Raw genomic sequence first — 72,089 nt, forward strand, 5'->3', positions numbered from 1 at the left:
AGAATTGAAGAGTCAGCTCCTCAAATGCCAGAAAAAGCACTATCTTATATGTTCTAGGAAAACCTAGAAGCTATATGGAAATCTATGTGTTATTACCAAATACATACAAGTTTACCTTCCACTGGTAAAGAATTATCCAGGATGAAATGTTCATCATGCTGAAGTTTATTACTATGTCAGGTATGTTGGTGGATAAGAAGAGATATCAGGAATATCCCCACTCATAATGAGCATTTTTAGAAGAAAAGATCTCTCATGGCATCAGTCATTTAAACATAATTTAGCCAAGAAAGGAAGCCAGGCCAAGGCTAAATAAATATCTTATTATATCATGCAACCAGTGCACAAATGTCAAACACATTAAAGGCCCAGGACAAGATATTTTTAGTTCCCCCTTCCACCCTAACCTATACCCTATGGTGTATAACCTAATTCTTAACTTGAATCAAGATTTTTATTTTAGGATTCATGGGTTGAACTGGAAAGGAAAAATTGTGCGTGTGTGTGTGCAGCAAAATTTCCATTTTAGCCTTTAGCCCAACAATGAGACTATTATACTGTAAAATTGTTTGCTTGCTAAAAATCTCTACATGGAAAATATTTTTTCTTGCTCTTTACATTCAATATGAAATAAATGTAGGAAAAATAGAATTGTCAAAGATGCACATTTTTTTGCCAATCAGAAAGAAGAGAGAGAATGTTTAGTGAAAAAAAATACTTTCATCAGAGGACATTCAAATTATGAATGCTAAAATGCATGAATCTAAAGAAAATGCTTTAATGTTTGTACTGTGTGATCAATCAGTTTTTCAATACATGTTCACACCTATAGTTTTCATTGTATCCTTGCTGAGATGAACAGAGCAGAACTTTTAGTCCCATTGTAAGATGGGAAAAGATGACAGCCAAAAGATCTAAGTAACATCCCCAAGGACACAGTTTTTCCCTTATTCCACATCAAGTCATGTCTGAAGTTATTTAATAAATAGACTTTGGAATCCAACATAATGCAATAAGAAAAATTCTGAAGAGGAATAAAGTACAACATGGATAAAGAAGGATTTAGAAGTCACAGAAATTGAAAACGAATTCAATTCATAAGTTGAAAAAGTGGCCACATTCCCTCCATGAAATAATAAAATGAAAGCTATAGAGTTATTAGTGACAAAGAGATTGTTTTTTTAAAAAGGAATGTGATTATTTCAAGATTACTGACTGTAAGGGTGTTAAATGGTATGTAGAAATCATACCTTCCACTTCATTAATTGTTTCTTTTCCTGTGCAGAAGCTTCTTAGTTTGATGCAATCCCACTTGTCTATTTTTGGTTTTGTTACCTAAGCTTTCAGAGTCATATCCAAAAAATCATTGCTGAGACCAGTGTAGTAGAGATTTAAATAACCCAGATCATAACTGCAGTCTTGCCATTTCTTGGCATATTTACTTTTCTTTGCTCAGGATCCCTTTCCACAAGAAATGAGATTTGCTAGACTAACTATTCTAGGTGCCATAACTGGTGACCTGCTTTTAGTTGACTGAGTATTAGACACTTAATATCTGATTTCCACAAATGGAAATTAGAGTTGGAAATACCCAAAAAGGCAAGCTTCACATCAACCCCAAATGATGATAATGCATAACCTTTAGGAGTCACATTATAGGAAGATCATGTTTTTAGATGAATCACATTCTCAATTTGTCCTTTATTTGTTTAATACATTTACAAACAATCAGTGGAATAGTTGTTATGCGTATACCCCTTCCTCCCCCAACATGAACAGAGATGTTCTCTCTCACACTCCTACAGCCAAAGTTCATTTAATTTAGTATTTCACTTGGAGGTTGTATTTCTCTGTCACTGAAAAGGATTTCCAAGAGACCATCAAAGATCCTGCTTTATTCAATCTCTTTCATGTGAATAAGAGAATAATTTGACTTCCCTAGTAGTAAAAGTTTATTCTAGGATTTTTACATAAAATTTTAAAGACAAAATAGTCCTAAATATTCTTAATAGTTTCAACTAGTACTGTCTAGCTACACGACCACACCAGTTATTGGGCTCCTTTACCTGCTGGTAATCCTGCACCAACTGGGACAATTGTCAGCTAAGGCTGGGTCTGGAGCCCACAGACCCCTCAAGCCTGCTCACGGACTGGGTCACAAAACCTTCATATTCCAGGCTGGGTCACCAGACTGCACACACACCAGGCTGGGTCACCAGACCCTTCACACACAGGTCCGTGAGCTAGGCAACCAGCCAAAAGGTCCTTGGAGCCATAGGTTGGAAAGTATGGCTGCGCCAGACAGATGCCCAAGGCAGACGCCCACCCGCCTGCTTCACTCAAACTACTCTCTCTCTCTCCCTCCCTCCCTCCCTCCCTCTCTCTGTCTAAAGAACACAAGAATAGCAACAAAACTAAAATGATACATTGGTGCGCATGCACACTAATTACACATACACACACACACACACACACGCACACACACAACTTGCTTACAAAGAGTGCTGAACCACACCCAACTGGACCCAAGGCTAAGGCCCTAACCAAACTATTCTATTTTCCCAACAAGTACAGAAAATCCATGGAAGGGGTTCCTTTTTTACTTTCCAAATCCTGAAGATAACTCTGTAGAAAATTCTTTTTCAAGTAATGAAATTTCAAAATTTCCAGTTTCGAAGTATGTGAAACACATGTTTTGGATAGAAAATTGCTACCCACTAAATGTGTTCCAGAATATATTTGTGTTATGATGTTATTAATTTATTTCTGATCTCTTAAAGTGGTGCTTTCTTTCTCTCTGTCCGTCTCTCTCTCTCTCTTTCAAGTCTGTGCAGTTCCAATTGTAACAGAGGAATCTCTGATCACTACCTCATCTAAATTGTCTCTATCATGTAAATAATTTTGTTTTTATATGTGGGTGATTCAGTGCTATGTTTTGAATATTTGTCCCATCCAAAACTCATGTGGAAACTTAATCTTCCATATGGAAGTACCGAGAAGTGGGGCCTTTAAGAGGTGATTGGGTCATGAGGGCAGAGCCCTCATGAATGGATTAATCTATTAATGAATTAATGGATTAATGGGTTATCATGGGAGTAGACTGTACTTTGGGAAGCAAGTGTGACTGGTAAGAAAAACCAAAGAGAAGTTCTTCCAATGACACTGTGACTCAGCTATTCTCTAAGCCTCAGCGCCAGCACTATAAATCAATTTTTTTTAATGGAGATGATTAGCTGTAATTATTTCTGTTTCTAGAAATGGAGAAATGTTGCTTTCAATGAGATTCAATGATAAGGGACATAGACAGATTAGAACTAAAAAAGGAAAAGGCCCATAAAATGGGAGAAAAGTTAAAATGGCATAATTATAACATCTTCTGCACTTTGTGTGGAGAAGAGAGAAAAGGTTATTTGAGATATGAGATGCATTGAAAAATAATAAAATGCCTACAACATCTCTTTGAAGTAAAATAGCTTTTTTGTTTTTTAAGCAGAAGCAATTTCTTTTGAGGTCTATGAACAACTGGCCTGTCAAATACTCATATCTCACAAGAAGTTAATTGGATTTGCACGAAAGTTAAATTAAAGTTTCCTGTCACAGACATTATTAAGTAAATTAATATGATGAATCATCTGTTTGTTATTCGAAGTGGAACAAAATCTAAAATGGGCAAATATGAACATTAAATAAGGGCTACCATTTACTGAATACTCACGATGAACTAGGCATATCACACTCACACTCATGATTTTGTTTCTTCATATTTATACAAGGCAGTTACTATTAGCTATATTTTCTGGATTGACTAAAGTTCAGCTATATTTAAATTAACTGTTCAAGACTCCTGAGTTAATCAATTGCCAGTAATTGTCTCACAAATATTCCTGAGCGTGATGGATACTAAAACTTACATACTCCACTTATTTTTACTGACATTACTGGAAGAACTGGCAGTCTTTAGGACATACTTTAGAGTAAATTTTATAATAAGTTTATAGAATAGAGTCAATACAGGGAAAAGGTCCAGGAAAACCAACACACAATAATTTTTCATGGAAATAATTATAGAAAGCTTGACCCTTCCTCTGACATCATAAAGAGTAACTTTAAATCATTGATAAAAATGGTTTCATATTCACATTGCTCAGGAGCAAAGTGTAATAGAAATGAATATCTTATCAGCATTTAGCAATACAAAATCATGAAGAATTTTAGCAGGATTTATGCTTTACTCACCACCTTAATATGGACACAGATCAGATCTCTTAATGGTATTTCAAGTAAAATATTTCCAGAAATCTCAGGTTTGATTGCTTAACTTGTTTTGTGTTGTTTTCTTTTGTTTTGTTTCCTGCCTGTTGGGTTTTCTTAAAATCATGAGGTAGAGCCATTCATGATCATAAGGCAAGACCATTGCATCAGCCACTTCAGTGTGATATCAACTGTCACAAACACATGGAATTGTCCTTGTTTTTTCCCATATTGGCATGTGGTTTACACTGAACAATGCCTGAATGACTCTTGATCACAGCTCTACCAGCCTTCTAGGAAGCACATTTTTCCCTTCCCTTTTGAGAAGCTGGTTTTCTACCTTCCAATCATACTTGGTTTTAAAGGAATTATATCCTGGTCTACAGAACATGACCTTGACACTATGAATACTCTCTGTTCAACAGAGCAAAGCCAAGTAGAACCACCACATTGCAAATGTATTATTTTCTATTTTGGTAGCCTTCAATGCATGAAGAGTGGAAAACTTTTTCATCTACCTGTGATTTACCTTTCACCACATGAATTAAACATAGACCGCTACTCTGGGGCTCATTGAACCTTGCAGTAAAATCCAAATCATTACAAGACATTCACCCAGTCTTTCCACTGTTGCTGGGATACAGACTCAAAACAATTTTCCCTTGTATGAAGCTTCCCCTTCAATTAATTAGTACTAAGGAATAGGAAGAGACAAATAGTCAATATTAAACAATAAATTCTACCTATTTCCCTTCCTCAGTTGGAAATCACTTGAATTTTGCCATCAGCCTCAAAAAGGCAGTGCTGTGTTTTCTTTACTTTACAGCAGAAAAATTACATATTAAAATATATCTATATATGTGTGTGTGTATGTATGGTGTGTGTGTGTATGTGTGTATATACATTTTCTGCTTCTGTATGAAAAGTGGTAACTAAGCAGCATTCATCAAGGTCATGTATTCACTGCCCAAGTGATAATGTAACGTGTGCATGCATGTGTTTTTATATGTGTGTCTATCTATATAATCAATGAAAATTTATAAGAACTAGAGCTACAAACATTGTAAAGCCTTGATAATTATCTGTAGATGAGAAAGAGAGCATTTTTTGTTTAGTATTATAATTTGTTTCCATAATTTTCTAAGATGACATATGCTCAGTATTTTCTGAGCACTTCAAGTGGATTTTGCAAAAAGAATGGTATTTTTAATATATGAATACATGAACAAATGGGATATTTTCTAAAAATGAACATGGTGAAACTGAATCAAATTAGTGGCTCATAAAGCTATCCTAGTTCTAGTTTGTATTAATGGTAGTCATAGGTGGCATACCTTGGCTTTTAAAAATTCTGTTCAATGTATTTCTCCTTAGAAAAGTATAATGGAATTGGAGGCATCAACTTGCCTAACCAATTTTATAACTTTCAGAAGTGCTTTGCTTTTAGAAAGAATAATTAGAATGATTCTGTGTTTCAAGGTACAAATGTGTATTGAGGTGATCCTCTAGAAATTTTAGCCTAAACTATCAAATATCTTAATGGGTAAAACAAAAAAATTTGCCATTTAAATATTGTTGGCAGTTTGCTACATCCAAAATAGTAAGATTTTAATAGTCCCTGTAGAAAGTCTTGTTTCTTTGTCCTGGACAACTTCTTGGATTTGGGCCATTCAGCTGCACAAGTATAAAGCAGAACTCTTTCCTGTACTTTTTATAAACTGTCAAATCACTATCAACTTGAAGGCAAAATCTTTAGCCTGCATACTCTTTGTTTGCTAATGTAAATTGTAGCAGATAGTTGAGCCAAAATTCTTGCCTTTTAGGCATTCTAGCTTTCTAATTATTAAGTATTTTTATCTATTTTTTATTTGCATAGAAGAAAGGCTGTGAAAATTGGAGATATGGGATCAAATATGTTCCTGGGCTTTGTATAAATTCGGAATGCCTGTTCTTACAGAATTGGGAGTGTTCTTTTTTGAGTAGTTGTTTAAATGAGATGAGTTAAGATGGAAAGAATAGCAGGAAAGACATGCAGGTATCACCTTCTCATCTTTGGGAGGAAAACAGTGAAATGTATGAAAAAAACATGTCCAAACTGGTGGTAGTATGGCACCATACACATGAAACTCATACAGTCTGAGACACAAAGACTCAAAATTTCAAAAATGTACACACTACCGAAAAGTGTGTTCTAAAAGGACATCCTCAGTGGGGCACGTAATGAGATCTACAGGGGCAGTTTCTGTGAAGGGAGTAGGTAGGTTTTCTCACAGTTAATCATGCTGGAAAGAAAAATCTTGCAACAGAAAATAATGTAGCAAAAAGTAATGCATACACTTGGGTAAGAATAATCTATTTTATTCTTCATAGATCTGGATTTTGAGGCTTAAGCACACTCAGAATATACATAGTAATGGTTTATTACTGCAGAAGAAACTGGTATATTCTGACATACACTTGAGAGAAGCTTCTAGTTTATGTCACTGACCACAATGACATTTGCTAGAAGTTGCTGTAGCAGCAATGAAGCAAGAGATTGCAGACTCCTGGAGCCTAGGTAATGGCAGCAACTTCAGTGGTTCTAGCACATCCAGTAGTCAGCTGCAGGGACAGCCTCATGGGCTCCAACCCAGGGGTATTAGCTGTTTCTTCATCTAAGGTTATCACTCCTTTTTCCTTTTGCTCCTCCAGTTTTCCTCTTTTCTTCTCTGTTATTCCTTTAACCCTTCCAGAATTTCGTAACAAAGTTTCTGTATTAAATCCCCCCATTTTAAATACCCAGCTGCCTTTCCATATCCTTAACTATGCCCTCACTCATATGGTGCTTGACGGTGCTCAGTGCCCTGTTTTCTTCCTTTCTCTAAATGACCACAGATTTAGCCACCCCCGACCACATTCCTTTTATCTACCTTAGGCTCCCAGAATCATTATTGCAGTTCCTGCATTCTGATCATAAATATAGATAAATGCATTGCTACTCAGACTTCAAGCTGATACAATAAATAGAAAGAAAATAGGCATCCAGAGTCAATAAGAAGCACAGATGATAATGCTTCAGTGATTTGTGGAAATGTAAAAATATGTTGTATTCTGCTTTTCCTTTTATATCATATATTGGAATCTTGCCCAATTCTAAATTCAGAAGAGAACATCTGGAAATGCACAAATAAGAATTGCAAACTAAAGGAACAAAACAACAACAATAATAAAGTAAGCAAACAAACAAAAACAACCCTGTGACTATAACCACAAAGCTAGGCAGCATATAATTCTAATTAATGATAGCTGGAAAAGGCATCTCTCTGCTCTATAGTTAATGGCTCCTATGCTCAACTGTTATGTCAGCTTAAAGAATTAAGGTACCTAGATGATTTAGCCCTGTAGGCTTTCTGCATTACGTGGGTATTCTGAGCACATTTTGCACATTTCCAGTCTCTGATGATACGTATAAGTTTGGCCTTTGGAAAATCATTTCTCATGTTCTCCATGTACTTACAAAATTATTCTTTTTTCCCAAGAAGAATTTAGGACTGAAGAAAATTATTATGATACAATAGGAAAGGCAAAAAGGAAGTACATTCTAATATATCTCATGTTTTATACTTAGGCTAAAAACAATGTATATTTTGTTCCATTGTGATTTTTTTCCTTCTGTATTAAGTTGTTCATCATACTATCTTGAACAATATTTAAAGATTTACTTGACTACTCATTAAACCTATTTAGTCTCAAAGGCACAGTTTCTCTTCGTTTTAGTACCAACAAAACAATTCATCAAGACTTCTCTGACCGAGAGATGGGGGATAGCTTTTGCCACCCCCAATGTAATTCAAAATGCAGGACTCTACCAACATGGTAACAGATTCCTATTAAACAGCTGAAAATTCCAGGACTGTAAGTCATAACAGAATCTGTTATTTTCATTTTGTTTTCTTGCCTGATTCTATTTCCTCTATGAAATACTAGAATGCAGCATTTTTCATAAAAACAAAAATAATCATGCACTTAGAGCTATGCATCATTTCACGCCCCTCTTGCTGGATTCTATTACATTCTGCACATTTGTGTGATGTTGGACATTTATTCTCTGGAGTCAGGCTGACAAGAAAGCATTCAAACTATTGCTTTGAAACTTATTATCTTCATGACCTGTGGCCTGGTGCAGGTTCTTAAACATCTCAGTATCAGTTTTCTTGCCAGAAAAATGAAGAGAATACTTTTAACACTCTTAGTGCCTGTAATGTTCTAAGCTCTCTGTGAGTGGTACATAAATATTCTTAAATGCTTATTTGAAAAATTAATTATTACAAAACAAAGAAGAACAAGAAAAACCAGGAAAGCCTATAATACAATGGAAAGAGCATTGGCCTACAAAGGAAGCATGGTTCTAATCTGACCACTGGGACATTGAACTAAGACTTCACTCTTTAGCCCTGTAAGACCAGAGTTGTATAAAATCACAGAGGACTCTTCGAGGTATAAAATTCTATGACTATGACTAATTTCAAATGATAAAAACATGGTTATATTTGCCACTTGGCAATTGAATATAATTACATTTAGTTCTTGTCTGATACATATCGTTTTTGCCTCTTTCCTTATTTTCCAGCTTGAAGAAATCCCAAATAATCAATTTTTTCACCATATTCCCCAATGATTAATGTGAGATTTTCTCATCTTAATATTTTATCCTCTTTATTCATCTAATAACCAAAACAGAGAATTCATATTTACATCATGTGATTCCTGTGGTCAAATTATCCATCTTACTAATGGATTTACTATAAGCACACATATTTAGTTTCCAGGAAAACATCCATTTCAACCTTCAGGGCAGAATGTTTTTAACGTGTGTTAATGAGACATCACTTATTACATGGTTCAGTATACAGCTCCACCCTAAATTAGTGCCAATATTACTGATCCAAATGCTGAGCTATGCCTAGATGGAGAATAAAAAATTTTGGAGAAATATAGAACCATCAAAACTTGCCATTCCTAGGGAATCTTGTCACCTTAACCATTTTAAATTCTACCAATGAATTGATCCTGCTATTGGAAACATTCTAAAACTAAAATAACACTGGCTCTCACCAGATAGGCTTGATTTAACTTAGTTCTGACCTACCCAAACTTATAAGATTTGAAAGTTTATTTAAGGTATCTTACTTAAGGCATGAGATTGGGGCTTGAGATACTGCTAACTCTCTGCCAGGAGATGTGGATTCTACTGATAGACCCATTTCATTTTTCTGAAAGCAGCCCCTAACCAGGTCTTCGGGTCTCTTTTCCCATTGAGCACCTGGACACTTACCTTAATAGCACTGCACCTGCACATATGATATTGAACTTGTGCCCTCTAGGTCCCGGAAGCCATGATGAGTTGACCCAACTGGGATTCGGCAGGACTTCCTGCCCAGCTTAGTTCTCACTGATTTAATATGATTAGATATTTAATAAAGTCTACAGAGATTAAGCAAACTTTCATTATTCTTCAACCTGACAGCCCTTGGGTAGGTTTGTTTTTCCCTAATTCTGAAATATTGCCAGTGTAGATTAGATGTACCTTCATCATCACTTTGTACTTGTCAGAGCCATGGGGAGTTTATACTGAAATGGATTTTAGTTTGCTTTTGGGCAGCCCCCAATATAGGCCCTTTAAATGTGACTGGGGGAACTTGCTGTGGATAATATGGCAGTGTCAGCTGATGCCTCAAATGAAATCGATGAGGACCACCGTGCCTGCCCAGCCCTGAATCTTGGACATGCACTTGCACTTGACCCCGGCAGGCCCATCATCATTTCCTTCATATCACATCATCTGTTTTATGAATCCTCACATCTGCGTCACTGTCTATTCTCAGACTCTGACTTTGCTCTGCTTAACAGCCCAGCTTTTGCACTATTTGTGTAAACTCTAGTTACAGGGTATACTTATCATGAATCATGAATCCAGATCAGCAAAAATGTGACCTTCCTTATTTTTATTTTCTATTTTACAAATCCATTTCTAAGAGCAATAAAAAAGGTTTCTGTAAAATTTTCCAAGTAAACTCAGTAACTTCAGGATTTTTCATTCACTTCAGGTTTAAACTCAGTCAAAAACTGGGATTTCTTTTCTGACTCTCCCAAAAGCCCAAAACTCTGAGGCTTTTATAAAACTGTAGCATTGTTGTCTCTATATATTATGTACCAATGCTGCTGAGATGTAAAATGATCCCGTCGTGGACTTTGCTCGATGGCGTGCTGTCCAATAGGAACATATCACAAGCCACAGTTGTAACTTTAAATTTTCTAGGAGACCCATTAGAAGTACTAAGTCTTTGAAATCTGGTGTGCATTTTACACATACGGCATATCTCAATTCCGACTAGCCACATTTCAAATGTGCTAGTGGCTAAAAGATCGGACAGCACAATTCTAGGCTGAAGCCACTGCTCCACGTGGTACCTTCTGGCACGTATATTCATGATGTTCGCTGAGATGACCAACTGTCCAAGACTGGAGAGAATGGGCCAGTAACAGTGTTTGAAGGGCTTGGAGATCCTGTCATAATCCAAGCAATGGGGGCACCCACACTTCCAGTTTGGGAGACAGCATTACTAGCGTCAGGATTCAGATTTTGAGATAATTATTGTAGATAATCTTTCTGTGGCCTTCAAGACTCTATCAGAGCTATACTTTTCAGAAAAAAAATCAATAAAATCAATATGAGAAGCTAGATATCTCCCTCTGCCAGCCTCTGAGGAGCCCTGAGGCTGTCTGGGGCCTCTACATGGTTGTGGGACAGAGCAGATGCTATGGCTGTTTCAGAACCACAGTCAGAGAGTATTTCACACATCTCTACTCTTAGACTTCTAGTTTAATGGTGAGTGTTTGGCCTCCAGCCCCCACTAGAAAATTCAGGCCCGAGGGGAGAAGGTCGTGGCTCACCCTACTCTACTCAGGCTTCTTTTTTATTCCCCTTCCAAGGTCAGAGATTTTCATGTAGAGAGATGGAGGAGGCAGAGATGGGAAACATGTGGATACTGACTCTGCTTGGTCAAATATTCTTCTAATCTTTACTCCTTTATATTTGGATCAATGCTTTTGTGGTTAAAACTCAAGACATTTGAAGTTTCTCTTTTGTATCCCTCTATGATTCTTCCCTATGGTGTTTCCAGTATCACAACTCCAGCCCCAAGCATGTGTGTGTGTGTGCGTGCGTGTGCGTGTGCGTGTGTGTGTGTGTGTGTAGGGGGTTCTGGGGCAGAGAATATCCCCATTGCTACTTCACATACAATCCTACCACATGTCTATCATGCTGGTTTCTCTTCTGAGGCCATGCTCCACCTTTCTCCAAGGTGAGTCTTCACCAAGGCTTCTGGGTGTCTCCCAATAAACTGCAGCAGCTCATTTCCAAGTCCTCTGATTCAGACCGTCTGTCTGGATCACATCACCTAGCAGCCTGTGGGAGGGTGCTCATACTCACCACACTTAACTCTTCCAGTGAGAATGTCACTCTGGGTGGACACCTCCATGGCCTCTGGTATGTCTACATTGTCTTCCTAACTCAACAGTAAATGCCTTAAGGGCCGTAACTGTCAGATATTAAGACTGAATGAGGCTTAACAGTGAGCATATGGCAAGTTTCCTAGAGGTAGGGAGAGGGATAGTGAACAGAGTGGGTATTTATAAGGTTGGTACGATGACAGCAGATGCTGAGATGTTGGAAGTGCAAGATATTTACTAGGGATCACTATTTGTGAAGAGAGGAAGAAGAAAGCAGGACTGGGCAGAAAGAGAAGTTGAATTATGTGATGCAGACCTGAAACATTTCAGCCATCTAGGTGTTGCATGTACTCTGGTACACCTGCTCATCAGAGTTGCTCTGTACCAGGCCAAACAGTCAGATCATTCTGTCCCTACCTCACTGTATGCAGGCTGATCCAGGAAGAACAGGACCTTGCATGAAGCAGCTCTGCACAGCTGAGGCAGACCTTAAAGGAGATGGCAGGTGGAGGTGGCTGCTGACCACACTCCGTGCAGCTGGGCAGCAGGTACTTTTTGAAGGGGATCCTGGGTGGAGCATCTCCTTGCTTAGCACAGATTTCTAGTCACAATTCAATAGGTTGGCACCTAGGTTTCCAACTGGATAAACAATGTACCAAGATAGAGAATTCAGGTCTTGAGAGTTGGATCAATATTACGAAAAGACTGTTCTTGGTGTTCAGGATCCCAGCTACCAGGACTATAATTTTTGAGGAGGAAAAACACACAAAAAAAAAATCAGAAAAAAAGGTGGAATAGTGTAGTGCCTGGCTGTAGGGCTAGACGTCAAGGTGCGGCTCTTGTGATAGACAAAAACTAGAGAACAAGGAAAATCAGAATTTAAGAGCTTTATCCAATGGAGAACTCAGTCAAATGGAATACATCAACAGCACAGGCAGGAGAGAAAGGCAACGAGCAGAAAGGGAGACCCAGTACTGGAAATGACTGCATAAAAAAGGAGTTAATGGACAGAAGTCTAAGGAACCACACTATTTCTGTAAGCAACAATGCTAAGGTAGGACAAGTAATTCTTAAGGCACCAAGAAGTGTTCAGTTAAGTGTTACTTTTTATTATTTCAGTATTAATAGAATAAAGAGTTTTGGGGCTTGCTGGTTTGCCCAGTTAGTTAAAGGGCTCAGTTCCCCATGCCAGCCAGCAACCAAAAAAAAAAAAAGTTTTTACTAAAACATGTTGCATTAACTATATTAACTATATAACCAAAACTTTGGTTTTTCACAATTCCTCAATAAGTATACATGCTACCTCTCAATAAGTACATATGCTTCATAAATATTTTTCACATTTTGTAACAGGGTTTTAATGGCACAGGGAGACTGAAAAATTAATGCTTTAGGGAAAAGGTGCAGGCCCTGTTGCTTCAACTTAAAATTATTCTAAGAATCCTGACATAATTGCCAAGATAGCAAAATTGATTCTGCTTTAGGAAATATAATTAGGCATACTTAGAATCAATTAGCATGGCCAGTCATACAGAAGCAAAAACATCTGGACAATTTGATCAAAATGCTTATTTCCACCCTCACATTGCTTAAAAAATAAGACAACAACTTACTTTCAAAAAAAAAAAATATATATATATATATATGAACTAATACCAAACATTAGGAGGATCAGGCTAAAATCAGTTTTTAAAATACATTTGTTCACGAATAAAAAAGGATCAATAACAAAAATTGCTGCTAGTGGTAGCATGCATGTTATGACCTTGTCAGAAGGAAGATAAGGTTTTTTCTGTCTAGAGCACTGAAGAGGTTATAGCTGTCATTGGATAAGCAAACAGCTGCTGATTTTACAGAAAAAAACCTCCTTTGATTTTCCACTTTGTCTGCAAAAATACTTAATGTATTCATCTTTTACAAAGAAGATGCTGTAGTAGGTTCTATGAATCAAATATCTGTCTTTCTTGTTAAATTAAATCTCATGCCCAAGAGTGCTATTATAAAAAGCTACTAAAGCAAAAGCCATGACTGAACATCACCAGATGTTTAGAAAATAAGGACATTGGGCCGAACCCGTGGTGCACTCGGGAGAGTGCAGCGCTGGGAGCACAGTGACGCTTCCGCTGCAAGTTCAGATCCTATACAGTAATGATCGGTGCACTCACTGGCTGAGTGCCGGTCACAAAAAAGACAAAAAAAAAAAAAAAAAGAAGGACATTAATATTTTAGGAGTTAAATGGCTTAAGAAATCCTGATTTTTTTGGATGGATGAGGGACCTTATGACAATGACTGTTTAAGGTAATTAGACATTGCTTGATGGCTATTATAAGCTAAATTATTTGACACTTATTAGTAATATTTCTTTTGAGTTAACTTTGAGTTGACAAGACCAGATACAAACTTCATTTGCTTTTTCTAGTCTGCTTATATAAATATATGTGTTTTATGTGTGTGTATAAAAGTACTACCAGAGTTTGCCTGTGCTATAAACTGAATGTGTTCACACCAGAAAATGCATATGTTAAAACCTAGTCCCTAGTGTGATGGTATTTGGAGGTAGAGCCTTTGGAAGGTGATAGGTCATGAAGGTGGGACCCAGATCCCAGAGAGCTTACTCATTCCTTTCACCATATGTGAACAACATGGTAAAAAGAAGGCCTTCTATGAACCAGGAAGCAGGCTCTCAGCAGACACTACATCTGCCAGGGCCTCTTGGTCGTAGACTTTCCAGCCTCCACAACTGTTGAGAAATAAATTTCTGTTGTTTATAAGCCACCCAGTCTATGGTATGTTGTTGTAGCAGCCCTAATGTACTAAGAAAATCTGGAATTCTTTCAACCCGAAATCTACTGTAATTGGTGTTTTCCCATACTTAAGGTACAATGATGAATAACCTTGGCAATATCAGGAGGCCTGACAAGAGATCAAAGCATTTTCTGAATAACTAAAATTGATTCATTCATGTTTAGTAGTTTGGTAGTGTTCTGGTATATTCTTGTACTAAAGTTTTAATTTCTTGAAAAAACAATGGTACATTTATGCATATCTAAAATCTCTATTAAAATACCTTATAAATCCCTATTAAAATATCCTAATCCTCATATATTTTCATTGTTTCTTGGAAAGAAATCAATTACCAATTCTCCTAATATTGCAACAACATAAGACAAGGGAAACTTTGAAAAAGGTATTTATCCATCTCAGGTTAGACTTCCAGGAATCTTACTGGATCAATAAAAAGCATTTGCACAAACCAAACTTATATTCATACATTTGGATTTGATATTCAAAGACATATGCCTTGAATCAAGACAAAAAAAATCACTTTCCATAAGCTGTAAACACAGATCTTTAGGGAAAATGGAAAATTTCTATCAATTCTTCTTTTATTAAATTGATTAGAATAAAAGAAAAAATATAAGCTGGGGAGTTTGTGGGTAAAGATGAAACGTATAACTTCAGACAGAAGGGAATGAAATCATTATTGACTGAATGCAAAATGGGGCAGTATGCTGATTATTTTTGCTACCTTGAGTACATTTGACAGACAACTGAATTTGGCCTGAAATTCCTAATTGTAGTACTGTGGTCATCCTACTATTTTACAACATGACCACTACTTTCATCTAACATTTATTTTTAGTAATAAATTATAATTTTAATCATCAAATATATATTTTTTTATTTTCATTTGTACAGGTTATCACAAAATAATCAAAGTGAAAATGTGTCTTTCCCCAAGTCTACCCTCAAAATCTAGCCTCCAAATATGACTTATAGGGATCTTAGAAGTTACAGTTCTCTCAGAAAATTATCTTTATAGGATAATGACTTTATCATTTGAGTATCCTTTTGATGATATGCTATAAAATAAAAACTTCGTCACTGGATGTCTATAAAAGCAATAAAATAACTGATTGAAAGTTCCAGTTCCTCTCCACCCACACTTACAGGTAATCTATGTGAGGCTGAATAAAGGATGTAATTGATGCAGGGAATGGTGACTAATAATCTTTACAGGATGTAGTAGAGAAAAGTTTCATCTCTTCATGACCAAACCTCTTAATACAGACTGGAGTATGAGAAAACAGTGGTTTCCCTTAACTGGACCAAAAGTAAATAAATAAATAAACAAACAAACAAACAAACAAACACAAGTAAATAAAAGACAAGCATTAGTTGGTTACATTTCTTGGTCTATTTTTTATTCCAAGAAAGAGTCCTCTTTTCAATGGATCATTTTTACAAATAATCAGTCTGATAAAACAGCTACATTATTTCATATTTTTTGCAACTCTTTTCCATCTGCTATAAATGTATTCTCAATAATGTGGGATAAGTCCATTAGCCTTATGTAAATGTACTTCCAAAAAGTTAGATAATAGCAAATGGATTAAAAAAATGGATTACAATAATGATAAAGACAGATTGGCCCCCAACATCAGCAAACATCAAAATGTTAAATGAGGTGGAATAATTAAGACTCATTAAAACAGAATTTTCTTTCACTGTGACTTTTCTTCACACTTTGTGGTTTCTGTTTGGTATCTGTTAGACTGAACTAAAGAACACAATTGACAAAACTAACTGCTAACAAAGACATTATTATGGCTATGAAATTTACAGTTTCAATAGCTCCTTAGAAAATTTCTGTTCTAAAGTCCCAAGATGAATACCTAATCTGACCAGCCTTCTTGAAGATGTATTCTTCACCCAGGTACTTATCAGAATGGAGTTGCACGTAATGGAGGTAAATTACTAGTGGTTATAAATGTGACTGGGAGGAAAGAACTGGGATGACTCATTACAGCCTATCACCTCCATAAGAATAAAACACTCAAATGCCTTCAAAAATAGCTTCGAGGAGAGAGATTGCACTGCAGGCTTTGAATTCGGGACCTCTGAAGGCACAAGCAGGAAATGTGATCTTCAGCTCCTAGCCTTTTCCCTACCCCTACAATACAGGTGTAATTAGAATAATGGGATAGGGAAGGTGGTTGTTAAGGATTATCCTAACTCAAAACACATGTAGGCTCCAGAAGGCCCTGCCTGTTGCTCAAAATATGGTTCTTGCCAAGTCACAATCTGTCTACTTGATAAACTTTTATTGGGTGGCCTGTAGTGCCAGATACTGCACCAAGTAATAGAAATATAAAGATGAATAAGATGGACATTTTATCCTTCAGGACCCTATATTCAAGTCAGAGAGCCAGATGAGAAAGACAATGACAACACAGTGAAATGGGTGCTATGATTTATTCAAATGAGAGTAAAGGGAGAGGTCAAGGAAGGCTTCCCTGAAAGGTCACATAAGAACCGAATTTTGGAGATAGAAAAAAAAGTGCATGAGAAGAAAGCACTCCAGATGAAACAAGGGGATACTCAAAGGGTGTAAATAAAGCACAGCAGTGTACAGACTGTGCAGTTCATAATAGCTGGGTAGTTGAGGTCATCAAGAGCTGTATCACAAGAGCCCTGGGAGGTCATCTAGTTTAGAGGAAGGCTTTGAGGAACAACTGAAGGATGTTAAGCAGGAAGTGATTTTACGTTTATTCTGTATTAGAGTGGGGCCAACCATAGATGGAAAACAGGAGATAGATCAAAACTCAAGGTACCCCTGATTGGAAACTGTGCATGTCCTTATCGTGGTATGTACATGTTTGCTAGTGTATGTGTTTAAAGCCAGCCTTGATGCACAATCAACATATCACCTAGCATCCTAGACCTGACGCTACTCATTTGCTAGCAAGTTCCGGGACCTGTAAGTGGGTCTGGTATTAAAGTCCTCACCCAAGACAGTAAATTCTATTCATAGAAAAAAACTGATATTATACCATATCTGACCATGGTATGAAAGAGAAAAATCAGACTCAAAACAGTTACCACACATAGAACAAAAGACTTACCTGCATAGGATACCCTACAGCCAAGTCTAACAACGCTGTAAAGATCCAACCTTTGCCTGATATCTTTTCTTTTTTAGTTTTTTTGTAAGTTTTATTTTATTTTTAATTGACAAACAATAATTGAATATATTTATATGATATCTGATCTTTGAAAAATTACCGGCATGCTCTTTGGTTTTCTGACATCATACTTTGTTATTTTTCACTTTTATTTTATCATCACTACATCCACACCCCTACAGTCTCTTGATAGCAAGTCTATTTTTCCTGACTTTCCTTCAGCTGTCCTATTAAGAAATTAGATTTCATTCAATGTCTCCCTCAGCTTAGTTACCACTGAGTTCTTCTAGGCATACTATCCAGGTAGCCCTGGTGATCTATTCACTCCTTCATTCTGAGAATGAAACTGATTTCCTTTCCATAGCCTTGTGTTATTCCTCAGGAACTGATGCTCCTTGGCAATTCAACAATTTTTATGACGCATATATAGCAAAATCAGTATGATCTGGTGTAATTCCTTAATTCATTGGCTTATTGGCCCATAAATGGGGAATAACCTCAAGCAGTGGTCACAGTGATAATTTTTTTGTCTTATTTTGATTGCTTTGATTTGGTTTTTATCACAGTATTCAAGGTCTTTGACTTGCAGTGTTTGTCAGCTCTATTATAAGTTTTAGTATATATCGAGCTCTTAAAATAATGTTAGAAAATCGTTTTCATAAATGGAATTATTTTCTAATAAGTTATAAGCTACATAATAGAGAATGTTGAAATAAATAAATTTTATAAAATAAATTTTCTACTCAAATGCAATATTTTATCATCTAATATTTCTTGAAGATAATTTTATAGCTCTTTCAAGTAAAAGGACAAAAGACATTGATGCCTGGGTTCAAGCAGATGAGCTGGTTGTTTCTGTAGCTGGTGCAGATTGTGCCTTCAACGCAGTTCCCTTTTCAGTCATGGTACACATTCACACATGGAATTAATCTCAACATCTTCTTTGTCTGGATAGCACATGTGTGCTTATGTCGTGCAAGTTTCTCTTCTTCTCTCAGGAAAGAAAGCTCAAACGACATTATCATCTATTGGCAACTGCGATAAAGGTATAGAAGATTTAATCTGAAAACCAATTACTTAGGGGAATTTATATTTAAATGGAGAAATACATTTTCCTTTTCCTTTTCCTCTGGAGCAATTTGGTAATTGCTTCATTGGCTCAAAATAACCACTAATCCCGACATTAGCAGTACAGAAATGATTAATTCCATACACTTATAAATTATAAGCAATTCAAAGTAGCTACATTTTTAAGAAGTTGTTTTAATAGTCTTCCTTTATTGTCCCAATCCCAGAACTTAGACAGCAATAGCCAGAACACTTCTCTAGCTCTACAAGTTCCTGAATTACAAGGATTTGCTTATATGTTGAAAAACAGTATACTCACCTAGATTATATTTAAAATAAGTCTTTTACTTTAAAAAGGTCAGAATTCAGATTTAATATGACATTTAGCTAGGACCCCATGTTATAGCCTCTTCTAATTTTCCATTAAATATTCATGATAAAACAGGAAAGAAATATGTGCAGTTACACTTAATTGGGTATACAAGAAAGTGATATAGCCAGCAAAAATTACAATAAATGGAAATGCCTTCCTCCGCATCTTAGGGAGAAAGGATTCAATGTTTCAAAATTAAGGGTGGTATTAGTTACAGGTTTGTCATTGATGTCTTTTGTTAGATTCAGCAAATTCCTTTCTTTTCTTAATTTTTAGAGGTTTTTTTTTTTTGGCTGGTAAGGGGATCACAACCCTCGGCAGGGTGTGGTCAGCACCGCGCTCAGCCAGTGAGCACATCGGCCATCCCTATATAGGATCCGAACCCTCAGCCTCAGCGCTACCAGCGCAGCACTGTCCCGAGTGAGCCACGGGGCCGGCCCCAATATTTAGAGGTTTTTCAACCATAAATGGATGTTGAATATCATAGGATAATTTTCCTGTATATATTGATATGATCACATGGTTTTCTTCTTTGACCTGTTGATAATGATGACATTGATTAATTTTCCAATATTAAAAAAAACTTATGTTTCTGAAATTAAATTTACTTGGTCAAATGTTAAATAAATTTTGCACTCTTGAGATAAACCACATTTGGTCATTTTAAAATGATTTTTGTGTCTGTGTTCATGGGCAATTTGTCTGTAGTTTTATTTTCTTGCAGTGTCTTTGTCTGTTTTTGGTATCAGGGTAATCAGTTTTATAAAATAAACTGGGAAGTATTTTTTTCCTCCTATATATTTTCAGAGTTTATGTAGGAATTATATTGTTTTTCCTTTAAGTGTTAGATAAATTTTTATCAATGAAGCTATATGGCCTAGAGTATCTCTTATAAAAATTTTTAACATACGAGCTCAATTTTTAAAAAAGATACAGGCTTATTCAGATTTTCTTTCCTTTTTCTTAATGTCAGATTTGGTCATTTGAATCAATAAATTTCTTTACTTTATCCAAGTTGTCAAATTCGTTGGCACAAAGTTTGGATTCGTTTTCTATTGCTGCAAAACAAATTGTTAAAAACTTAGCAGCTTAAAATAACACACATTTATTATCTCTCAGCTTCTGCAGGCAGAAAACCAAGCAGAGCTTAAATGAGTTTTCAACTCAGGGTCTCACAAGGCTGCAATCTAGGTATCTGGAGGGCTTCATTTCTCTCTGGAGTTTGAGGTTTCATGGTTGCTGGCAGAATTCAGTTCCATTTTCTTGCTGTCTGTCAGCTTCAGTTCTCTCTCAGCTTAAACAGTCCACCTGCGGTTCTTTGACAGATGCTCTCTCACAGCCCTTCCGGGAACATAGCAGTTTACTTCTCCAGTCTAAAACAAAATCTTACACAATGTAAATTAATCATGGGAGTGATTATACTATCATATTCATAGGCCTTGTCTGCACTTGAAGGGAGAGAATTATACAGTGCAGGTATACAAGGACATGGGAATCTGGAGACATCTTAGAATTATGCCTACCACAAAATTGTTTCCAAATTCTCTTATTATCCTTTTAATTTCTGTAGAATCTCTAATTATTTTCCTTCTTTCATTTCTGAGATTGGTAATATGTGATTTTCTCATTTTTTCTTGGTTGGCCTAGTTAGAAATTTATTAATTGTTTGATCTCTTGGTGTTACACTTTTTGTTTATTGATTTTTCACTTGATTGTATAAATATCAAATTTAGTGAACTTTATCATTTGACTCTTTGTGTAAGAAAATGTCCTCATTTTTAAGAAGTGAATACAGGACTATTTAGGAATAGATGTTCCTAATGTCTGCAGTTCACTCTTAAATAATTCACCAATAGTAATAATAATGGATGTTAAATAATAATAATAGGTGTTATTATCTATTCAAAGGAAAAAAATGATAAAATAAATGTGGTAAAATATCACAAGTGGTGAAGTATATTTATTTAAAAGATCATTGCACTATTTGCAACTTCTCTGTAAGTTTAATTTTTTTCAAAATAAAAATTCAAAAATAGTAAATTCAGAAAGGTTTCTAGATACATGATCTATCAAGATACCAAAATCCAATGCATTTGCCACAACTAAGTATAAAACTAAGTTTAAGAAATGATGCCATTAACAATAGCATTAAAATGTCAAATACTCAGGAATATATTTAAATGAAAATGTACAAAATTTCTAAGTGGAAAACTATAAAACATTAAAGAGACAAATGAAAGAAAAACAAAATTAATAAGAGATACATCATTTTCATGGATTAGAAGATAATGTTGTAAATATGACAATTCTTCTCAAATTAATCAATACTTTCAATGTACTCCTAATAAATATCATGTTTTTTTTTTAAATTGATGAGTCAATTCATAAATTCATATGGAAGAGCCAAGAGCCGAGGACAGCCGAGACATTGTGGAAGAACAAAGCTGACAGCTATTTGGTAGATATAAGACCTCTGATAAAGATATCATAAATAAGACAGTACTGTTTTAGCCCAAGGTTGGACAAAGTGACCAAAGGAACAATAGAGTCTAAAGACATATGAAAATGTATATTTATAAAAAATTAACAAAAATGATTTTTGAAAAAGGCAACAGAGAATTGCAGCGAGGCCACTGCAATGGTCTTGTAAATAAATGCTGTTGCATCAACATTGGATAGGCACATGGCAAAAAATATACCGGCCATTAAATCACACCATACACAAAAAATCAGTTCCATATGGATTGTAGATCTAAATGTGAACAGTAAAACAGCAAAACTTATAAAGGAAACATGAAACATTTTTATAATCTTTGAGTAAGCAAAGATTTGTTAGACTTGACAAATCATAAAGAAAAATTTGATAGATTGGATAACATTAAAATTAGGAACTTCTGTTCACCAAAACACACCAGTCAGAGCGTAGAAAAGCAAACCAAAGAGTGGGAGAAGATAAATGTGATACATATACCTGGAAAAATGTCACATCAAGGTTATATAAAGAATTTCTGAAATAAAAAAGATATAGAAAACACTAAAATAGGCAAACAGATACATGACAAAAGAGAATATTCAAATGGCAAATGATCATATGAAAAGGTGTTCAACAACACCATTCATCATGGAAATACAAGTTAAAACTACAATCTGATGCCACTATACACACTGTACTCAATTCCAGTTGGCAAATATGTGTAATAACCTGAATTCACCATTTGTGAGAATGTAAATTGGTACAACTGTTATGCAAAACTGTTTGGCAGCATCTACCAAAGCCAAATACACTCCTAATATAAACAACAGAAACACTTGTTCTACAGTGTTCAGAGCATCACCTTTTGTAATAGCCCTTAAGTGAAAATTACCATGGTAACTAAAATATGTGTTATATTAACACAAAGAATACAGTAAAACAATGGGAATAGACTATAAACAACATGGATGGTTTCACCAACTTAATGTTAAGAGATAGAAGTCTTTCACAAAAATGTGCATGTTTATGATTTCATTTGCATAAAGTAGAAAAGAAAGAAGAACTAATATATGCTGTTAGAATCAAGAGAGTGCTTTCTTGGGAGTGATATCATATAATGACCAGAACAGAGCACCAGACACAGGGATGGGGGCTTCTGTAGTGTATTAATGTTGTGTTCTTGATCTGAGTGCTGTTTACATGGGTGTGTTTAGTTCTTAAGGATTCATTCAGCTATACAATTATATTATGTACTTTTCTAATTATACACTAAACAGTAATAAAACTTAAAAATTAAACAAGCTTTCAGTTTTAAACTTAAATAATAAAATTTCTTACCATAAAAAGCAAGAGGTTTATATATTATTTAGCCATATTTGCAAGACATATAAAAACTTCTGGAAACCAGCAAATGAATGAATGAATAAATAAATAAACAAACAAACTTTATATTAGAAAGCAAATTCAAACTTAGAAAATATAAATATTTGCATAAAGTAGGAAATAGTAAAATACTCTTTATAAAGAGCTCATAAATACATCTAAATTGTCAATAAATATGAAAAGATGTTCACTTGAGTGGTAGGTAGAGAAAATTTTAAAATGCTCTTTTTCCCACAAGACTAGAAAAAATGAGAAATTTCCATTACCATTAATTACTAGACTGAAAAAGTTAGTTGTAGAATCACTAATCTGCATCCTGCGCTGGTTGGAATGTTAATTGCTCAATATTTTTGGAAAATAATTTGATAACACTAGGAAAATTTAAATGTGCAAAGTATTTAATATAAAAATACCAATTTTAAGAAGTTATTCTAAAGTACAACAACAGTATCTAAACATTTATTATAGTATGACTGAAATAAAAATAGTTTAAAGTCTATTAATCAGAGATTAGCTCAATGATTTAGAACACATTTATACTATGGAATAATATTCTATATGAATTGAGCTGGAAAAATGTACATGACATATTGGTAAGTAGGAAAAAAGGTAGGAAGAAAGGCAGGGAGGGAGAAATAATGGCAGAATTAATAATTGTATATTTTTTGGTAAAATTTTATATATATATATAAGGTGTGGGAAGATATAGACCAAAATATAACACTCATTTCCTTGTTTTTAAAGGAATACTTTAGGTACTTTAGCATGGTTTACCTTATTACAATGAGCGTATATTTCATTGTAATAGAAAAAAAGGTAATAAAATAAATTACAAATAATCAATTAAATAAAAAAGTATTAACTTCAATTTTAAAATGTGGAAAGGTCATAAAGACAATTTACACACATATATGAACACACAAATGCATATAACTAATAAATTATCAAAAAATTTAATTTTACAGGCAGTCAGGAAAATGAAATTACCACATCCATAAGTATAATTATTTCACTTATAAAAATGATAAAGATTAGAGGACATGTAATTCTCATTATTGGTTAGGGCATAGTCAAACTGCTGTTTTGTGCACACTAGAAGGTTATGCAATCAGCTATTTTAAGAAAACTGATAGTAGGTATATAAAGATTTCAAAAGTTTTCTACAGTATGATCCAGTAATTTCAGTTCGAAAGCCTTACACAGTCCACCTGAATCTCAGGTTAATAAAATAATCTGAGCTAAGGAAACTGATGTTAATCACAGTATTGCATAAACTTGTAAAAGAAATGCAATAATCTGAAATGTACTGTAAATAAGAGTATACTGAAATATGTTATGGTAAGGTTTTGATAAAATATTAGGTAATCATTATAGAGTCCTAAATAGAAGCCAATGGTAATTTTACACTGTCATAAATATTAAGCCAAAACCAGAATACATAATAACATAGCTGTTTATTCATGCATTAATATTCACATATGAATTCATTTTTTCTCACAATTATGCAAAATACTAGAAGAAAATAGGACAAAATATTAGCAATTCATTTTTGTGGATGATGACAGGCTACTATTTTCTTTATCTTTTACTGTGTTTTCTACATTTTCTGTCATGAGAATATATTAATTTTGTAATAAAAAAGCCAGTATTTTATATGATCAATATTTCATTTTACAAACACAGTTTTCAGATATTACTTTAGGCCACACATAAACTGATCCATTTACTTCTGACTTTAATTATAAGCATATGAAATCAGTAGCATGTAGATTTGGATAAGAGCTGAGCGATATCAGTATGAAAAGCTCTATGTAAGATTATAAAAATAAACAGATTTAAGAAGCCTTTTGTTGACATGTGGGATGAATCCTTGGGCAGTTGATTATTCCTTTACATTCTACCTTCCAGAGCTGTCTTGAGTTCTAGAATAGTGTTCCAGGATGGCTGTATGTGTGGTCAGTGGTTATTCACAAGGTATGATTTCAGGGTTGCCAAGAGGAAACCCAACCAAAATATCTATCTACCCTATCCATATCGAAAATACAACAACTGGTCATTTGTTTCTGTGGGTTCCTTGAAGCCAAGAACCATTTTTTATTGACCTCTGAATTTTCAACACTGGCACATAGTTGATGAATGAATAGATGAATAAAATACCAAGAATCCCCCAGTAGTCACTGATTTTCTAGAATGCAAATGTTTTCCAAGAAATAACACATTATTCTTCGAAAAATTAAATAGTTTACCAGATTAATTTCCTCTGCACTGGGGGAGGATGAAAATGTCCACTCTGATTGCTCCAGAGTCAAACCTGGCACCTCTTCCAGAAGAGATAAAGCTCCTAGAGTATGGAGCACGAGGAAGGTGAGGTGTATCAGACTGTGGGATTTGATACTGATTTTAGTTAAGAAGAGGTATGTATAGTGTGCAGGAAATTAGAGGAAATATACCACTATAACAGGAACGGTGCTTCCCACTCCAGATCCTCCATCATAGTTGCCAAATGCTTTATTTGCCCTTAAGTCTGGAAGAGCCATTTTTACACTTGTGGTTAAGTTTTCACAATTTCAAAAGTAACTAATGAGTCCACCACAATGCTTACCCAATGTCAGCAAAACATCAGTCAGCTGTAGCCGCTATAATTTGATAGTTTTCTACATTCACTTACTTATTCCCCCATATATGTTTTTCTTTTTATCTATCTATCGATTGATCTATTTATTTATTTATTTATTTCAACACCCATATATTTAAGTACTGAGTACTCATTATCAGCTAAATCCGGTACATAAATGTGTACGACACAATCTCTGTCTTCAGGAGCTCTAGGGCACTCCTACAAACATTCGCTCCTCTCAAGGCCCCGGCGCTCACACACGCCCGCCCCTCGGGCTCCCCTCTCCTCTTCTCTCCTTTTCCCCCCTTTCCCTTCTCTCCTTCTCCTCCCCTTTGTCTTGAACTTCCTATAAAACATTTATTAATTACCTATGATTCAACTGCACTGTGCAAGCCTTTTATGTGTATTAACATATTTAATGTTCATGATCCTCTTCTACAAATGAGAAAACTGAATCACACAGAAGTTAAAGAACTTGCCAAAATCCCACAGGACAGGATTTGAATCCAAGAAGTAGGTCTTCAGCGTTGGAGCTTCTAATCATTATCTACATCTATAAATTTTACATATATGTGCATTATATATATAGTATATGTGTATATTTATATATAAAACTAAGGGTCTTTTGTATTTAGCAACACTCTCCTTCTTTTGGCAACATCTTTCTATCATAAATACAAAAGATAGAAGTTTCAGGACATCGAGAGAGCAGCCAGTCAAGGGGTTTCACATCCCTTTTACTCCTTATAATTACTCGTTACTCACACTGCTTTTAGCCCTTGGCCTGAAGGTGATTACTTCACTTTTCATAAGGATCCAGGGCTTCAGGGTGGCATTGCTCACTTCTGTGACTGTGAGTCAAAGGTAATAATTGGGCGTAGGGGAATGGTGACTATCTTGCTTGGGCACTTATAGAAGGGACTGAGAACTCGACCCATCTTTCATTCCAGCAAGTGGGAAAAGAGTTCTGACCTAGCCATAGAGGGTTTTCTGGGTTAAGAGTGGCTGATAATGAAATCTGCTCACAGTCTTCTCTAAGACTAATCCCAGAAGTTGCCCAGGGAAATTCCCAGTCCTTGCCCAGAGAAATTCCATCAGTCTTTGAACAAAGGGAACAATTTCTCTCTAAGTAAATTTTAAAAGCATGAATTCAAGGAGTGTATTTACATACCTTATTCATCATCCTTCTCTGTGGTGGCCTTACTTTAGATAGAACCATAACCATAATTTAATACAGATCTCTGTTCAGGGTTTTACCTGAGTTTTCCCAAGCATTCCCCATAACATCATTCTGTATGGGGGGTAAAGAAAAGAAAAAACAAAATTGTGAAAATGAAAGCCTAATATTACAGAGCCTGGAGGCAGAAAAATAACACATTTGGATCCAGTACATCAGGAGAGTCTCTCTGGTGAGAAGCGTGTAGGTTAAGAAGAGAGGGTAAGAAATTAGAGGTAAGTGACTAGGTTAAGAGATGGATTCCCAGAGGCTTGCGGAGAGTTGAGATAATGCTAATTAGGGGAGAGGTGATGAAGATGGAGAGGAAGGTATGAGGTCCAAAGACCCTAGTAATACAGATTGAAATGATTAGACAACTGATCAGCATGTGAAGGGTCAGAGAGAGGTAAAATACAAAGATTCTGCCCAAGTCTCTGGTCTGAGTGGCTGGAAGAATTAGTGATGCCATTGAGGACAAGAGGGCAACACCTTTTTTTCTGAGGAAAAAAAAAAGGAGTGGACTCGTTATTTTTCAGGCACTAGTCAGATATGCTTATGGGGATATCTAGTAAGCAACTACACAAAAGGGACAAAATGGGGCCCAGTTCTTAGTAATGCATTACTGTCTTCCAAACACTTACTTGATTTGATTCTCATAATAATCCCATTAGTCAACCAGGAAATCTGTAATTGCTCTCAATTTACAAATTTCAAAATTGAGGCACCATGACAAGAATACACTGTGTATGGCAGAGCTGAACATTGGAAGATGTCTGGTGCATTCAGTACATTTATGCCACAAGCTACTATGTCCCAGAGACCGAATATCTGATCTACTGAGATATTACTGAGATGACATGAATGAAAACCAGACTATTCTAAAGAGAAAACCAACAAGTTGGTTCACAGTGTCTTTCGTACGGGTTATTTAAGCGAAAAGTAAAGGTGGTTGCCAGAGGCTGGCCTGCAAGGTGCCTTTCATATGCAAATTAACCAATCATAGCCCATACCCCCTTCCTTATTGGGCCAGGTACCTGACAACTAGGGTCAACCCCTGTACCCCAGAGCCCACTGAAATTATTCAAACTAGCCAGTCCTAAACCTGCTCTCTCCCCCACCCCCCACCCCTGCCTCCTGACAGACCCTGGTGCTTCCCTGTGTGACCTCCATGCTGTGGCATACCCCCTTCTCCTGGGATCTCTGAGTACAACAAGCTGTCTTGTCAATGTCAACTGTCTCCTCATTAGTTGGCCCTGTCACACCTAAATAATGACACCTAAACTGATAATGAAACCTGTACTGTAAAACAATCAGCCAGAAACTAGGCCCCAAAATAATTTTAAAAATTCAAAGTGAACAGATTCCCACGTGACTGGTAACATGAAGAACGCAGCCATTATTAAAACAAAAACACTAGAATTGTCAAGATGACAGATATAATAACTACATAAAAGAATTGTGTGACTCATACATCCATTAGGTAGAAAAACAGATTATTTCAACATTATTTATCCATCAAAATGCACTTATTACAATTATAGTTTTTAAGTTATTTCCTAATACCAAATATTTTTATTTTTAAATCATTTTATCTTTGTAACTTGACATACATATATGCATAGCATCACAAAAGACAATTTCACTAACAATAACTACTGTTCACATTTTAACATTTTTCTATGTATCTCTATGAATATATAATTTGCATGTAAAAAATATATTGTACATATTAATATATAATAAGATTTTTTTTCATATAATAATGTACTGTTATGCACTGGATTAGCGACATTTGTGGCAATGACTGACCATATAGACAGCGGTGGTCCCATAAGATTATAATGGACCTGAAAAATTCCTATCTTCTAGTGACATCATAACTGTCTTAACATCATAGCACAATGCATTACTCAGGTAGCAACAATAGGCTATACCATATAGCCTAGGTGTGCAGTAGGCTATACTATCTAGATTAGTGTAAGTACAAAGTTCTCACGATGATGAAATCTTCTAACAATTTATTTCTCAAAATGTATCCAGGTTGTTAAGCAATGCATGACTGTATTTCAGTGTGGATAAACTTTGGCGAGCAGACAAACCTGGCCCGCAGCCTAAGTTGCATCAGAACACAGCCACGGCCACTCACATATGCATTGCCTGTGGCTTCTTTCCCACAGTGATGGTAGAGCTGAGGAGTTGCAAAACCTAAACTATTTACCATCTGGCCATTAAGAGAAGTAGTTTGCAGACCCTGATATATTGTGTACATTTTTCACATCATTTCTCTCTAATGTAATATTATTTTAAATCCTACAGTAATCTACTACAAATGTATATTATAATTTAACAAATCAAGTGTTAATTCTTGGATCATAATGATGGATTTATGATTCTCAGAAACAAACTTTTTAAGTTTTTTAGACCTTTAAGTTTTACGGAAGTCTGAAAATGCTACTTTCTAAATAATATAACTAAGTATTGTTAAACTTTAAATTAATTAAAAAGTGAAATGTTGATTCTATATATTAGGATTCGTTGCATACAGAAGAGTGTGGAACAATAGCATATCCGATATTGCTATGAAATGGAGAAGTCATTTCTACACCCACAACCATTCAATACGCCCATGTTCTGCCTGACCACAGGTATTCTCTCCACCTGTTTGTCTATTTAACAGAAACTGATACAGCATGTTAATAATTCCTAAGGTCTTATATAAACCTCCCTCACATTTTTGTGCCAATTAAATAAGGTAGAATCCATTTAAGGAGGAGGAGGAGGAGACTAACGCTTTGTGCCCTAAATAATTCTTTCTCAAACTATTCATCAATGACAATGTTAATGGAAACCTGACTATGGGGGATGGTATATGGGAAAACTGAAGGTCTCTCTCAGGACCCAATTTTGTTTCAAATTTGACTCTCATATCAGCTCTATAGAATGAAATCAGAAATGTCAAAAATAAAAGACAATAACGGGATGTACGCCAAGAAGACATTTATACTGTTACTAGTAATAAAATATTTTGGATTATGCTTATTCTTGTAAATGAATTACATGCAATAAATATCGAGTTTGAATTGCCATATTTGAGTAAATTTCTTTATTACAGAAACTTTCTTTTAATGTTGTTATACACATATATTGTATAAAAATAACAATAAATTCCCAATATTTTCAAAAATAAAAAAGAAACTTTCTAACATGTAAAATAACTATAGACTGACGAAAATCATTTTAGTACAAAATTTTAAATATGTATCATACCACACTATGTTTAAACAAATTACTACATATGTGCCTCTCTCCCACATTCAGATTTTGATGAGGTCCCTTAGCTTTACAATTTCTTATAAAACCTATATATCATTTTTCTTGAATTTAGTACTGGAAGAATAATTTGATAACGGTAAAGAAGGGAGAGTCTACACAGGTATACACAGGCTGTGCAGGAGGGAGATAATAAAGTTATTGAGGTATCAGGGATTTTAACCTGTCATCAAGCCCATAATGCTAAGATTATGGAATCACCTGTAATCAGCAGGACAATTAACTTGATAACCTTGAGTAGTTTATGATCTGTATTAACATCTACATTTGAAAAACCATCACTTCCAAACTTTATTGGTAAAGGCAAAGATAAGTGGCATTGTACGTACTTGATAAATAAAAATAAAAATAATCAATAAATGAGTCAATAGGAAAGAGCAGGACTAAAGTTTTACTTTCCTTTCTCAGTCTCTTATTTTCTCTCTTATCTTTTTTTATATCATCAATATTTAGGAGACAAGGTAAATTGAGGGCAGAGATAATTTTATAAAACCATGCTTCTGGTTTACATTATCAGACATACTTCTTTAATTTGTTACAAGATGTACTTCAAACTGACGCAGAAAGCATTACCAAAGAGGACAGCTGAGGTTAGATTGTTCATAAATAATTATAAACAAATGAATTGTTTACTTAGTCTGTAACGTTTGAGGAGTCAATTATGCTCCAATTTTCAAAACCCTGCAACTACACAACTAATTTGCCACCAGATTCTATTCCCTATGCAAATTGCAGATTCTTACTGCAACACATCCAAGTCTCACAATGAAAGCTTTTCTGTTCCTCATTTATGTTCCACCAATGTGAGAGTGCAGCAGTCATGAGCTTATGCATAAATCACCTTAATGACAGGCTCCCATTGTGTGGAGGTGCCCTGGAGAAACATGTCTGGGGCTTAGTAAATGGTTCTTTCTAGCTGTCTTTATTTCAGAGGGTGTGGGAGAAACCATTTAACATAAGCACACTAAAGAGGAAGAGCCAGATTTCTCCCCTTTCGCAGAATGTATTTCTTGGTATATAAAGAGAAGCATTACTCTTATAGGTTACTTAATGTCACTTAAGAACTCTCCTGACCCGAAGAAACACAAGTTAATTTGTTACTTAAGGTTGAGATTGGGTGGGTTTCCAAGATCAGTTTGGAGATATTATAGGTACAGTCAATAGTAAGGTCCCATTGTCTCTAACTCCCTTATCATCTTACTTTATTTACTACTGCAATCTTTTTACTCTAGATTTTACTAGATTTGTACTATTATTAAATTAGCTGGCTGAAAAATAATTTAAACATACAGAAGTGAATAAAGGAAATCATTAGAATAATAACATTCTTCCCATGGCTCCTCCCTGCCACCAAATCATTCCTGCCACAATCCCAGTCCTCAGGAGAAACCACTCAACAGATTTCAGTAAAAATACCAAGACTTTGGGGGCATACACAGACATAACATATACTTTTAAACATTTCAATAAAAATCATATCATCCTGTTGTATTTCTTAAAATATTTACTTAAACACATATCATATGTGTACCTATACAGCCATCTCACATTCTTTAACACTTTCTTTTGTGCGGTTATAATGTACTCTATTCAACCTATCCTTCATAAAGCATATTTTACATTGTTTCTAATTCTTTAATTCTACAAATCTCCTACAACAGGCACCATCGTACATATTTGCTGGCATAGTGTTTATTAGCAGTCACTAGTGTTTATCATCTTCCAGGAACTGTTACAAGTGCTTCACTTATTTAGTCCTAATAACAAGTATCCGAATTTAGTACCGTTACGATCTCCTGTTTAGAACTGGAAGAAAAAACGGACACACAGAAAAAGCAATTTTCCCATATAACTATTAAGTGACAGAGCCAGGTTTCAAACTCAAGCTGTCTAGCTTCAAAACCCAAAACTGAAACACTTAACCACTTCACTCAACTACCTGTAAATGCCTTTGCTTTTGCTGAAGACCCCCAAATTTAAAAATTCATCTCTGCTTTTATGTGGGTGTGATTAGACCTTTAATTACCAGCCAATCTCCTGATTAAATTCTCCACCTTGATAACAACCTTAAACAGACAAATCATTCTCTTGATGGTATCCCAAATCTTTGTTCTCAGCCCTGTCCTAGTTTCCACTACAGAATTCTGACCCTTCTTTTGTGATTTAAGCTCACCCATAGCCTTGGCTTGAAAACAAAAGAAAAATTTTATCACAGTCATAGCTGTAGAGCTGTGAGCAGTTTGGGTCAGTTATAATACATAGAAGGGTACTCCAAAAAGTTCACGGAAAAATATAATTAAAAGATAATAGAAATCTTTCCATGAGCTTTTTGAGGTACCCTGTAACTGGGAAAAAACATGAATATTTAGAACACTGTAGAATTTCTTTGCCACAGAATCACTGACCTGAGCTTAATGTGTGGGTTTGTGACCTTGGAATTCAATTTCTTATCCATGTAATGAAGCGATTTACTTAAATTATCCCTGAGAACTCTTTCAGCACTAAATCTCAGTGCTAAGTCTCCAGGTTCAGATATTCAGATGTCAGATCTCTAGTTTGTGGGTTCCTCCTGGCCCTATAGGTCTGAACTCTCCTAATCATCTCAGCCATCATGAACATCAGAACAAGCAATGAGAACACGCCATCAGTTCTAACTTTACAGGTTTGGCCCAGCTGATGCACCAGTGTAAATGGAGCAGCGATTTTCCTTCCTCTACTTATATTCTTGAGGATGTTACTCAAGAACATTCACATGAAATGAGACCATAAGAAAAAAAAAATCTCTGTTATGGCATTTTAGGATTTTTTATAATAAGTTTTGGGAAAAGATGTGTTTGGTGTAAAATTTGAGTTTCCCCTATATTTATGCAGGAAAGCTTGGACCCTTGGGCAAAGACCAGACAATAAGACAGGAGTCAGCCAGTTCTTCAGTCTAGTGTATGAGAGAAAGAGATGAATGGTGTTGAGGAGGAAATAAATAGCTGAATACTAAAGAAACAGTCCACCTGAAATGTCATTTCAAAAGGAACAGATGTTTTGTAAGGGGAGTTTATAGCTTTGCCCAGAGGTCAAAATGGTGCATTGGTTAATTGGAACAGAAGCTATTTCTTAAAGTGAAGTTTTAAGTATTACATGGCGGGTGAATTATAAAAAAAATTAAGGAAGAAAAAGGTACTGTATTTAGAAAGTCATTTGTCTTATTCAATCCCAACTCATATTTGTTATGTGAGCTCAGAAAAATCACTTAACATCCATGACCCTCCATCTTAAATTTATGAAAGGAAGCTATTGGTTTCCACCTTGTAGATCTTTTGTGGGTATTAGCTGAATTAACATATATGTGTTAACACATATAGACTGTGAAAATCAAGCAAATATATAAGTAACTCTTGTTAATATGATTGGATTGCAGTTTCTCAAAGAAGGACTCCATCTACATGAGTACTTGTTACTGCATTACTTTCCTACTTTCCTTGGCCTTTTGCCTTTGTCCATTCCAAACAAGTGACATGCTACAGCTTGTACATAAGTGGCTACCAGAGAAAAAAATGCAACTAATTCTATTTGTTCCTTGGTTATCCTCAACCAGCTGTTCTTCTCAGAGATTTCAAGACCTGACCCCAGCTCTTTTAGTTTTCATAACCCCTTCTTTGAATTACTAGAACATAACTTTCTTACAGTTGATCCTCTCAAGTATTTTCATTTTCTTATGATTTCTTTTGCAGACTTTGTCACAAATAATTATACAGCAAGGTAGAGGTAAATTCCTATAAATTGTAAAGTAATAAAATACAACAACGATGGTCCAGATTTCTTTCTCAAGAACTGTACACATATTAGCTTACAAATCAGCAGCATTCACATAGATTGCATAGAACAAATTTGAGTTTTAGAAACAAAGGTATAAACATGGCATGTTTTTGAGAAAAGGAGGACATTCACAACAATAATATACACAGGAAGGCTATTTTTGTCATATTTATTCTAACACAGGTCAACAAGACAAGTGGTCCCCATTTGCCTTTCCTGGAACCAGCTCTAGGCCAGTTGCACACAAATTACCTCGAGAGCTTTGAAAAAAGTAACTGTTTCAGCCCTGCTGCTGAATTACTGACTCATAACCGCTGGGTTTGGAACTCAGGAATTGAAGCACTGTTTAAAATTTCCCAGATTTGGACATAATCTGATGTCAAGCCAGGTTACCACCTTTGATTATGTACACGTGTACCTGTATCTATGGGTTTGATTCCCTAATTCTTGGTATTACCTACTCTACTTATCTTAGGTAGCTGTGAAGGATTAACTTTTTCAACTGCGTAACTCCGTCACATAGCACAACGAGTGGCACGTAGTACTAACTTGATGCAACGTCCAAAACCTGAGACTGCATTCTACTGAAATTTATCCCAGTATTATTTAAGACGGAAACTCAGAGCAATATAAGAAAAGAGCAAATAAATGACACGGCAGAGGCTGAATACATCTTCCATTGTTACTATCTAAATAGCTGAATGCCTGCAGCCGCTTAAACTTGTGTGCTGTTCTTTTCCATAGAAATGAAATGTAGCTAAAAAGAAATACTACCAGGATTCATGGAAAATCATATACATCCTTGGATGTCAAAGACCATAAGACTTGCAGACAATGCAAAAAAGGATATGGTCTGTGAACAAAATAAAAGATACAATGGGGAAAAGTTAAATTCTTTAACACACATAAAACAAAAATCAAGTCCACTATGTAACCCACTGTTATAAAATAAACTGAGCTACATAATTTTACTTAAGGAATGGTGCTTTGGAGACAAATTTGCTTAAAATGCTCTATTTCTCTTTCTGGTCCTCTTGACTATAAAATTATATTCATGCAAAGAAATTCTACTTTCAGGTGACTCAATCCCTATTCTCTTATCCTGGAACAGCTCAATTTTGTTTTATAAATTACTGAAGGAGAAATAAAATTGAATGTACTCATAGCTGAGAATGTGAACTATGCATTTGGTTTTATTCATTTAAAGCACTAATTTGCTAAATATTCTACCCCTCTTTTACAAATGTAGTCTATATACACATATAATATAGTTTTTCTCAGGTCATTAGAGCAATTTTATTGCTTTTCTTCTTAGAGAGGTTTAACAACTTCTATTTCTCTAAGGTTAAACTTTTCCCCTCTTTTCTTAAAGCATATCTGTTTGTAAGGTATTAATTTTTCTTACCATGTAGCCCAAAATCTGATACATGGTAGGTACCTAATAAACGTTTTTGAATAAATTAACTAATAGTTTAAGGTTGTGGACAAGCTGAGCTCCAAGAAAAAAAATGTTTAGTCAAAATGAAACAATTTTATTCTAAAACCTTACTTTCCAAACACTGAAGCATGAACACAAAAAGATTCCTTAACACTCAACTAACACTGAATGATATAACTTTCAAGATATACAATAGTCTCTCCTTATGAAGCACCTTTTAAAAATATCTGTTATAAGACTGTTGCTAAACTATATCGGAGAATTAACGTGAATCTACCAGTGAAGTAGGAGAAAAGAATTATTGCTTTCTTTAGATTATGTTTTCAGCAGTGTGATAGATTATTCAAAAAACTACAAATTCTTCCCTTCCTACATCCACCCTTGTTATGTAACACTGAAAAAATCTCCCATCAAAAGGTAAAGCCTGTTTCTCACCCCCTGAACATGCGTTGGCCAACAACCTCTTTTGGCCAATGAGACATTAGCAAACTTGTTGCAAACAGGGCTGAAAAATGCTTGCACATTAGGGTTCACCCTCCCTTTCTGTTCTTGGAAACCCTGAAACTGACACCACGTGGACAAGCCCGGTGGATGCTAAGAGACATACAGTCAGTTATCCTCATCACCCTAGCTGTCGTAACAGATGACAGAGAGACAACTGCGAGACTGTAAGGCCATCAACTGCCATCTGAGTGCAGAAGCATGAGCGATCACAGATAAGGAATTGCCAACTAAATCCAGCCCAAGTTGTTGGCACCCAGAACTGTGAGCTAAAAATACTTAAAACCATTAAGTTTTGGAGCAATTTGTGAAGCAGCAAAAATACACTTCGGGAAGGAGATAAAGTCAAATTCATTATAAGGAGGAGGCAGAGGAACAAAGTTCTGCTCTTGTTTGGTTATGCCAGAAGGAAAGCCTTCAGCGGGAAGAAGTCATCCCAGCACTGTAGACCTTGTATGATGGGTCCCAAACTTTTAATTTAGTGGTTCCTTAACAAAGAATAATAAAGGGAACTAACATTTGATGCATGCCTTCTATGTTTTAGACAGGGCTATATAGTTTTATGTCCACTATCTTATTTAATTTTTACAGCAACCCATGAGCTAAGATTCAGTTTTGCTATTTTAAAGATGAAAACATTACTGTTCAGAGTGACTGCCCCCAAATTACTTAGAAAGAGGAAGAACTGAAATTCTAATGAAAGTGTGCCTAACTCCCAAGCCCGTTAAACCATGTCATAAATGCACCCCACTGGGAAAAACATAACTCTTTAAACAGGTAATTGAAGGCTTGCCATAAACTCAATAAACTTTTGACTTGGCACTGGTTTCTCTGACTATACAGCTACCACAGTTAGTTTCTGAGACACAGGCCTGGTCCTATTACTTTTATATGAAAGACCCTGTAACAGGTTCCTCGCACTACCCAAAGCTCCCCTTATCATTCCTTCTCTGGTACCTAATGCTCTTTCAATTACAAACTCAATGCAGTTCCTATAACAACTCAAATTATGTTTTCTTTAAAAAAAGTTTAGGAAATATTTCAATCTATATAAAAATTAAAGAGAATAACATAATAAAAATTCACATACCATACATGTCAAATCGTAACATTTCCCATGTAATTTAGAGCTTTTCTTTGTTTTTAAATAAGTTATATCATGCATATAAAAAATACCAAAAAAATATATTTACAGTTTAAAAAATATTTTTCACCAGTTAACCCCTGGTTAAAAAAAAAAAAAAGTTAAATTAGGTCTCAACAGGGTTATAGTTACTTGGTAACTGGTACTGATACATCCAACGAAATCTGGTGCCAGACCCACATCTGGATTGTTATCCTAGTAATTCATGTTTCTCTCAAAATGTGCTTTGTAGTTGCACAGGGTTTAAAATATACACCTTTCATTAAACGCAGTCTGCCTTCAAATAATATTATACTGTTTCACATGTAATATAAGAGTATTGCAGCAATAGACACTCAATTTCTCCCTCCGATCCTTTTTGCTATTGTGGTCATACATTATACTGTTACATATTGCAATAACCACATAATACTTTGCTATTGTTTTTGCTTTCGAGGGTCATTGTGTTTTAGGAGAATTAAAATTATAAAAATGAACAATTTTATATTTCCTTTATTTATATCACTTATAATGTTCTTCATTTCTTGTATAAATTAAGTTTTTACAAATATATTATTTCTTCTGTCTAAACAACTTTATTTTATATCTCTTTTAGTGCAAGTCTACTGGTAACAGTGCTCTCTGCCTTTGCTTCTTTCAAAAATATTTTTCCTGCATTAATTTTTGAAAGATATGAGGGTACTTTAAAAAGTTCATAGAAAGATTTGTATTATCTTTTAATTCCATTTTTCCACTAACTTTTTGTAGTAGTCTTGTATTTTTGCTGTGTATGGAATTCTCTGTTGACAGTTTTGTTTTTGTTTTTGTTTTTGTTTTTTCTTTCAGCACTTTAAAAATGTCAGTATATGGTCTTCTGTCTTGCATAATTTTCAATGAGAAGTCTACTATAATTCTTACTTTTGTTTCTCTGTATATAATTCGTCATATTTCTCTGGCTGTCTTCAAGATCTTTTATCTTTGGTTTTCAGCAGTTTTTTAATTAAGTAATTTTATTATTAGGTATTTAACCTGTCCAGTGCTGTCCAAGGTTGAATCTGTTGTCTGATGTTTTCATTATTTTTGTAAATTTTTTTGTCATTATGTTTTCAAGTATTTCTTCTGTCCAATTCTCTCTTCTTCTCCTCCTAGTATGTTAATTACATGTATGTAGACCATCTGAAACTTTCCCACAGGTCTTGGATGCTCTCTTGTTTACTTCGCTTTTTTTTTTTTTTTTTTTTTTTTTCTTCTGTGTAAGTCTGAGTACTATCTAATGACTTTTCTTCAAGTTCATTGATTCTTTTCTTGGCAATGTTCAGTCTACTGATAAGTCCATTGAAGTCTTTCCTCATCTTTGTTACCATGTTTTTCCTTTCTAGCCTTTAGATTTGATACTTTTTTAGAGTTTCCACCTCTGTGCTGAAATTTCTCAGTCATTCATAAATTTTGTCCATCTTTTATACTACTGCTTTTTCATATTAATTATGAGTATTTTAAATGCCCCCATCTATAGTTCCAACATCTGGCTAAACAACTAAGTTTGGTTCGGTTGATTATTTTGCCTCTTCATGATACGTTGTATTTTTCTTGCTTCTTTGTGTCTTCCAGTTTGGAGTGGAAAGCTAGATATGTTGCATAAGATAGCAGAGCCTGAGGCAGATGGTATTTCTGACTACATATGGGCATACTTCCCTTTGCTTGGCCCTTAGTTTGGGAAATTGATTCCCTCTAGACAAAAGAGGATCTAGATCTGGATTTTGCTGTTTCTACAGTTATCATCAGTGCATTATGAGTTTCAAATTCCTTTAGCAGTAACTGTGGGTGAGGGCTGGTTTCCAAGGGTTTTTCTCAATGTTCCTTTTCCAGTGTCGTCTTTAGGCTTTTTCTGTGAGCATGCACTGTATCTTTGAGAAGTTCTTCTGCCACGCTCTTGACTTTGGCCTAGCAGTGGATTGCTGTTATTTGTCACTCACTGTTTGCTATGGTGGGGGTCGGGAGTGAGTGAGAGGGAATTGTCATTCTCCATTGTCTTAGCTCAGCCTCAACCTTACATGCTTTGTTCAGGTCCTGGTTCTGGGGTCTTAGTGATTCTGCCTTTCCTCCAATAGTCGATAATTTCTAATGGTGTAGGGCTGTGATGCACTCCTGCCTGCTCCTATTCCCAGAAGAATGGGTTTCTGTTTGGGTTTTTTTTGTTTGTTTGTTTGTTTTTCTGTTCCCTTCCTCCAGCAGCAATAATTTTTATGCTTAGGGGAACATAGTGTTTGCTGCTCTCCTCATAGTGGCCTAAGACTGTTGTTTCCTTTTAGACCTAGGAAAGAACGATCCGTGTGTCTGCCGTTCCTCACAGTGGCTGTTGTTCTATACTCCTGGGCCAGTACCACAGGGATACTGATATGGTCTGAATGTATCTTCCAAAATTTATGTGTTGACAATAATATGTTGAAATTTCAAAAGGAGAGAGTAGAACTGAGGTTACCAGAGGCAGGAAAGGAGGATGGAAGGGGAGGTAAGGGAGAAATCGGTAAAGGGCCACGATAAATGATTATATTGTATAATGTTGAATATACTAATTACCCTGATTTAAGCATCACGTATTGCACACAGGCAATGATATTCAACTCTGTATCCCACAGATATGTACAATCAACTATGTTACAATAATAAAAAAAAAATTATGTGTTGAAACTTAGTGGTCATGTGGTAGTTATTAAGAGGTAGGGCTCTTAGGAGGTAGGACTGTTAGGAGGTGATTAAGTCATGAGGGCTCTACATGAGATTAAAACCCTATAAAAGAGCTTGAGGGAGTGGGTTCACTCTCTTCTGAGATTGGGTTCACTCTTCTACCCTGTAAGGACACTTAGATGATTTCATCTATAAGAAACAAGCCTTCACCCGACACAGAACCTGCTGGCTCCTTGATCTTGGACTTCCCAGCCTCCAGATTATGAGAAAATATTTTTCTGTACTCTGTAAATTATTCAGTCTCAGTATTCTTTTATAGCAGTGCAAATGAACTAAAACAGATACTTTCTTCTCCCACCCCCCAAAATCCCCTATCTAACTTGTGAGCATTAAGTGAACATCCAAGGAGAAGAACCCATAAATGAGTGTGAATTCCCTTGAGTCTGTAGCTCAGCGAGCTCTATTCTCTCACATTTGCTCATATTCAGCCTTCAGTGATTCATAAAAACTTTGGCTGAGTTATTCTAACCAGTGTGTGTGGTGTCTTGTATCTGTTTTTCTTATGCTGTACTTCAGGTAAGCAACTGCTCATATCCCCTTTCTTTATAGAGGTTCCTTTCTTTCCTTAGATTTCAGGTCAGTTGATTTCCCTGTGACTTTAGTTCCCCAGTACATTCAAAAAAGGTCATGATTTTGTAGATGATCTGGCTTTTCCCTGTTGTAAAATGGGGAGTTAAGCTCTTCACAGCTTTCTACAAGGTAAGTGAATACTACCCTAGTAATTTTTATTGAAATTTCCTATTTTTGTTTAACCTTGTCCTGATCAAATAATGAAACATTGCAAAATTTCCTACCCCCTAGAAACTTTAATAGGAAATGCCAAAGTATTTTTCAAAGGGGTTGTGCTAGTCTACACTCTCACCAGCAGTGGATGAAAGTACCCAGTGCTTCTCATCCTTACCAACATTTGACATTGTCAGACTTTCTAATTTTTGGCATCTTTGTTGTATAAATACTATCTAAATTTTGTCTTAATCTCCATTTATATTATTACTAGTGAAGTTTAGCATTTTTTATTTGTTTATTGGCTGTTTGTTGATATGTGAATTTCCTATCTAAGTTTCATTCTCATTTTTCCTTTGGGAAAATGGAATGTCTATCTTTTTTCTATTCGTCAACTTTTTCATTTTTTCTTTTCTTTCTTTTTTAAATTTTATTGAGCATGCATATTTATGGGGTACAAAGCTGACCTTCACCACTTGTGCCCAGGATGTGATAGTCAAATCAATAGACTCAGGATGCCCATTACCACAAACTGTGATTATTCCCCATGTCCCCCATCCAATTAATCCCTGACCTGCTCCACCTCCAGCAACCCTGTGTATGCTTTCTCTCTCTGCAAGTCCAAAGCAATACTGTGGTCTTTCCTTCCTTCTTTCTCTCTTAGCTCGCACTTGTAAGTGAGGACATGTGATATTTTTATCCTACGTGCCTGGCTTATTTCACTTAATATAATTTTCTCCAAGCTCATCCATGTTGCTGCAAGTGGCAGAATTTCATTCTTTTTTATGGCAGAGTAGTACTCCACAGTGTATATATACCACATTTTCCTTATACAGTCATCCGTTGATGGACGTTAGGTTGGTTCCATATCTTTGCTACTGCAAATAGAGCTGTGATGAACATGGGAGTGCAGGTATCCCTTCAACATGATGACTTACATTCCTTTGGGTATATATCTATATACCCAAAGGATTCTGGATCATATGGAACATCTATCTGTAGTTGTTTGAGAAAACTCCACAATGTTTTCCATAGTGGTTGTACTAATTTACTGTCCCACCAACAGTGTAGGAGTGTTCCCTTCTCTCCACATCCTCACCAGCATCTGTTATTTTCTTTTTGATTACAGCCAGTCTAACTGGGGTGAGGTGATATCTCAATGTGGTTTTAATTGGCATTTCCCTGATGATTAGTGATGCTGATCATTTATTTAAGTGCCTGTAGGCCATGTGTATGTCTTCCTTTGAAAAATATCTATTCACTCCTTTGCCCATTTTTTAATTGGGTATTTATTTATTTTTTTACTGTATAGTTGCTTGATTTCCTTGTATATTGCTTATTGATTTGTAAGAATTCTTTACAGATTTTTGTTACCACTCCTTCAGTCATATACGTGGAAAATACTGTGTCCCACAACTTAGTGATACAGTGTTTATCACTGTAAAATTCCCTCTTAGAACTCCTTTTACTAGAGAATAAAAACACTACTGATTATTGGGTGTTGATTTTGTATCCTACAACATTAATCAGTTGTCAATTGTTAATTGATCAGTTGTTAATCAGCTCTAAGAGTCTTTTGGTAGAGCCTTTAGGTGTTTCTATACATAGGATCATGTCATCTGCCAACAGGAATAGTTTGACTTTGTCTTTTCCAATCTTGTTGCCCTTGATTTCTTTCTCTTGCCTGACTGTTCTTGCTAGCACTTATAACACTGTGTTAAATAGGAGTGGTAGAAGTGGACACCCTTGTCTGCTTCCTTTTCTGCACCATTTGGGATGGTACAGGCAGTGGGTTTGTCATATATGGCTTTTATTGTTTTGAGGTACTTTCCCACTATATCTAATTTGTTCAGAGCCTTTATCATGAAGGGATGTCAAATTTTGTCAAATGTTTTTTTCTGTATCTATTGAGATAATCAAATGGTTTTTGTCCTCAATTTTATCAATGTGGTGTATCACACTTATTGACTTGCATATGTTGAACTATCCTTGTCTCCCTGAGATGAATCCTACTTAACCATGTTGTGTAATTTTTTTGATGTGTTGCTGTATTCTAATTGCTGGTATTTGTTGAGGACTTTTGTTTCTATGCCTGTACCTTTGTCTGGTTTTGGTATCAAAGTGATGCTGGTCTCATAGAATGAGTTTGGGAGAGCGGCCTCTGTTTCAATTTTTTGGAATAGGTTGAAGAGAATTAGTATTAATTCCTCTTTAAATGTTTGGTAGAATTCAGCAGTAAGGCCATCTAGTCCTGGGTTTATCTTTTTTGGGAGACTGTTTGTTACTACTTTGATTTTGTTGCTTATTACTGGTCTATTCAGGTTTTCTAGTTCTTCTTTGTTCATTCAGTGAAATAGCAGAAAAATAAATCAAGAAAGCTAGCCCATTTACAATAGTCACCAAAAAAATTAAAATTCTTAGGAATCAATTTAACCAAGGAGGTGAAAGATCTCTACAACGAGAACAACAAGCCAGTACTGAGAGAAATTAAAGAAGACTCAAAAAGGTGGAAAGACATCCCATGCTCTTGGAGTGGAGGAATCAACATTGTGAAAATATCCACATACCCACAACAATCTATGGTTTCAATGCAATCCCAATCAAAATACCAATGACATTCTTCACAGAAATAGAAAAACAATCCTAACATTCATATGGAACAACAAAAGACTCTGAATAGTCAAAGCAATCCTGGGCAAAAAAAGTAAATCTGGAGGCATAACACTATCTGACTTCAAATTATACTACAAAGCTATTGTAACCAAAACAGCATGGTACTAGCATAAAAACAGACACTCAGACCAATGGAACAGAACAGAGTACCCAGAAACCAACCCACAGACTTACAGCCAACTTATCTTTGACAAAGACAACAAGAACATACACTGGGAAAAAGACTGCCTCTTCAATAAATGGTACTAAGAAAACTGGACATCCATATGCAGAAGAATGAAACTAGACCCGCACTTGTTGCCATATACCAAATCAATTCAAAATGGATTAAAGACTTACATATAAGACCTTAAACTATAAAACTACTAAAGGGAAACTTTGGGGAAACACTTCAGGAAATAGGAATGGGCACAGATTTTATGAATAAGACCCAAAAGCACAAGCAACACCAAAAAAAAATCAGCAAATGTGATAATATCAAACTAAAAATCTTCTGCACAGTACAGGAAACAATCAACAGAATGAAACAACAATGTACAGAATGGGAGGAAATATTTGCAAGTTATACATCTGACAAGGCATTAGTATCTAGACTATACAAGGAACTCAATCACCTGAGTAGGAAAAAAAAAAAAAAAAAAAAAGATAAGTAACCCAATTGAAAAAATGAGCAAAGGAGCTCAATGGACATTTTTTGAAGGAAGACATATAAATGGCCAATGGGTACATGAAAAAATGCTCAACATCACTAAACCAACAGCTAAATGCAAATTAAAACCACACTGAGATATCACCTCACCCCAGTTAGACTGGCTATAATCAAAAAGACTGAAAATAACAAATGCTGGTAAGGACATGTAGAAAGGGCAACTATTCTACTTTGTTGGTGGGACTGTAAATTAGTACACTATGGAAAATAGTATGGAAGTTTCTCAAACAACTGCAGATAGACCTACCATACTATTCAGCAATCCCACTTCTGGGTATATACCCAAAGGAATGGAAGTCATCATGTTGAAGGGATACATGCGCTCCCATGTTCATCACAGCTCTATTTACAATAGCCAAAATATGGAACTGACCTAAATGTATATTGATGGATGACTGGATTAAAAAAATGTGGTATATGTACGCAATGGACTACTATTTTGCCATAAAAAAGAATGAAATTCTGCCACTTGCAGCAACATGGATGAGCTTAAAGAAAATTAAGTGAAATAAGCCTGGCGCAGAGGGAAAAATAACATGTTCTCATACATAAGTGGGAGCTAAGAGAAAAGAATGAAGGAAAGAAAGACCACAGTGATTTATTGGACTTGCAGAGGGAGAGAACAGACCTAGGGTTGCTGGAGTGGGTAGTGGAGAGAGGGACATTGTGGAGAAGTTGGGTTGGTTACATGGGGAATAACTGCAATTTGAGTTGGTAGGCATGCTGATAGCATTGATTTGCTCACCACATCTTGGGCACAGGTGCTGATGATTAGCTCTGTGCCCCATGAATATATATAATCAATAAAAACAAATGTTCATATATTTGTGAATTTTCCAGTTTTTTTACTGATTTCTAGTTACATACTATTGTGGTCATAAAACATTGATATGATTTCAAACAATCTTAAATTTGTTACAACGTGTTTTGTGGCCTAATATTTGATCTGTCCTTGAGAATGTTCTATGGACACTTAAGAAAAATGTGTATTCTGCTGCTGAATGGAATATTCTGTCTGTCTCTTAGGTCCGTATGTTCTAAAGTTTAGTTCAATTCCAGTGTTTCCATATTGATACTTTGTCTGAATGATCTACCCATTGTTGAATGTGGTGTATTGAAATTTTCTACTGTTGTGTTGCTGTCTACTTCTCCCTTCAGTCCGCTGACATTGCCTTGTATATTTAGGTGCTCTGATATTGAATGCACATATATTTACAGCTGTAATACCCTCTTAATAGAATTTTTATGGTACCTTTTGTGGGATAAGTTATTAGATCTAATATTATCAAAATTTTCCAACTTTTCCTTTATTAGTAGTGCTTTTTGCATCTTGTTTAAGAAATCTTATACCATAAAAACTTTATGTTCTGCCTTTCACATCTAGTTCCTTCATTCACCTAGAACTGATTTTTTTTTTTACAATAGTCATGTTCTTTACTGATCAGTGTGTGCTTGCTATTTGCTATGTTCTCTTCCTACTCTTTCCAACATTCAAACAAACATTGCCTCCTTGATGACTCCTTCCACCAAGTCACAGTTTATTACTTCATTCTTGTTTTCTTTGTAGGATGTCATCCAACAATGATTTTTGAGAACAAACTAGGCTCTAATCACTAGACTAAATTCTGGAGACACAAAGAAGAATAAGTTACAGCTATTGTCTTCAGAATTTCATACCTCACGTCAGGGTTTCTTTCTTCCTTCTTTTCTTTCCTTCCTTATTTTTTTCTTTTATGGTGCCCTGGACCTTTTGAGTAGTCTGTTGAAGCCTATGAATATCTTCTTAATATGTTATCTTTATATTTAGAAAGATACATAACAATGTAACAAAGGAACCCAATGTATTGGTATAGTTGTCAAAGTGCTAAAAATTATGATACAGTAATATATGTGCCTCTTAATAATCACATTAATAACAGTGTCTAGGAACATTTAGAATAACTACTGTAATTTTGAGACATGTTGAGCTTAAGCAATATTTGGAAATAATTGCAACAATCATAATGATATAAAAAAAACTCCACATTTATTAGTGACAAAAATCACAATATTACTACAGCTAATACCACTGTGGGTTTTTTGCCTGCAATCATAATTGAAAGTAAAGCTAAATTTTAGTTCAATGTTAGTGATTCATTCAAGTTTGTGATCTCTGTATTCTGAGGCCTCAGATTTTGAACTCCTGGTCTTCTGAAGCAATTTGAAACATTTGTGACCATTGCTTGCAGTAAAATATACCTTTTACATTACAAAAAAAAAATTGTTTAGAGCATCAACACTTATCTTTCCTATATATAATGCAGTCTGTTTTCCATTCTATTCCACTTCACTTTTTAAAATTCCAGATGGAACCCACAAAATTTATTTTACAGTTTAATAATGAAGTACATGAAGTTTGAAAAACACTGTGTCTAGTGAAGGTGGTAGGGTTCAGTCTCACATTATTTTTTAAAAGCAATAGTTTCTCCTTCCACATATAAAGGTTTTTTGTTGTTGGTGGTGGTGGTTTTATTTGTTTGTTTGTTTTTGCAAAACTCTGAGAATTTTCCTTGTTGTATTGTAATTATGGGCTTTCATATCTGGTGCATTGAATCATAACAATGTATTCATGGACTATTTTAGTTTGATTCTTTTGTCCTAATGGCCTGGTAAAGATTAAGTCAAAGCCTATGATACAGCATCCTCATCTCCTGTTATCAGACACACACAGAGCAAACACATTAACCAAGTTGTTAGCTGCTTGAATGTGATTTGCCTCACCAAGTGTGCATCAGCCACATATTTCCCACAATCATCTACCACATGAAATAGAATCTCCAGCTAGTCCAGAGTTGCTCCCTACTGTTAACCAACCTAAGAAAACATGCATATCTAGTCTTAATGGAGCACATTTGAATTTCCCCATGACCCCTTAATCCCACCAAAAAATGAAGTCTTCTTGCGTGTCCCTCATCGGGCTCTGGGCTCATTTGCTAGAGTAAGATTGTGTGTGTATGAAGATTTCTGAGTTTTTACTCTTAAATATCTCAAGAAAAAAGCTACTCCAGACCCATGAAGGTGAATTTAGTCTTTCAGACCCCACAATCTTCCATTCCTATCCTCATCTCTTTCTCCCCTGCTTAATGGTAACCCTCCCTTCTTCATACAGCATCCTTCCTTAACATTAATTCTTCCCCTCTCCCTAGCATGCCTTTATAAAATACTAAGTTATCCACTTTAAAATGTAAACACTCTTACTAAGAGAAATACAACTATGGAATTTCAAACATTAGAAGGCAGTTAGGGAAGTTTCATCAGCATCACGCTCTAACCAACTGAGACGAATGGCCAGCCCTAGCTAGGGAAGTTTTAGGGAGGCAGAAACTGAGCTCATGAGGAGTTTTTGAAAAGATTTGCATCACACATTAAAAACATAAATCTCTGGTCCTGTCTCACATATCTAAAATCAAGGTTATTTGTCAATGGAAGCAAATAAATCTCACTCACTTGGATATATAATAGTTTTTCATAATTGAAATCAGAAGTATGCCTTTCATAGCAGGACTGTGGATTAAAAGACAGCAGTCTGATTACATTATTGAGTATATTTACCTTGCTTGCCTTCAGTTGGGAGGTTTTATGAGAACAACTACATTTTAAATATCCTAAAATGGAAGAATATTTTAGACAAGTGAAAATTTAAACTTTCAAAAACGTTAGCCTAAAAAGAGAGGTTTTTTTTGTGTGTGTGTGCTTTATTTCCTTCTGAGGAACTTATGTAAAAGTAAAATTGCTAAGTAACACAAATTTTTCTAAGTAGGCTCTTGTATGTATGTTAACAATTAATTTCCTTAACATATACAGCTGGGCCTGCACATCCATGGGTTCTCCATCCATGGATTCAATCAACCACGGATTGAAAATATTCAGGAAAAAAAATTGATGACTGCATCTGTACTGAACCTGTACGGACTTTTTTCTTGTCATTATTCTTTAAATAATACAGTCTAACAACAATTTATATAGCATGTATATGGTGTTAGGAACTATAAATAATCTAGAAATGATTTAAAGTGTAAGGGGGAATGTGCACAGGTTATATGCCAATACTACAAACTGTAATATAACAGACTTGAGCATCCATGGATTTTGGTATTCATGGTGGAAGGGGAGGGGCAGGTTCCTGAAATTAATCCCCCATGGGTATCAAAGACTTGGTACTGCTAAGTACCAGGAATTTTTCTAAACACTGAGGATACAGCAGGAAACAAGGCTTGACACTTTACAAGAACTTTCCAGTTGGACAGTATTGGAAATAAATATGTATATTTCAATGTGTATATTTGAAATTGAAGATCAATTTTAGGTAGTAAGTGCTACAGAAAACAAGTTGTTTTAATAATTGAAAAAAATAGATTTGCTGACAGACATAACCATATGAATGAAATTAAATTTTCTTGCTTTTAAAATAATTTGTGTTGTTTTTCTTATGATTCCCAATATAAGTTCATTGTAGAAAAGATAGAAATGTACCAAGAGTAACAATGTTAATATCATCACTAACGTTTACTGAGAATTGCACCATATGCTTTTATTATAGTATCTCATCTAATCTTTATAGGTCCAATGAAATAAATTTAATTATTATCCCCATTTTGTACAGGAGAAAACTGGGATGTGGATAGCCTAACAAAGTCAACATATTTTGAGTGGCAGCTTTTGAAATAAAAACAAGGTCTGTCTGTCACCTATAGCCAAAGCCCATGACATTGACCATTATACTATCTGTGGTAGGCCAGAGACTTAACCTCCAAAGATGTCTACACTAATCTATGGACCCTGTGCGTATGTTGTGCTAAATAGAAGGGACATTCAAGATTGAATTTAGGTTGCCATTCCATGGAATTTAAGAGAATCCTGGGTTGTCTAGGTGGATCCAGTCTAACCCCTCAAGGCCTTAAAAGCAGAGAAATTTTTCTAGCTGGATTCAGTCAGAGAGAAGCCATGAAATAAAAGGCAGTGGAGACATAAAGCATGAGATCTCACCCACTGTTAACTGTATTTAATGATGAAGGAGGCCTTGAGCCAGGAAGGGCTGACAGTCTCTAGAAGCTGAGAACAACCCGTGGCTGACAGCCAGCAAGAAATTCTTTCAACAACCTGAATGAGCGTAGACATACTTTCTGCTCCAGAGCCTTTAGATAAGAGACCCAATTGGCCGACACCTTGATTTTGACTTTATGGGTCCCTAAGCTGAAAAACAAGCAGGGCCTGCTAGATTTCTGACTGATAGAACTGTGAGATGATAAACTTGTGTTGTTTAAGCTGCTAAATTTGTGGTAATTTGTTATAGCAGCAATAGATGATGAAAATGCTATTCTACCTCCCAATAAACACACAATAGAATATCTAATCCTACCACCCACAGATAATTACTATATGCTTTTTAGTGTAAATCTTGTTATCCTGCTCTGTATGTATGTAGATATATCAGTATAAATTTTACATTATACTAAACATACTATTTTTAACATTCTTTCTTTGAGACACAACATTTCGTTGTGACACTCTTCTTGTGTTTTTAAACATTCTTCTAGAAGGGTTTTAATGACTCATACTCTTCCACTGAAATAAACTATTAACCACAATTTAATACCCTACTTTAAATATTCAAGTTGTTTCCAATATTTTATTTGTTTCCAATATTTTACTAATATTACACATAAACCAGATATCTAACGGAATCTCTTATCCCCTGAGATTTAGACAGGTTTTCTTGAAAACACTATTTCCACAGCATGAAAGAGCTAAGATTTCATGAAACACCCACGGACTTGCAGGTTTAAAGTAGCATCTGTCTTTCCATGCTGTCTCCAGGTTATCTAGTTTTTCCTCAGATAGAAGAATTATTTTCAAGTTCTCCAGAATGAGTATTCTGTCCTTAAATCATTAATGGTTGATTTAGACTTTATTAAAAATATTAAAATATTGTATGTGAACCTAGGTAAACAATTTCCTTCTAAATTTTTCACCAGTTATCAACATGATTCACCTTTCTTAAACTGAAGTCAGAAGTCAGAGTTACAGATTAAATTATTTGTATATTTCTTAGCACTGCAATAAATATTCTCACACATCTTTATACGTATTATTGAGTATTTCCTTAGGATAAAGGTCTTGATCTGGAATTACTGATCCCAAAATACGCACATCTTTAAAGATTTTTATTCTTCTTCACAATATCCCAATTTCTTTTGGCACATGCATTGTTCAGATGGAAATCATATGCTATAAGTTTTATTTGAAAGATCTTAAAAGTCAAGAGAACTTTTTTTGACTCGTGTCTGCAAATAGCTAAATTTCTCTGGTTTTTCTGGCTTCATTTTTCCCTCATCTGTAAAATGAATGTCTTGGCTATAAAGGTTCCCATTATACTCATATAATGCTTTGAAAAGCAAGCTGAGGATTTTATGGTCTAAGAGGTATATTATAACAATGAGCTAGGATTAAATATATTTCTTAAAACAATTTTTAGTACCATGTTGAATCTATTCAGGGAGAAATTACAAATATGCCTCCACTAAAACCTCTTATCTTATTAAAGCATATTTCCTTCACGAATGTTTACCATGCAGGAAATAGAAGGGTTGGACCTATTAAAAAATTTGTGCATTGCTCATTTCCCTAATTATTCATAATATTGTTCTTCTAGCATCACAAATTCATTTCTGAAGTCATAATTAAATGACTAATAAATATAAGGTTTTGTATCCACTAAAGGAAATAAGCAAATAATTTCCTATATTTGATGGCATTTTGGTTTATTAAAAGCACATGACCTCATTCTTCCTGATGCCGATATCAAGGTGCCCTAGAGAGAAGTGGTGGGAAGAAAGCTTGTCAATTTTTGGTTAAAATGGTTTCGAGTATGACACATTCAACTTTACTTTTTGTAAAAGAAACCTTGAGAAGTAAAGCCAGTTTTTATTACTTTCTAAAGCCAGAAATAAAAATTGGCTTTAGAAAGAGGAACTGTCTAATTTGTGAAATACATACAAAAAATGGCAATGATTTGGTATACTCATATAATACTTGAAGAAATATCCTAAATGAAGTTGAGATTCAGTTCTTTCTCTGCTCCAGTAAATAGTTATTATGACTGCCTATTTCCACCATTTTCAAAGAACTGGAATTTTCTTTGTTCCTTAGTAGAGAATTATTCTCATTAGAATGTTCTCACAGGTGCAGTATGTTTTTCTTATAGTTTTCTTATGGAAAAACTTGCCTTACTTATGCTGCATAAGTTTTCAGGTGACAGAAATTCTAGGTGTCACAAATTCTAGTGCCTCTAAATCACAATGGGTAAATTCCCATTAAAACGGTGCATCTGGTTTGATTCTGTAATACAATCAGAGCTTTATTCTTAGAGAATACACCTCTTACAGATTTTGAAGTTATGGATCATGAAGAGGAAAAATATGATCTAAAACAGTGATTTTCCAGCTTTGGTAGCTATCAGAATCGCCTGGAAAACTTCACAAAAATACAAAAGTCCAGGCCTTGTCCTTACACCAGTGAATTTGTGACTCTAACTCTCCTGTTGATCCTGTTACACACAAAATTGAAGAACTTCTGTTCTAAAAACTTATTTTAAAGTTGTTTTTTTCTTTAATGTGTGTGTGAAAAACCTGAGGGCACTGCTAAAATGCAGGTTCAGATTCAGTAGAACTGGGGTGGGGCCTAAGAATTTCTCCTTTCAGCAAGTACCCAGACGATGCCTATGCTCTGGTCCAAACACCACCTTTTGAGTAGCAAGGCAGAGAGTCTAGGGGCATGGTTTACATCACTTTCTATGAAAGATCATCCTCAGGCCAGTGTGAATAAAAATTTTCCACTTCCAGCAGCACTTGCCTAGGAGATATAAAAACTGACTTGTATTTTATCACAGCTGGCTCTAAACAACCAAACTCTCTCTGAACTTTGAGTGACCTGGATGCCAGATCTCTGCTGGGCCTAACTGAAGACACTTTCCTGAAAAATGAAAAATGACACTATTTCAACCAAGTGTATACAGACCTATGGACTCATCCTATCCTCTCTAAAGTGCTAATTTTCCATACTTAGTGTAATTATGAACTCCCCTGTCTAGCATATAAAACCTCTGACTTTACTCCTTTAGCAAATGACTCCATGAGTCAGATATCTTCATTGGCGTTTATTTCCTTCCCTGGCAAGTTAATGGTTTAGACGTGGTTGTTTTGTAATTGTTTCTTATTGCTATTGCTTTTGCTCCAAAAGTCTTTGTTTTATTCTTTGCTACCACACTTAAGACATTGTTTTTCCAGAAAACCCTGTTAGAGCTATAATGTCTTTTTCACTCATGTCTGCCTATGGAACCCCTTCTTTCCCAAAGGAATTCTGTTCTCGTGTTACCTCTTGGTGGAAGCTTCCATCACCTCCCAATTGGGGAAATGTGATGATTCTCTACTCTGTGCCAGTGCCTCTATCTCTAGTACACAGCTACCCCATGATGGGCTGTTTGTGGGTTTACATCTTGTCTTCTGTAATACAAAGCGATTACCTCAAAAGCAGGGGCCGTGTTGTGTTGTTTTTGTCACTGTTTTTATATTTACATCTCTTTGTTGAATTAAAATGGGTGAAAGTAAATAATAACACCTCCTCTATTTCACACACAAGAATTCACGAAGTGTTCATATACATTATATAATATGACCTTTCTAACTTTTCTAAAACCTAGGAAAGATTTCATTGTATAGATAATAAAGCTAAAGCCTAGAGAATATAAACAATAACCTTGGAGTCACATAACAGGTAAATGTCAGAAAAAGAACCTAAACCCACATCCTTTTCCTTTAGATACACATTACTTTATCTTTGATCACAGGCAAATAAACAGAAAATCTCTTACCAACTATTACTTTTAATTTCTTATGAAAATAAAGTAAAACACAGGCCGAGCCCGTGGCGCATTCGGTAGAGTGCGGAGCTGGGAGCGCGGTGACGCTCCCGCCGTGGGTTCCGATCCTATATAGGAATGACCGGTGCACTCACTGGCTGAGTGCTGGTCACGAAAAAGACAAAAAAAAAAAAAAACAAAAAAAAGTAAAACAAAATCCTGGGAGAATAATATGAAGGCCAAATAAGATTTGATGGGGCATAATGTTTGTAAAAAATACCATGCACAAAGGAAGCAGGCCAAGAAAGAGGCAGGAATACGGAAGAAATGCACAGTCAGGGGAAGATATGGAGGCACTGACTCTCCCAATGCGTGTGGAAAGATTGAAACAGAACAGGGAACAGGAAAGGAAAGATATTAAGGTCTGCAGAAAAGCCAATGAGAATTTTAGGCTGAGTTCCTAGCAATGGCTCATTTAGGTCTCCAGTACACTTTCTATTCTTCAAGTTCATCTTGCAGCTGTAGCACTTGTTCACAGATTCTTATTTTTGTGTTTTAAAGCAGGTAAAGCTGACTTCTATTTATAGCATTGTGGTAGACTATGTTTTTAAAGTCGTTCAACTATAGAATACTTAAAAATGATAGATATAAAATAGCAAACTTGAAAAACAAATACAAAACCAAGCTCACAGGAAACTAAGAGACTACATTACAGGAGTAAAAAATGCTAAAACTAGAGTGATGGGCAAGCTCAGGAGAAATGGTCTTTCCTAAAAGCATATGTCAATAAGAATTTAACTTACAAAGATCAGTGGGGTGGGAGAATTAGGCCCTTTGGGTAAGCCAAAGGAAAAATTACCTGCTTCTAGAAAAAAGGGAAATAAACTGAACTATCTCTGCCTCTATTCCAGGTGAGAGAAAAACCTCTCCCCTGAGGGTTAGCTGTACCCCTGTAGACTGGCAGTTGAATTCACATTACCTACTTAGTCAATAAAACTCAAACCAGGAAATAATCTTCACATGGTTCTAATTTTAATATCTTAGATTTCTGGCAAAAGCAAAGGCAAATGAACATACCATCAACCCAAAGTTACCAAACCATAAAAATAAGCCCTTGAGAGCATAAGCTAGCACAAACAAAAACAGCACAGTTCTATTTGTAAGCTCTTTAGGTATTATTAGACTCAAAATACAAAATAAGTGTGTTTTAAAAGATTTGGGGAACAAAAGAAAAAATAACTTGGTAAAAAAGTTAAGCAAGAAACAATAGCAGATGAAAATATAGGAAAAGAGAATACATGAGGTAGATTGATCACAACACGAACTCAATTTTTCATCCCTTCCTATATTTGAATCCTTTGCAATGTGACTTTCAAGATCTTCTCATCAAGCAGTCTATTTCCCCAGTCTTACACTCTGTCCTTTTTTTGATTGGCTTTGGCCGATAAAATGCAGCAGAAGTGACAGTATGCAGGGCTGACATTCACTAGGCATGATGGTCACAACTCCTAGAATGCTGAGGGCTCACAATACTTTTAGGGGCCCACAAAAAAAAAGTGGAAGAAAGATCAATGTACAGTAAGGAGTCAAGCATGGATTATATTCATCTTTATACCAATATGGTTGTAAAATATAACCTTTAATACCTTTTTATGGAGTGAGGTTCACAAAGGCAAAGTGTATAGAGCTCACAAAAGTAATAACGTAAACTGATACTGCGCCAGTTTGAGCCCAGGTCTCAGTAGGCCTTGTTCTTCCATAACCTTGTCACCACTCTAAGAATATGCATAGACTAGCCTGCTGGGGGATGAGTGGAGCTGAGCCACCCCAGCTGAGACCCCAGACATTTTGGCCCAAATCAGCACAGTTGCACAACCAACCCACAGCTGCGTACAGACAGACACATAAAGACAACTGAGAACAGCCTTCTTGGCAATATACCTGATTATCATTTAAAGCCATTGAGTTTAGCGGTGGTTTATTATGCAGCAGAAAGAAACTGATGCAATTAGTGAAATAAAGGAAAATTTTTAGTATGAAATGAAGAAAGACAAAGTGAAATTATAAAATATATAACCAGAGGAATGGAAATCATCATGTCAAAGGGATACCGGTACTCCCATGTTTACTGAAGCTCTGTTTACAATAGCCGAGAGTTGGAACCAAGCCAAATGCCCTTCATTGGACAAGTGGGTAAGGAAAATGTGGTATATCTACACAGTGGAATACTACTTTGCTATAAAAAAGAATGAAATACTGCCACAGAAAAAGAAATACCACAGGTCCTCACTTATAGGTGGGATCTAATAAATAAATAAATAAATAAATAAACAAACAACAAAAAAGATACAACAATCACAATTATTTGTTGAAATTAAGAGAAGAAAACAGAACTGAGTCTGCCAGGGGTGTAATGGGGGAGAGTGAAGGGGGAAAGTGCCATGAAGATCAATTACATTGTATAATGATAAATATAAATAAATAAATAAATAAATAACAAATAAAGAAAGAAAAAAATTAAAAGCAATGAAGATAAGAGTGAAAAGTTTTAAATATATCTGTTTGGAGTTCCAAGATGGCAGCTATGAACAGATTACATTTTAAGTGATGATGATTAAAATTTTCGGAATTGACGAAGAACGTGGACTGTAAGGACAATAAATCACAAATAGCAGAATAAAAGGAACCCATATCTAGATGCATTATGGTGAAATAGTGTAATATCAAAAGCAAAATATATTTATTTATTTTCTTTTTTATTAAAACATAGTTGATCGTGTAGAGTTGAGTATCAATAACTGTGTGCAACATGTGATGCTCAAATCAGGATAATTACTTTATTTAACATTATACAATGTAATTGTTTTTCATGACCCTTTACCAATTCTTCCCTTACTTCCGCTCCCCACCCCCCCCTGCCCTTTCCACCTCTGGTAAACTCAGTTCTGTTCTCTCCTTTTGAAAGTTCAGTATACTGTTGTGATTGTTGCATCTTTCTTTCCTGTAATTTATTTGTTTACTTCTTAGCTCTCACTTATGAATGAGCACACATGGAACTTCTCTTTCTGTGCCTGGCTTATTTCATTTAACATAATTTTCTCTAAGTTCATCCACATTGCTGCAAATGGCAGCATTTTATTCTTTTTTAAGGCAGAGTAGTATTCCATTGTGTATAAACACCACATTCACCTTATCCAGTCATTTGACAATGGACATTTAGGTTGATTCCAACTCTTAGCTATTGTAAATAGGGCTGCGATAAACATGGGAGTGTGGATACTCCTTTGACATGATGATTTTTATCACTTTGGGTACATACGCAGAAGTGGCATTACTGGATCGTACAGCAATTCTATCTGTGGTTGTTTGAGGAACCTCCATACTGTTTTCCATAATGACTGCAGTAATTTACAGTCCCACAAACACTAGAAAAGGATTCCCCTTTCTCTGCATCCTCACCAGAATTTTTTTTCTCTGTCTTTTTGATAATGGCCAGTCTAACTGATATGAGATGACATCTCAGTATGGTTCTAAAAGCAGGCAATGTCACAAAGGTATGACAGATAATATAAAGTTTTCTATAGTCACTGTGGAACTGCAAATGTCATGCAAATTCCACATACTCCATTTAATCTTCCCTGATTATCTAGCCTAGAAAGGTTTTCTCTTTCTTCTATTTTCTGAGGGCACTCTGTGGTAACCTTTTATACAGTATGTATTCCATAATTCTTAGTATTATCATTATTTATTCATAGGCCCAGACTTTTTTTTTTGAATAGATATTTTTCAAAAGAAGAGATACATATGGGCAACAGATATGAAAAAAATGTCCAACATTGCTAATCACCATGGAAAAGCAAATTTAAACAACAATGAGCTATTACCTCACACCTTTTAGAATAGCTATTATCAAAAAGACAAAAGATAAGCATTTGTGACCATGTGAAGAAAAGAAAACCTTTGCACACTGTTGGTGGGAATATAAATTAGTACAGCTATTTTGAAAAACAGTATGGAGTTTCTTCAGAAAAGTAAAAATAAAATTACCAAAAGATCTAGGAATCCCACATCTGGGTATATATCCAAAGGAATTGAAATCAGTATGTCGAAGAGAGGTATGCACTCCTATATTCACTGTAGCACTCACTATTCACAATAGCCAAGATATGGAAACAACCTAAGTGTCCATCAATCGATGAATAGATTTTTAAAATGTGATATATATACACTATTAAACACTATTCAGCCTTAAAAAATAATGAAATTCTGTCATTTGCAACAATATAGATGAATCTAGAGGACATCATGCTAAGTGAAATAAACCAGGCACAGAAAGACAAATACCTCATAATCTCATTCATATGGGGGATCTACAAAAGTTGAATTTTAAAAGTAGACAGTAGAATGGGAGTTACCAGAAGCTGGGGAGGGGGTAGAAGGTGAGCAAAGAAGAGGGAAACGTTGATCAAAAGGTGCAAAGTTTCAGTTAGACTGGAGGAATAAGTTCTAGTGATCTATTGCTAGACAAGGTGGCTGTAGTTAATTATAATGTGTTGCGTATTTCAAAATTGCAAAAAAGAGTAGATTTTAAACGTTCTCATCATAAAGAAATGATAAGTATGTGAGATGATAAATATGTTAATTACCCTGATTTGATCATTCCACAGTGTGTATGTGTATCAAACATTACTTTGTACCCCATAAATATATATAACTACTATTTGTCAATAAATGAAATTTAAAACTTTTTTTAATAAGGGAAACTACCTCCTTAATTTGAAAGTGTCTCGGAAAAATTGTCATCAATACTTTGTTTTTTGCTTTTGGATAGTTGACTTTGTCCAAAATATTATTATTTTTTCACAATACTCATCTAGTCAAAATCTTAAAATATGTGATTGTAGTTCACTGTTTTACTAACACTCTTCAGTATATGTTCACATTAAAACATATCACATTCTAGTTAATAGCAGTACATCAATATAGAATTGGAATGAAGTACGCAATAGAGCACATGTGCAAGGGGAGTGCTTGCTAAGGATTTCAACATGTGTTTAATAGGGTAACTTTTTTCTTTTTTTACGTTTTTAGTGTCTAAGCTTTTTATTTTTCTATTTTTTATTTTTTATTACTTTTATTTATACATATTTATGGGGTATACTGGTAGGATTGTAATTTTTGATGCAGATATAATTTGACCCACAGACATGTGCTTCCTGTCTCTCCATCTTCCCAATATATTTATTTTGCAATATTTAGTAGATAATTATTCACTTTCTACATTATCATGCACATGTAAATGCTATTCACACCTGTGCTGTGTATTACACAGTGATTACATTTCTTTTCCTTCACAATTCTCTTTCTCTGGAGATTATAGTTGTCAAATTTTTACTTGTTGAAATGCTTTGTATGCTTTTTATAGTTCAGATCCTAGTTCCTCCCAAAGTGTATAAATACCCTCTCAATGCATTTAGTACATTAGTTATTCTATCAATTTTATCATTTTGAAGAAACCTCTCCTGAGTCCTTCTGACTTCCCCTATCTTGGCTGATTGACTTTTTTGGTGACTAAGTGATCCTCTAGGGCAAGGATTGTATTTTTATGTCTTTGAAGCCCTCACTGCCAGCATAGTGACTTGCATATTGTCAGTTTTCAATAAATTACTTAATAAATGATGGCCTTAGTGCAAGAGGAAAACAAATGGGAAAGAGGCTATGGGACTAAACAACTACTTACTCTGGAATATTCAAGTCAACTGACCACAGAAAGCTTTTACTATCCCCAGTCTGTAGTGATAAGGCTACTTCAAGAGAACACAGATCTGCTTCCCAGATCTGTCACTTTGCCTCATCAATCAGTTCAGTTCAGCAACTGGTAACTCCACTCATTTAATTGACATGTTATTTAGGTATCATATAGCTACTGCCCATGACACACTTGTTTGAGTTGACAACTAGAAGATGATTCAATATCTTTCTTGGTTTATGAGTCTTCCACTTTACATTAGTAATTAATGAAGAAACAAACAAGCACCATTGCATTATTGTGGTTGGCGAGTACATTTCAATATTCCTGAAGGTGATCGATGCAGATATGATTGGATCTACCAAAATTAAGAGAGAGTGTTGTTTCTTTCAACACAGTTGAAAACCATACTATGACTCAAGTGTACTAATACCTCAGAAATGCAATTATATGATTTTTTTTATGGATTACATGTTTATGTTTTTTCATCACAACTGCAGGAAATACCATGTTTATATCACAAGTAATACAGTGGAAAAAGCAATGAGCTGATAGAATCTAAATGATGGAGACCCTAAGACCTATTTATGAAAGCTTGGCAAATACCTAATTTCTCTGAGTCTCTATTTTCTCATACAAAAAATAACAATAATACCCTAACTTCCAGGGTTTCTTTGACCATATGAAGAGACAAAGAGTATGATAAAAATTTATAAAATTTAATGCACATTGAAAGCATAAAATATCCTTTCATTAGATATTTTAGATAGAACCATGGGACAAAGATTTACAATAAACATGGAAAAATAATAAAAGGCCATAGACAGTGAAATACTGCTGAGTGGCAGTAAATGCTCATGGTTAAAGATCATGGAATCTGGAGTCAATCTACCCTGGTTCAAATCCCAGCTGTACCACATTTTGGCTGAGTGACTATAGATTATTTGCATATCCTCATTTTTCTCAGTTTTCTTATATGTAAAACAGGAATAATAATAATAACAGTGCCCACCCCCTAGGGATGTAAGTAAAATGAGTGTGTAAAGCATTGTAGCCCAATGCTTAGCTTATGGTAACCATATAGTAAAAATCAGATATTTTCCATTTGTATTGCTGAATACTAAGAAAAACTGGTATTAGAATTCAATTTACCTTAATTCTTCTGATAAAATCTATAATATTCTATGGGGCTATTATACAGTTGTGTGGAAATACACAAATATTCCATTAAAACCATTAATGTTACATTATAAAATCAGAATTTTAAAAACTTCAGAGGATATTTAATCGAACAACCTCATTTTGCAGATAAGAAAACCGAGGCACAGAGAATACATCCACTTGATTAAAACCACTTGTTAGTGGCATTTACAGTAGAATCCAGGGCCTCCAACATCTGAGTACCTAAGACTGCTGGCTTCTGGATAACATCAGTTATTTCTAAAATGTACCCAAAACAAATGATCTTCTAAGTCATAAGAATTACTAGTATGTACCTGCCTTAGCAGTAGGTGGACCTTTTGTGCACTTTCTTCTCAATGAATTTGTTCACTAGAGTTTAAAAGAATGTTTCAAACTATCACATTTACACACACAATATGCATTATACATGTGCATATGGGAAGATAAAAACTCATTTTTCAACAGCTATCTGTAGCCACTTACTAGAAGTCGAGATGACTTGGTAGATTCAAACAACCCATAATGTATTTTCAATTAGCTGCCACAACTTCAGGTTAAATTTCTTTGGCATGGCTACTTCATATGTGAGGATGTGTACTCCTGTCAGGAGGCACAGTCAGGCCTCAGGCCTCCACATCCCCCACAGACACCAAAATTTGTGGATGCTCAAGTCCATGATATACAATGGCCTAGTATTTGCATATAACCTATGCACATTCTCCTGTTTACTTTAAATCATCTCTACATTATATATAAAATGCCTAATACTATGTAAATGATATGTAAATAGTTGTTATACTGTATTGTTTTTTTATTTATATTATTTTTTTATTGTTGCATTGTTGTTTTTATTTATTTATTTATTTTTCAAATAATTTTATCCACTGTTGGTTGAATCTGCTGATGTGGAACACAGAGGGCCGACTATTCCTCCTGACTGGAGTACTCATGTCCACCTATGAAGTAGCCTTGACAAATACATTGAACCTGAATTTCATGAAACATCCATATCTAACTACAAATATCCATGGATACGGAAGGCCAACTATAAATAGAAGCATCATTAGGACATACACATGTGTGTATATACACATATATGTGTACATATCTAGTAGATACCTCATCCAGGTGGGTGATAGGTACTCACTAAAAACAAATAAAGAAAAACCTAAAATTAAAGTATAGATTAAATTCCTCTACTTATACAACAAGGACTGAGGAAAAAATTTTCCATCAACATCTGCCAAATATTTTGTGGCACAGTACATGTATCTATAATAGAACATGGAAAAAAGATGCCAGTATTATTTCTATTTTGAGGACCAAGTAAGAGGAAACTGCAAGATGCAGTGATATTTATATTTAAGACCTTGCATCCTGTGTGCTAGGTTTGGTTTATGTAGAAAAAATAATTTATGTGAGTATAGGGAAGGAGAAAGAGTAGAAGGAAAACACAATTTTCTGAAGTAGATTATAGCATTTTCTTTTCAAGAAGAAAGACTGGTTTCTTGGGTGCCTACGTTGGTATAAAAATGAATCCTCTGAAAAGGGATGATAAACTAGCTGAATTTTAGGCATGCGGTTCCTTCAAAACTTCTAACTTCATATAATCAGTTCAACAAAAATAAAATTGTCATAGTTTCTTATTGTTTGTCATGTTAAGGCTGGATAATTGGCATCCTATTGTTTGTACAGGACAAAGTATTACAGGAAGAACACCATGTGATTTGGGTACCTCTGGGTTCTCGTGGGAACAAGAAGGTTCTTAGCAAGAGGGGAAAAATATTCAAACAGCATAACCACAAACTCACTAATGGCCATTCTCTGCTTAAAAGTGGAAATTAAGGGAACTTTATATGCTTGGTTCTTTTTACAAAAACATTTATTCTTCAAAAGTAAAGCAGGGAAAGCAGAATATTTGTTGCAAATATTTTTATTGTTTTTGCCTTGATATAAGAGGTTGCAGTGTTCGGAGCAAAATGTAGTTAAAGCTATGTAATTTGTAATCTGTTCTGCTTTATTTTTGTATATTTTATGTCTCTTTCTGTATTTCTGACTCTCTGGCTTCTCTCTTTCACTTATACGGATGCTTCTGATTACATTGGGCCTACCTGGATAATCCAAAATAATCTTCCCATCAGAAGGTGCTTAACTTAATCACATCTGCAAAATCCCTTTTGCCATGTTAAGTAAAATGTTTTCAAGCTCTGGAAATCAGGATGTGGCAGGGGGCCATTATTCTGCCTATCACAAGTACTTAATATATGCTGGGCACTCTTCTAAATTCTTCACAAGTATTAATTTAGCTAATCTGCACAACAGCAGATTAGGTAGTAAGATAAGTGGTATGATTATTCCCATTTTATAGATGAGGAAATTGAGGTACAGAAGATTGTACCTCTAGAAAATGGTGGAGCTGATAAGTATACCTACCCAAGCTCAAGAACCCAATCTTTAACCACGTAAACCACACTGCCTCTTTGAGAATAAAAATAGCATGGGACATTGAAAGATGTGGATATTTTCCAGCCCCATTGTTATGGTTTGAATGTGTCCCTGAAAAGTTCATATGTTGGAAACTTGTTTGCCATTGTGGCCATATTAAGAGGTGGGGCCTTTGGGAGGTGAATGGGTCATGAGGGCTCTGCCCTCATGAATCAATTGATGTCAGTATGGTAAGAGTAGATTAGTTATTGCTGGAGTTCAGCTCCCTTTTCCTCTCTGTTTTGTATGCATGCTCACTTTCACCTTCTGCACTTCTGCTGTGGATTGATCCTTACCCAACACTAGCACCATGCTCTCGGACTTTCCAGCCTCCAGAACCATGAGCAGAATAAGTTTTTCTTTATAAATTACCAGTCTGTGGTATTCTGTTACAGTAACACAAAACAGACTAAGTACACCCAATTGAACCAATAATTTTGAACACTCCAAATATACCATTTGTGAGCCCTGAGACTAGAAATGAGACTTGCTATTCTGATTCACAGTCAATTATTCAGCAATTAGTTATTAATTGCCCAGAATTGTAATAAATTTTGGGAATGTACTAAATTTCTTCCTTTTAAGGACTTACTTGGAAAAATAAAAGGAAAACAGCCAAAAAACATTTGAAAACAATACTACAGTATATGTACTTAAATGCTAAATGGAATGATGTATTCCTTCAAGTAGTTTTTTAGTAGAGTTTAAGAGACACATAGCACCATCAATGTTTAAATTAAAGTGCTCCAAAGGAAAGCAAAATAGGAGAATCAGCCAACTACATGGGCAATCTACAGAGTGAATATCCATGTCTAGGTAGCTGTTATGTTTATTCATTCTTAACTTTTATCACAGACCGAATTATTCTGTAGCCAAATTAGTTTCATTGATAATGATAAATGAGCATAGCTCAAGCATATCTCGATGGTTTTGACTGCTTCCAGACCTAATTATTTTCAAACGAACTCCTTTCTGTAAGAGAATAATAAATTCATTTTATTGTCATTCATCACAAAGGGTTCATGGGGACAAAGAATATTGTGTCACCACATATAAGACCAGACACTGAAGTTACTGGCAACATATGAGTTTCATATGCTACAGTGAATGATGAAGAAGCAGATGGTAGATTGAACCAGACTATTTGGAGTTTGGGGGAAGGTGGGGAGAAATTGAGAGCACTTTTATTAACTGATCTGATCTTACAAGAGCTGAAATTCTTGAAAATAAGGGATAATTTGTCCTGAAGTTCTCAGAAATAAATTATGTTAAATTAGGCTTAAATGCAGATGATAGAATCTGTTTGTCTATACACTCTGAAGTAATTAGATATTCTTCATTAACACTTCCAATACTCAGTATGAATAATGTGGGTATTAGTCATGCCATTGCATTTTGAGGTCTTTTTTTTTTTTCTTTTTGCCTTCTTTAATTATGCAATTACCAACATTTGCTTTGATTTTATTTCAATCTCTTCTTAGCCCTGAGCTAAACAGCTAAATAGCACTGAGTGACTCTGATCTATGCCATATGGAGAAGAACCACTTAACCACTTAACATCTGCCTAAATTCCTGACCCACAACATCATGAGATAACAATAAAATGTCTGCCAGTGTAAACCACTAAGATTTGAGGTATTACATAATAGATGAAATAGATCACACAAGAGATAACCAGAACACCAGATCTATCACTTCTCAACATGCAGGATCTGTAGACAATCCTGAACACCTCCTTAATTTCTGGTGGCTGACAGTAATTCGCTAGTGTGGTGTTCGACTGATTGCTGGAACGAACCCCCAAATCTCACTGACTTAACACAATAAAGATTTATTTCTCCTTTACGTCACAGCTCAATAAAGTTCTGCAGAAGTATTTCTACAGCACAATCTGTTAGGCACTCTTGGCTCTTTTTACCTCATGGTTCTTCAGTTTCCTAGGTCTTGGAATCCTTTGCAGACCTTCTGGATTTGGATGGCAGATAAGGGAACAGAGGAAGGGTAGCACACAGAGCACAAGGTTTTGATGGCTAAGCCTATAGGTAGCTTACCTCACTCTGCCTACTTTCTAATGACCAGAATACAGACATATGCTGTACCAAACACAGGAAGTTAAAAAATCAAAACAAACAAAAAACAGTTTAGCTTTTTGCCTAGGATGAAAAGGAAAAAGAGTTTTATGAACATCTAATAGTCTCTGGCCCATATAGTGTGTTAGCATGAAATGGCACCGTTTCCTGATGTGATTGTCTAATTTGCCACTCTGCAAGAAAGCCCAGTGCAGAGCAGGGTACTTTTCGTGTATATATAGGAAATACTCTATCACTATATGACCCGTTCCCCAGGCACTTCCTGTCTCCCTCACTACAAATCCCAGGAGTTATGATCATTACATCTTTTCCTGTCCACGATGCTACCTACTTAGATGTAAAGTCTTCAAATAGAAAGAAAAAGAAAAAAGCTTATGTGGTCAGGGATGTGGTGTGAAAACCAGGCAGGACTCTGGCCATCTCAGAAGTCAACTACCTGAGTTTCCTTCAGGGATCAAAGACTGGAATTGAGCCAAAGCCACCTCATGCTATCTTTTAGCACTATATATATTTTTCTGATTTGGATACTGTGTCAAATCCAACAAAGCTGTAATGTTCAAAGCCCCAAGCATTGAGACTGTGGTTTTCTCTTTAGTGTTCAGAATTGCTGTTGCTGTTAGCACTGGCATATGAGTATGTGTGTGTGTGTGGAGAGAGAGAGAGAGAATGTGTGTGTGTGTGTGTGTGTGTGTGACTTCATAAGTCTTTAGCTGGAAGTTGAGAGAATTATTCTGTATGACTGGGCTGCCACCATATTAAGTGAAAGTTTCCCTCAAAGTTGTCCTTTTCAAAGTTTATATTTACTGTTTTTTTTTTTTCAAGTTTCTGAATACCACTTCCAGTATAAGCTTTAGGTTCAATGTAATTGTTTAATAAGAAACAATTATATCATAGAATTCAAAGCCAGTATTTCCTCAAGACATCATCCTGTTCAATAAAAATGAAATCAAAGACAGGTTTTAGTGCATCTCAGGCATCACTATTTGATGCAGGTGCTATTTACCAATGAGTTGTACTGCAACCTCAAAGACCTTCTCAGCTCATCCTTTTGGGCAGCCTCCACTAATTAGTGTGGCATGTGATAAGAAATCTGTATGCTGTCACTGAGTTAAAATGATCTCATTTGGCTCCAGTAGTTTGTTCTGTTAACATGCATTTATTAAACAGGTACGATGCGACAGTCACTGTGATCTTTGCTGGAGATAAACAGTAAAAAAGAGCATACTCTATATCATCAAGGAGCCCACAGCCTATGGGAGGAGACAAGTCAACAAAATTACACACAGAGTAAAAGGAACTAGAGTAGCTGTAAACCCGGATGCCATGGAAGCACCTGGATCAGGCATCCAACATAGTGCTCAGGGTCAAGAATGGCCTCTGGAAGGAAACAGAGGCCTGAAGCATAAAGGGCACTGAATCACATGAAGAGCAGGAGCAGAGTCATCCAGGTATTCCCTAAACCCCACCTCAGCATTTATCCCATTGCTCTGTTTAACCACTTCCTGGGAAATTCTCCTTCCCAGGGACTTCTGTGCTTAATTCCTCAGGTATGACATGGAAGCACGGATGCCAGAAACATGATTCTCACAGTGACTCACTTGACTTTCATTGCGGTGTTGAAATTGCAAAGAAATGACATCAACTGGCTGTGGTTCTTACTTGGGAAATCTCCAAAAAGCTTTTTTGCTCTTCTTCTTTCTTTTTATAGAACTCTGTCCTCCGATTTCTCCCTTTGCAAGGCGGTCTTCAGCCCCAGCGGGCTTTTCTGAACTATTCCACTTTTGTCTCATGTAAGCCATGTCTACCCACTAAATCTGGCTTTTATTTGCAAGTCCACAATAAAGACATTTTGGAACATCAAATCAGAAAACCAACTTGTTATCTTATCCTCAGAGTAAAGACTGACTTTGTAATCACTTGGGAAGAGATTTGTTTTGGGGGATATAAATTTTATGTTAATAGTTTCCTCATGGAAATGATCATGGGAAGAGGTTGGAAGAGTCAACAACATACAAAGACATGGAACAATGGATACTGCAAAGATCGACTGCCCTCAAACTTCTTTCCTGCTCCCAGCCTCGTTTCTGATTCCTTAACTCAATATTGCTGCTTTTGATTTACCCAGAGTCTGTTGCTAAAATGAATTATACCAGACCATCGTAAAACCTTCGTGCATCAGCTTCTATTAATATTCTAGCTTAGGTATCTCCCAGTTTTGTTTTGTTTTTAACTAGCTACAACCAGCAGAAAGGCGGCCTTGTGAAAATAGAACTCAGGATAGATATTGCCAGTTAGGAACGGTTTAAAAGAATTTGTGCCTCCTGAGGGAAACATTTCTGGATGGGCATTCACAGTTATACTCTCTGTTAAATATTAGATGTGCAGTGGGAAACATGCTGAAATCACAAGTATATAATAATTGAATGATTAGTGATTTAGAAGCCAGTAAGACACATGAACATACATGATATTTGAATGAAATATCTCCTCTCCCCACACACACTACCAAGAAATACAAGGATAATTCAAAAATTTCATAGAAAGGTTCTTATTATCTTTTAATTCTATTTTTCAATAAACCTTTTGAAGTACAATAAGATATGTTCTTTCTACTTAAGCTTGAGGAGAAAAGGGGAGAGGGGGCTAGATCAAGTAACATTTTAAAAAGTTAAAATTTAGTGGTAAGATATTTGATTGTAGTATATGTTTCTCTAAATCTTGCTCTCAATTTACCCTGTGAAAGTATAGCCTCCTTCAATGTTTATGCATAGGTATTTTAATAAAGCATTACAATGTTATTTATAAAAAGTATAAAAACAAGGACAAACATGCTGCTTATAACTCTCATTTAACTCATCTTTGGGAAGTCTGTTGGTGGGACTAAGAGAATATAGTCAAGTTATTAACGTAAAACTGGTGACAATTTCAGTAACTTCAAGTCAGAGGGTCCAAAAATAAGAAAATAACAAAATTCAAAAAGCAATCCTATAAGCCTGAGCTATAAAAAATATTACAAGTATTTCAAAACATACAATGTTTTCACCATGTAAACATACTATAGTAAAATCTCAGTTACCTGAAACTAAACTGCTGGATCCTTCAACTAAAAGGAGTATTTTTACTATTCTACTTTTTAGGAAGGGTGCATGAGAAAGCAAGAAAATGAGGCCATATTAGAAGACTCATAAACAAAGCAGATTTCAGCATAAATCTGGAGATGAAAATACATTGAGTCCAGCCTTCTAAGCTTCTGCATGGATAGTGCTCTCTGTTAAAATCCATAAGCTTCAAAGGCAGGGGAGTGACTTAATGCATTTCAAAAGGACCTTGAATAACAGTTGCAAAGCAAAAAGGGGTTTTCCATGTTAGCCACAGCTGACCACAAAATACAAATTGATGACTTGCCCCACTTCCTAGCTATTCTGGTTGAGGCTTAATGTTCACAGCTGATGGAACATTCTGCCTACTAGTTTGAGCATCCCATCCCATTTATGGACCACATACCCACTTAGAAATAATCCCAGTCTGCCATTGCTTCTATTGCAGGAGGTCTTCTGATTGTCAACCATCTAGAACAGTGACTCACATCTTAGCAACTCAATGCAGTTTTAAGAAGCTGAGAGCACACAGTGCCAGAACTAGGCAGTGAGTTACTGGGCCTATTATTTCCCTGAAATCTAGGTAATGGGATGCCCCTCACACAGGCAAAAGCACATATTCACTCCATACACATCCTATTCACTAAATAGGGGGACCATCACCCTTCCACTTTCATTTATATTCAAACCATGCCATTTGGTATATAAGGACTTGTTACTGCCATTTTGTTCCTTTTTTCCTGGTTGTTTTGTTGATCTTTTTTCGTTTTTTCCAATGTGACTGTCTTCCTCTGTGATCGAATGGTTTTTTCTAGCAGTGTATTTTGATTTCTTGTTATTTGCTTTTAGTATGTCTCTTATATGTTTTTGTGTTATAGTTACTGTGAGGCTAACAAAAAACATGTTATAGTTAAAACACATTATTTTATACTAATAACAACTTAACTTTGATATCTAAGAAAAAAAAATCAAATCCAACTCAATACTTCGGCATCATTCCCCACTTTTTGACAATGTGTTTTTTCAAATTACACCTTTCAACATTGCCTATATCTTATACGGTTGTTGTCTTGTTAGGTTTGTTCTTTAGTCTTCATACTAAAGTGTAAATGGCTTATTCATCACCCTTACGACATTGGAGTATTCTGAGGTTTTCTGTGAACTTACTTTAACTAATGAACTATGTACCTTCAAATATTTTCTTACTGCTCCTTAACATCATCTTTTTATCAGATTGAAGAGCTCCCTTTAGCATTTCTTGTAATGCAGGTCTAGTGTTGATGAACTCCCTTAACTTTTGTTTGGGGAAGACTTTATTTCAGCTTGGTATTTGAAGGTTAGTTTTTCTGGATAGAGAATTCTTGGGCTGACAGTCTTTTTCCTTCAGCACTCTGAATATATCATCCCCATTCTCTTCTGGCCTGTTGAATTTCTACTGAGAAACCCACTGAGAGACGTATTGGGACTCCATTGAATGCTATGTGTTTCTTTTCTCTTGCTGCTTTCAGTATGCTTTCTTTGTCTTTGGTTTTTGATAGTTTGATTATGATGTGCCTTGGGGCATTCCTCCTTGGATTGAATTTGATTGGCAGCCTCTGTGCTTCCTATACCTGGAGTCTGTCATCTTTCCCAACACTTGGGAAATTTTCAGCCATTATTTTCTTGAATATGCTTTCTACATCTCTTCTTTTTTCTTCTCCTTCAGGTATACCAATTATGAGGAGGTTATTTGGCTTGAGGGAGTCCGTATTTTCTGTATTTCTGTTGCTTTTTTTCTTATTCTTTTTTCTTTTTGCTCCTCTGATTTGATAATTTCGTATGTTCTAACTTCAAGCTCACTAATTCTTTCCTCTGTTTGATTAAGTCTGCTGCTAGAGCTTCCTATCAAGTTTTTCAGCCTAGATAATGTATTCTTTATTTCTAGAATTTCTATGTTTTTTTTTATTGATTCAGTTCCTTTGTCAAGTTTCTCTTTCTACTCCTAGATTGTTTTCCAGATATCATTTAATCTTCTATCTGTATTTTCTTGTGACTCCCTGAACATCCTTAACAGGGTTATTCTTAAATCTTTGTCAGGTTTCATAAATCTGCTGTACTTCTGGGTCCATTGCTGATGCTTTATTGGTGGCATATTTCTCTGTTCTTTCTTGATCTTTGTGTCTTACATTGATGTTTGGGCATCTGAGGAAACTGCTACCTCTTCTAGGTTTTATAGGTGTTCTTTGGAGCTGTTAGACTTTTATTGATTAATATCAGAGCTTTGCCTCTTATCTGTGGTTTTTGTTAATTCCAAAATTGGGGGAACTTTCTGTGGGGACCAACACTGGAGGTCTGTGGTTGTGCTAAATTGCTGCTCTTTTGTTGAATCTATGGGGAAGGCATTCTGTGCAGACCGGATTTTAATTGTTGGCTTTTGAGTCACTTCTAAGTCTTATGAGATTAGATAAACCTGGACTGTGTGGAAATTCTAGCCTAGGACTGAGTCTTCCCAGTAAACTGTGCCCCTTGCTGTTCTACCGGCCTGGCCAGTCTCCACTGAGTGGGCCCATGCTGATAGGAAGGCAGATCAGCTGCCCACTCTGCACCCCAACATTTTCCTGGTAGGTCAGCCTCCCTCCTGCATTCCAAAAGCTTGCCATGGGGTGGGCTCTTCACAGGTCTCTCAATATAACATGCTGGCCCCTGGGTGGTTCGCTTCTTCAGTTGGCTGTAGCCCTTGCTCCTATGTGGATCCATGGGAAATCTGTTAGTGGTCTCACAGGTGTGGGGTCTGGTATGGTACACTGTGAGGCCCTCTTCTCCCTTGCAGACTCCAGGTAACTTCATGCAAAGGGGTCAACTGTGGCTTTTCCTCGCTGCTGCTCCATGTGCTACACCTTCTTCCTGCCTCTCACGGGACCAGCCCAGATATGTCCAGGGCTTGAGACAGAGTGGTTTCTTCTTCCTCTCACCATGGCTTATCCTACCTTCAAGAACTCTGCAGGTCTCTTTTCCTCTTCCCTTAAGCTCAAGCGGTTCCAGTTGTCAGTCTTTGCTTTTTAATAGTTGTAAATTTAATAGTTGTAAATTGGTCAATGTGGTACAGCCTGATGCTGGAAACTGTCTGTTCCTCCATCTTGATGATGTCACTCTCCAAACCATGCAATTTGGATTATTTTGACTTCTCTGGTTTTATACTCTCAAATCCTAGATTCACTTTATATCTTCTGTTTGAAAATTACATTTTATTAAATATGTGTCCAGAGATTGAGTTGTCAGTTTGATTTTCTCTCCCCCCAGTTCTTGTGTCATGCCCACAGTTAAGTCTCAGGTACTCCTGCGAAAGCTTAACTCCATTCCTGAGTCATGTTGCTCAGCAACCAACAACTGTCTCCCATCCCAAGAAGCTCATTCCTCTCATTTTCCTTCTCTTTCGAAGGACACCAGGATGAGAGGAGTACGGTTATCTGATCCAGAAACATTTGTAACAAATACTTACGTTGTAGGACTCATTGAACACATATAATATAGTAACAATCTGGAAGAATATTTAGCTGAACACACACACACACACACACACACACACACACACACACACACACACTTCTATTTTAGTTTGATATAGAGAAGCTAGTACTCAAATTAGGAGATCAGGGTTAAAAGTTGTAAATCTGTGTAACCTTGGATTTGGGAATGTCATAGACCTTCTGCTACTGGATCACATGATCACAAAGAACTCCAAGAAGAGAGTAAATCTTTAAGATCAACATCAAGAAACAGAGACATCAGAACCAAGAGATGATGCAGAGGAGATCTTGAATATTCATTTCAATGGGATGACTTTTTTGTTGGTTATGAATATTCATCAGATACAAAGCTGATTGTCACCCCTTGTGCCCAAGATGTGAAAGCTAGATCCATATTGGCAGTGTGTACATTACCACAAATTGCCATTGCACCCCATTATCCCCAACCTCCCTCCCTCTCCCCTTTTCCCCACCACTCCACTTTGTATCCCAAGGTACGTTCTCTCCCTCTGCAAGTCCAGTGCACCACTGTGGTCTTTCTTTCCTTCCTTCTATCACTCTTAGCTCCCACTTATAAGTGAGTACATGCGGTATATGTGAGTACAGTGCTTTTGGGCTCATGTTCATAAAGTCTTTGCCCAGACCTAGCGCCTGAAGTGTTTCACCTATATTTTCCCTTAGTAATTTTACAGTTTCAGGTCTTATACTTAAGTCTTTAGTTCATTTTAAGTTGATTTTAGTATATGGTGAGAGGTGCATATCTAGTCTCATTCTTCTGTATATGGATATCAGATTTTCCCAGCACCATTTGTTGAAGAGGCAGTCTTTTCCTCAATGTAGATTTTGTTGCCTTTGTCCAATATCAGATGGCTATAAGCCTGAGAGGGTGATATCTGGGTTCTCAATTCTGCTCCACTGGTCTGAGTGCCTATTTTTATGTCATTACCATGCTGTTTTGGTTACAATAGCTTTGTATTATAATTTGAAGTCAGGTAGTGTTAAACCTCTGGCTTTATTTTTTTTGTTGTTCAGGATTGCTTTGGTTATTTAGGGTCTTTTGTTCTTCCATATGAAACGTAAGATTGTTTTTTCCATTTCTGTGAAGAATGTCATTGGTATTTTGATGGAGATTGCACTGAATCTGTAGATTGTTTTGGGTAGTACAGACATTTTCAATGTTAATTTTTCCAAAC

The sequence above is a fragment of the Cynocephalus volans genome, chromosome 2, assembly GCF_027409185.1.
Source record: "Cynocephalus volans isolate mCynVol1 chromosome 2, mCynVol1.pri, whole genome shotgun sequence".
Taxonomy (NCBI): domain Eukaryota; kingdom Metazoa; phylum Chordata; class Mammalia; order Dermoptera; family Cynocephalidae; genus Cynocephalus; species Cynocephalus volans.